The sequence below is a fragment of the Ictidomys tridecemlineatus genome, chromosome 6, assembly GCF_052094955.1.
Source record: "Ictidomys tridecemlineatus isolate mIctTri1 chromosome 6, mIctTri1.hap1, whole genome shotgun sequence".
NCBI classification, from domain to species: Eukaryota; Metazoa; Chordata; class Mammalia; order Rodentia; family Sciuridae; genus Ictidomys; species Ictidomys tridecemlineatus.
The window spans coordinates 126,089,731-126,161,819 of record NC_135482.1 but is presented as its reverse complement, the minus strand read 5'-3'; the positions used below and the strand labels follow the sequence as shown (position 1 = coordinate 126,161,819).

At 35.5% G+C, this 72,089-nt stretch overlaps 1 long non-coding RNA gene, 1 other non-coding gene and 1 pseudogene across 2 annotated transcripts; all 3 read left to right on the top strand.

Moving 5' to 3' along the window:
* The first annotated feature begins 5,010 nt into the window (after positions 1 to 5,010).
* On the top strand, positions 5,011 to 5,113 carry LOC120888839 (U6 spliceosomal RNA). Its single transcript, XR_005732510.1, has one exon. It is a non-coding gene; the product is annotated as a U6 spliceosomal RNA (small nuclear RNA).
* A 10,950-nt stretch (positions 5,114 to 16,063) lies between these two features.
* LOC144365110 (thyroid receptor-interacting protein 11 pseudogene) lies at positions 16,064 to 19,222 on the top strand (annotated as a pseudogene).
* Positions 19,223 to 37,702: 18,480 nt separating this feature from the next.
* Positions 37,703 to 62,170, top strand: LOC110597139 (uncharacterized). Its single transcript, XR_013423291.1, has 6 exons — positions 37,703 to 38,354; positions 44,010 to 44,073; positions 57,660 to 57,760; positions 59,016 to 59,131; positions 60,952 to 61,023; positions 61,887 to 62,170. It is a non-coding gene; the product is annotated as an uncharacterized LOC110597139 (long non-coding RNA).
* Positions 62,171 to 72,089: the final 9,919 nt, after the last annotated feature.

Sequence of the window (72,089 nt, the reverse complement as noted above, 5' to 3'; positions counted from 1 at the left end):
CAACAATAAAAGAAGGGAAAAAGCCTACATCACTTGGAGAATGAACAATATGTTACTGAACCATCAATGGGTTACAGATAACATCAAAGAGGAAATTAAAACATTCATTGAGATAAATGAAAACACAGACACAACATATCAGAATCTATGGGACACAATCAAAGCTGTTCTATGAGGAAAATTCATTGCTTGGAGCTCATTCCTCAAAAAAAGGAAAAACCAACAAATAAATGATCTCACACTTCATCTTAAAGACCTTGAAAAAGAAGAGCACAACAACAGCAAATGCAGTAGAAGGCAAGAAATAATTAAAATCAGAGCTGAAATCAATGAAACTGAAATAAAAGAAACAATTGAAAAAATTGACAAAACTAAAAGTTGGTTCTTCGAAAAAATAAATAAGATCAACAGACCCTTAGCTATACTAACGAAGAAGAGAGAGAATACAAGATGAAAAGAAAATATCACAACAGACACTACAGAAATACGGAAGATAATTAGAAATTATTTTGAAATCTTATATGCTAATCAAATAGAAGATAGTGAAGGCATTGATAAATTTCTTAAGTCATATGATCTGCCCAGACTGAGTCAAGGGGATATCCTCAACTTAAACAGACCAATATCAATTAAGGAAATAGAAGAAGCCATCAAAAGAATACCAACCAAGAAAAGCCCAGGACCAGATGGGTATACAGCAGAGTTTTACAAAACCTTTAAAGAAGAACTAATACCAATACTTCTCAAGCTATTTCACAAAATAGAAAAAGAGGGAGTACTTCCAAATTTATTCTATGAGGCCAACATCACCCTGATTCCTAAACCAGATAAGGACACTTCAAAGAAAGAAAACTACAGACCAATATCTCTAATGAATATAGATGCAAAAATCCTCAATAAAATTCTGGCAAATTGGATACAAAAATATATCAAAAAGATTGTGCACCATGATCAAGTAGGAATTATCCCTGGGATGCAAGGCTGGTTTAATATATGGAAATCAATAAATGTAATCCACCACATCAATGGACTTAAAGATAAAAACCATATGGTCATCTCGATAGATGCAGAAAAAGCTTTTGACAAAATACACCATCCCTTTATGTTCCAAACATTGGAAAAACTAGGGATAACAGGAACTTACCTCAGCATTGTAAAAGCTATTTATGCTGAGCCTCAGGCCTGCATCATTCTAAACGGAGAAAAATTGAAGGCATTCCTTCTAAAATCTGGAACAAGACAGGGATACCCTCTCTCACCAATCCTATTGAACATAGTTCTCAAAACCCTGGCCATAGCAATAAGACAGACAGTAGAAATTAAAGGCATAAAAATATGAAAAGAAGAACTGAAATTAGCACTATTTCCAGTAACATGAACCTATACCTAACGGACCCCAAATGTTCTACCAAAAAACTTCTAGAACTAGTAAACGAATTCAGCAGAGTGGCAGATATAAAATCAACACTCATAATTCTAAGCCATTCCTGTATATCAGTGACAAATCCTCTAAAAGGGAAGTCAGGACAACCACCCCATTCACAATATCCTCAAAAAAAATAAAATAATTGGGAATCAACCTAACAAAAGATGTGAAAGAACGTTACAACAAAAACTACAGAACACTAAAGAGGGAAATAGAAGAAGACTTTAGAAGTTGGAAAGATATAGCTTGTTCATGGATAGGCAGAATTAATCTCATTAAAATGGCCATACTACCAAAAGTACTCTATAGGTTTAGTGCAATGCCAATCAAAATCCCAATGGCATTCCTCATAGAAATAGAAAAAGCAATCATGAAATTCATCTGGATAAATAAAAGACCCTAAGCAGGAAGAGTGAAAGAGGTGGTATAGCCATACCAGATTTCAAACTATTCTATAGAGCAATAGTTACAAAAAAGCATGGTACTGGCACCAAAACAGGTGGGTAGACCAATGATACAGAAAACAGGACAGAGAGACCAATCCACAAAATTACAACTACTTTATATTAGACAAAGGTGCTAAAAGCATGCAATGGAGAAATGATAGCATCTTCAACAAATGGTGCTGGGAAAATTGGAAATCTATATGCAACATAATGAAATTTAATCCCGTTCACTCACCAGGCACAAAAGTTAACTCAAAATGGATCAAAGAACTAGGAATCAAACCAGAGACTCTGCATCTAGTAGAAGAAAAAGTTGGCCCTAATCTCCATCTTGTGGGATTGGGCTCCAAATTTCTTAATAGGACACCTACAGCACAAGAGTTAAAATCAAGAATCAACAAATGGGACATATTCAAACTAAAAAGTTTTTTCTCAGCAAGAGAAATAATAAGTGAGGTAAATAGGGAGCCTACATCCTGGGAACAAATTTTTACCCCTCACACTTGAGATAGAGCACTAATCTCCAGAGTATACAAAGAACACAAAAAGTTAAACAACAACAAAAAAGAATAATCCAATCAAAAAATGGGCCAAAGATCTAAACAGACACTTCACTGAGGAAGATATACAATCAATCAACAAGTACACACAAAAAAAATGCTCACCATCTCTAGCTATCAGAGAAATGCAAATTAAAACCACTCTAAGATACCATCTCACTCCAGTAATAAAGGCAGCCATTATGAAGTCAAACAATAACAAGTGCTGGCAAGGATGTGGAGAAAAAGGTACACTTGTACATTGCTGGTGGGACCGCAAACTGGTGTAGCCAATTTGGAGAGCAGTATGGATATTCCTTGGAAAGCTGGTAATGGAACCACCATTTGACTCAGCTATTCCCCTTCTTGGACTATACCCAAAAGACCTAAAAAGAGCATACTACAAGGATACAGCTATATCAATGTTCATAGCAGCACAGTTCACAATAGCTAGACTGTGGAACCAATCCAGATGCCCTTCAACAGATGAATGGATTAAAAAAATGTGGCATTTATACACAATGGAATATTACTCAGCATTAAAAAATAACAAAATCATGGCATTTGCAGGGAAATGGATGGCACTAGAGCAAATTATGCTAAGCAAAGTTAGCCAATCCCTAAAAAACAAATGCTGAATGTCTTCGCTGATATAAGGGAGGCGACTCAAAACAGAGTAAGAAGGAAGAGCATGAGAAGATTACCATGAAATAAGGAAAACAGGAGGGAGGGAAAGGGAAGGAGAAGGGGAATTGCACAGAAGACGGAAGGAGACCCTCATGGGTTTGATGGTGTGAGGGGGAAGGGAAGGGAAAAAGAGAGAGAGATAAATGTCACAGTAGAATGAGTAGAGAATAGGGATGGGAGGGGAGGGGAGGGGAGGGGGGATAGGGAGGGCAGCAGAATACAACTGACACTAGGATTGCTGTATGTATACACATGAATGTATAACCAATGTGATCCTGCAATATGTACAGATGGAAAAATGAGAATTCATACCCTATTTGAATCAAATGTATGATATGTCAAGATCATTATATTGTCTTGAACAACTAATAAAAAAAACAAAAGAAGAAAGAAAATTACCAACCAATTATTAGAAAAAAAAAATCATAGCAGAGAGGAAAAGTAAAGAGGAGGAAAAGGAAAAGAAGGAAATACAAGGACAATAAGAATAAGGAGAGCCATGAGGAGAAGGAAAAGTGGGCAAATAACTGAAATTTTATGTATTTCTTCACTATATTTTGGGGGAATACTACACTAGTTATATATGTCATATAATATTAAAAAAAATCTATACTGATATGGAACCTTTATATAGTTCTCTTTTCATTCATGCCTTAAAAAACAACAACAGTGCTGTGTTTTGTCTCATGGCCTCATGTTAGCTTTCATTTCTTTGAAGTGCACTGAAGGCAAGTAGCTGCTGATATGGGTTTCTCCTCTAATAAGTCTCTGAAGATAATTAACACTAAAAAATATCATAAACTGTGGCTTCTTTTAGCATCTCTTACCATAAATTTTTCTATGATGAGCACAGGCAATCAACAGTGATGAACCTCATTACAGGATTGAAAAAATCTTGTAGCTAGTTGATTTTTGAAGAAACAAATCATCAGACATTTTTTTTACTTTTATGTAGTATGGAGGACACACAGGACATTTAACCATCTTCAGCATTGTAATGAAATATGATATGATAAGCTTTGCTATCACTGAACCATATCAATTTTGACAGACATAAAGAAAATGGAAAAACCTGGGAGTATGCAGCTAAAATACCTTTTCTGGAATAAGAGAAAGAAGGGTGATTATATGCTTAGAATATTAAGTAGTTCAATAATAATTGAAGTTTTACCAACTGACTATGGGACTTTTCTCTCATGTCTGGACTTTTGATTTATGATTTTTAAAGTGTAGAGACTGAAATGGACTATCTTAAAGTTTCCTTTAGTTCTAAAATTTCATAGTAATTCTGAGATATATCAACTCTAAGACTAATTTAAGGTTAGAAACATCAACAGGCAAAGGGTTCTTATGTCAAGGAGTTGTACGTATTTGAATCAATAAGGCAGGAAGAGAATATCAGGGATTGTGGGATTTAAGTAGTCTTACTCTTAGACTATGTCTCAGAAGCACTGAGTTCTATTTAACTTAAATCATCTGAAACTGTCATTTGTGTATGTCAAAGATAGAGAATTTTGTATGTTTTTATTTATTATTCTAGTATCAACATAAGCAATCCATTGCATTTTGTTTTGATTCATTTTATTTTTTGGAAAATAAAAATTTGATAACCAATTCCTTAACACATAAAGGGGTGCAACATTATACAGTGAAATATTTTGAAATACTTAGAAATATACATACAATATAATTACTACACCATTAGAGTGTTGGGTAAAAAAAGACATAGTGTTCAATATATGATAGAGGCTTTTGATACAGTACTAGAATTCTTTATTCAGCAATTGTTCTGTTTCCATATCCATCTGGATAAAATCTTCCTTTGTATAGAATCGACTTTGCCTGCAATATGCTATATTAGAGCAACCCATCTTTGTCTTTCCAACAAGATCGATCAAAACTAGAACCTATCTCACTTTGACAGCACATATACTAAAATTGTAATGATACAGAGAAGATTAGCATGGCCCCTGCACAAGGATAATACACAAATTCATGAAGCATTCCATAATTTTTAAAGCTTCCTCATAGATGATGTATTGTTGATACTGGGAATTATTAACATTGTCTTTCTCCACAAAAGAGAGATTTTGGAGTTATACAAGAGCAATATAAATATATAAGGGAAAAACATTAACACAGCAGTCACAAAGAGCTGGAAAGAAATATGAACAGCATGGAAAGATAAAGAAAGGACCATAAACAATGCAGGACAATTCAACATTAGAAGACGTAACATTTACAGCAGAAAGAATGCCAGATAAAGATTTCAGGATATACATGGTTCAGATGATCTGGAGTCTCAAGGAAAACATTATACAGCAAATGCAGACAATGAAAGGTCACTTTGACAATGAATTATATAAACAAATCCAAGAAGCAAAAGATTGATGCCATTGGGAGATAGAGGCTATACAAAAAAAAAAAAAAAACAGAAATCCGGGAACTGAAGGAAAAAATAAACCAAATTAAAAACTCAAATATAAGTATGACCAGCAGATGAGAACACTTAGAAGACAGAACATCAGACAATGAAGACAAAATATATCATCTCAAAAAGAGTGTATACAGCACAGTGAGACTGATAAGAAACCATGAGCAGAACATCCACGAAATATGGGATAGCATAAAGAGACCAAATTTAAGAGTTATTGGGGTTGAGGAAAGTATAGAGGTCCAAACAAAGGAATGAGAAATCTCTTCAATGAAATAATATTAGAAAACTTTGCAGACATGAAGAATGAAATGGAAATTTGTTTTCTAGAAACCTACAGGACACCAAATGTGCAAAATCACAAGAGATCCACACCAAGACACATTTTAATGAAAATGCCCAACTTCCAGAACAAGGAAAGAATTTTAAAAGCCACAAGAGAAAGGAAGCAGATTACATTTAGTGATAAACCAATTAGGTTAATGGCTGATCTTTTTTTTAAAATTTTTTTTGAAGAGAGGAGAGAGAGAGAGAGAGAGAGAGAGAGAGAGAGAGAGAGAGAGAGAGAGAGAGACAGAGAGAGAGAGAGAGAGAGGGAGACAGAGAGAGAGAGAGAGAGAGAGAGAGAGAGAGAATTTTAATATTTATTTTTTAGTTCTCGGCGGACACAACATCTTTGTTTTGCATGTGGTGCTGAGGATCGAACCCGGGCCGCATGCATGCCAGGCGAGCACACTACCACTTGAGCCACATCCCCAGCCCATTAATGGCTGATCTTTCAACAAAGATTTCTGAAAGCTAGAAGATCCTGGAATATTATATTTCAAATGCTGAAAGATAATGGGTTCCAACCAAGAATCTTGTTTCCAGCAAAACTAAGCTGGAAGAAAATCTAAGGTTTTTTAAATAAAATAAAACCTTCCATGATAAACAAAAGTTAAAAGAATTTGCAGCTACAATACCATTGCTTCAAAATATCCTTGGCAAAATATTACAGGAAGAGGAAATGAAAAATAATAACAGAAACCAACAGTGGGAGGTAATACAGTAAAGGAAAAACTAATCAAAGAGTAAAAACAAATCAAGTTGAATAACAAAAGTAAACAAATATGGCTGGAAATACAAACCATATCTCAATATTAACCCTAAATGTTAAGTACTTAAAACTCACCAATCAAAAGACAATGGCTAGTAGACTGGATTTTTTTTTTTTAAAAAAAGATCCAACAGTATGCTGCCTACAGGAGACTCATCTGAAAGGAAAAGACATACACAGACTGAAGCTGAAAGGTTGGAAAAAATCGTACCACTCAATGGACCTTGGAAGCAAGCAGGGGTGTCCATACTCATATAATATAAAATAGACTTCAAGCCAAAGTTAATCAAAAGGAATACAGAAGAACACTACATGCTGTTCAAGGGAACCATACACCAACAAGACATAACAATCATTGATATATATGGCCCAAACAATGGTACAGCTATGTTCATCAAACAAACTCTTCTCAAGTTCAAGAGTAAAATAGACCACAACATAATAATCCTGAGTAATTTTAACATACCTCTCATGCCACTGGACAGATGTTCCAAACAAAAGTTGAATAAAGAAACTATAGAACTCAATAGCAAAATTAATAACCTAGACTTAATTGACATATATAGAATATATCAACCACCATCAAGCGAATGAACTTTTTTCTCAGCAACACATGTATCCTTCTCAAAAATAGACCATATATTATGTCACAGGACAATCTTAGCAAATACAAAGGAGTAGATATACTACCATGCATTTTATCTTATCATAATGGAATGAAATTGGAAATCAACAATAAAATAAGAATGAAAAATTTCTATATCACATGGAGAATAAACAGTATGCTACTAAATGAACAATAGGTTACAGAAGACATCAAGGAGGAAATTAAAAAATTCTTACATGTAAATGAAAACTCAGACTCAGCATATCAAAATCTCTGGGACACTATGAAAGCAGCAATAATAAGAAAATTCATCATGGAAAAGAAGAAAAAGCCAACAAATAAATTACCTCACACTACATCTCAAAGCCCTAGAAAAAGAAGAACAAATCTGCAACAAATGCCATAGAAGGCAGGAAATAATTAAAATCAGAGCTGAAATCAATGAAATTGAAACAAAAGAAACAATTGAAAAAATTGACAAAACTAAAAGTTGGTTCTTTGAAAAAATAAATAAGATTGACAGACCCTTAGCCATGCTAATGAAGAGAAGAAGAGAGAGAGAAGCCAAATTACGAGCATACAGGATGAAAAAGGCAATATCATAACAGACACAATGGAAATACAGAAAATAATTAGAAATTATTTTGAAACCTTATACTCTAATAAAATAGAAGATAGTGATGGCATTGATAAATTCCTTAAGTCATATGATCTGCCCATATTGAGTCAGGAAGATATACACAACTTAAACAAACAAATATCAAGTGAGGAAATGGAAGAAGCCATCAAAAGATTACCAACCAAGAAAAGCCCAGGATGGACAGATATACAGCTGGGTTTTACAAGACCTTTAAAGAAGAACTAATACCAATTCTCTACAATCTATTTCAGGAAATAGAAAAAGAGTATGTACTTCAAATTCATTCTATGAGGCCAATATCATCCTGATTCCAAAATGAGACAAAGACACCTCAAAGAAAGAAAACTTCAGACCAATATCTCTAATGAAATAGATACAAAAGTCCTCAATAAAATTCTGGCAAATCAGATATAAAAACAAATCAAAAAGATTGTGCACCATGATCAAGTGGGATTCATCCCCAGGATGCAAGTTTGGTTCAACATAAGGAAATCAATGAATGTAATTCATTATATCAATAGATTTAAAGATAGGAACCATATGATCATCTCAATAGACGCAGAAAAAGCATTTGACAAAATACAGCACCCCTTTATGTTAAAAACACTAGAAAATCTAGGGATAACAGGATTTTACCTCAACATTGTAAAAGCTATCTACGCTAAGCCGCAGGCCAGCATCATTCTAAATGGAGAAAAACTGAAGTCATTCCCTCTGAAGTCTGGAACAAGACAGGGATTCCCCCTCTCACCACTTCTATTCAACATAGTTTTGAAACACTGGCCAGAGCAATAATTATAGTAAAAGAAGAACTTAAACTAGCACTATTTGCTGATGATATGATTATATACCTAGAAGACCCAAAAAGCTCTACCAGAAAACTTCTAGAACTAGTAAATGAATTCACCAAAGTAGCAGGATATAAAATCAATACCCATAAATCAAAGGCATTTCTGTATATCAAAGACAAATTCTCTGAGAAGGAAATGAGGAAAACTACACCATTTACAGTAAACTCAAAAAAATAAGATACCTGGGAATCAATTTACCAAAAGAGACAAAAGATCTATACAATGAAAACTACAGAACCCTAAAGAAAGACTCAAAGAAGACCTTAGAAGATGGAAAGGTCTATCTTTCTCTTAGATAGGCAGAATTAATATTATCACAATGACCATACTACCAAAAACACTCTACAGATTTAATGTGATTCTGATCAAAATCCCAATGGCATTCCTCATAGAAATAGAAAAAGCAATCATGAAATTCATCTGGAAAAATAAGACACCCAGAATAGCTAAAGCAACTCTTAGCAGGAAGAGTGAAGCAGGTGGCATCACTATACCAGACCTGAAACTATACTACAGAGCAATAATAATAATAAAAAAACAGCACCAAAACAGACTGATAGACCAATGGTACAGAATAGAGGACACAGAGACTAACCCCAACAACTGCAATTATCTTATATTAGACAAAGTGTCTAAAAACAGGCATTGGAGAAAAGTTAGCATCTTCAACTAATAGTGGTGGGAAAAATGGAAATCCATATGCAACGAAATGAAACGAAACCCCTATCTCTCATCATACACAAAACTCAACTCAAAGTGGATCATGACCTAGGAATTAAACCAGAGATTCTATGTCTAATAGAAGAAAAAGTAGTCCCTAATCTTCATCATGTGGGATTAGGCCCCAACTTTCTTAATAAAACTCCTATAGCATAAGAATTAAAACCAAGAGTCAATAAATGGGATGTAATTAAACTAAAAAGTTTCCTCTCAGCAAAAGAAAAACAATCCACAAGGTGAATTGCGAGCCTACATCCTGAGAGCAAATTTTTACCACTCACATATCAGATAGAGCACTAATCTCTAGTGTATCTAAAGAACTCAAAAATTTGAGCACCAAAAAACAAGTCACCCAATCAACTAATTGGCCAAGGACCTGAAGAGACACTTCTCAGAAGAGGATATAACTATCAATCAACAAATTATGAAAAAATGTTCAGTATCTCTCACAATTAGAGAAATGAAAATCAAAAGCACTCTAAGATATCACCTCACTCCAGTCAGAATGGCAGCTATTATGAAAACAAACAACAAGTGTTGGCAAGGATGTGGGGGAAAAGGTACACTCATACATTGCTGGTGGGACTGCAAATTAGTGCAGTCAATTTGGAAAGTAGTATGGAGATTCCTTGGAAATCTGGAAATGGAACCACCATTTGACCCAGCTATCCCTCTCCTTGGTTTATACCCCAAAGATTTAAAATCAACATACTACAGGGACATAGCCACATCAATGTTTATAGCAACACAATTCACAATAGATAAATTGTGGAGGCGACCTAGATGCCCTTCAGTGGATTAATGGATTAAAAAAAGTGGCATATATACACAATGGAATTTTACTCAGTAATAAAAAAAGAATAAAATCATGGCAGTTGCAGGAAAATGGATGGAGTTAGAGAAGATAATGCTAAGTGAAGTTAGCCAAAAGTTTTATTTGAAATAAAGAAGTTGATTAATAGAGGGATAGAAAGAGGGAGCATGGGAGGAAAAGAGGCACTCTAGATATGGCAGAGGGGTTAGAGGGGAAGGGATGGGGCATAGGGTTAGAAATGATAATGGAATTCAATGGACATCATTATCCAAAGTACATTTATGAAGACATAAATTGGTGTGTATATACTTTGTATAAAACCAGAGATATGAAAAATTTGTGCTCTATAAGAATTGTAATGCATTCGCTGTCATATATAAATAAAAATAAATAAATAAAAGTAGGAATTATATAGCTAGCTCATAAATTTACTGGGAGGGGTTGGGGTAGAGCTTAACAATAGAGTATCCACTTAGCCTGAGCAAGGTCTCAGTTAGATGCATAGCAGTAAAACAAAAACCGAACGGAATAAAAACAAAACAAAAAGTTATTGGAAGAATTAAATAAATGATATCATGTCTCTAAATTGTAAAGCAAATTACCCAGCCCCTTTTCCAGGGCTCACTAATTCTCACTAATTTATTCTCTCCCCCACCCGAAAGGCTATATATTTGTAGATTATATTAGAATATTTTTAAAAATCATTATAACAACTTAGTCATTTAGAGAATTTACATATGCAAGTTTTGATTGCTTTCAAGGAACTTCAGTGGTCCACATAATGTAATAATTTGAACTTTGTCAATGCACACATGGTTTGCAGAGTTTTCACTTAACCTAGGCTGGGGCCTGTTCAGCAGTAGCCATCCTCATCTCATCCTGAATTTATAGTTCTTAGCTCATGTTTCCATCCATGTACCTGTTGTAAAACAGGAAAGTCTCTGTATCTTTGGGGAAATGCCCACTCTAAACAAAAGAACAAATAGGGAAAAAGCAAAACAAGGTAACAACAAAAACATTCTAAATCTAACCAGCAAATAGTATCAGCCCACAACTGAAGAAACAGTGCAGAAATCTGTACTTACTCAGAAAAATAGAATTATGGAGTTGGAATGCCACATGGACAAGTGACTTGGATGCATCCGATGAATTTTGTCGTGCATTCTGTGAGGAGGTAGAGAGGAAACTCACAAACTTTCAATAAATTTTCCAGACAGAATTTTATTATTTAGCTTTATTGATGAGTCTAGCTCTCAATTTACAGACTTATATAAGTCTTAAGGAGTTAATTAAAAGGTTTTAGTAATACTTGACTGCACTTTGTGAGAGAAATTCCATGCTATAATGGTATTTCTGGTTGGAGGAATTTGTAAATGTCTCAGGACCCATCTCTTAAGATTGCTTGCTACATAGCATGAGTCCCTAAGATTTCAACTCACTCCACTCAGAATGGCAGCTATTAAGAATAAAAACAACAATAAGTGTTGGTGAGGATGTGGGGAAAAATTCACACTCACACATTGCTGGTGGAACTGCAAATTGGTGAAGCCAATTTGGAAAGCAATATTGAGATTCCTTGGCAAGCTTGGCATGGAGCCACCATTTGACACACCTATCCCACTCCCCAGTCTATACCCAAAGGACTTAAAAACAGCATACTATAGGGACACAGCCACATCAATGCTTATAGCAACACAATTCACAATAGCTAAATTGTGGAAACAACCTAGATGTTCTTCAGTAGATGAATGAATAAAGAAAATCTGGTATATATACACAATGGAATATTATTCAACCTCCAACAAGAATGAAATTATGGCATTTTCTACTAAATAGATGGAGCTGGACAATATGATAGTAAGTGAAATAAGCCAATTCCAAGGAACTAAATGCTGAATGTTTTCTGATATGTGGATGCTAACCCACAGTAAGGGAGTAGGGTAGAGAAGCATAGAGGAACTTTGGATTAGACAGAGGGGAGTGAGGTGAGGTAGGAAGGATAGTAGAATGAATCAGATATTGTTACCATATGTGCATATATGACTGTATGACTGGTATAATTCTACATAATGTACAACCAGAAGATTGAGAAGTTATACTTATGTGTGATGCTCAAAATGCATTCTACTGTCATGTATAATTACTTGGAACAAATAAAAAAATTAAAAAATAAATTTAAAAAATTCTTTATGTAAGAATCACAGCAAATAATCTATTCCTAAAATAATCTATAATGTTATTTATTAATCTAAGTAATCTAAAATAATCTCTAAAATACATTTGTGATCTACTTCCCAGTGTTACTGTGGCTCACGGTAAATTCCAATAAATACAAACTCTTAGAATTACATTTTTTTATTGTTGTTGTTTTTTGTTGTTGTGCTGGTGGTAGTTTGTGGTACTAATGATTGAACCCAAGAATGCTCTACAAGTAAGCTACATTCCCATCTCCATTTTCCTTTTTATGTTTTTTCTGGAACATGGATTCCTAATGATTCAGCCTCTTGAGTATAATTCATCTTTTTGAAGAATATACTCTGTTTTTGAAGATGTTGTAGAAAGAACATATATGATAATGAGAATATCCTCAAAATTGATTTTCCCATGAGAACATATTTGATTTCAACTTAAAATATTCACTATTCTAAACCAAATTTTATTCTCAAATGTCATATTCTATTTACTATTCCATAAGGTCCAGGATGAGCAAGTAAGGAATATGTTATGAAATGACAGTAAGAGATCCATGTTCCAGCTCATGCTGGAGTGTAACCTGTGTATGTCACTGTAATCTGTCAGATTAGGAGAATGAGTTTAATATGAGTGAGCAATACAATATGATTATAGTATAAAGCACTTCTCAATTTAGGCTGCATTATTATAAAATGGCCTCCCCAATACAAAATAAAACGGGCCTCTTCTATAAGCAGCCAATCGGGCTATTCTTCAACTATCATCTGCTATTATTCATCTTCTATAGGAGTATGTTAAGGGAGAGTATATCCAAACAGATGTGAGTAGGATGGCGAAAGTGTTTGAAATTAAGCCACTAAGTTATGAGAAAAGAACTGGAAATAATTAGCCCAGAGAAAACAGTGCTTGATTTGTACATGGCTAAATATTTCTAGCTTCCTGAAACTCAACCATAGATACTTTGTCAAAACATAATCAGATATATTATTCATGATGTTTCATAATCTACTTTGTCTCTTAACCCATTCAATGAGTTCATACTATTGGTTATATGTATTTTTATGAATTCTCTTTTCCATATGTATTTATACTTGACTTTCATATTTGTGTCACTCTAGTGCCTACCTTATTAAAGAGTGCTATATTTTTAATTCAGACTCAAAGAATGCATGAATTTTCAGAGAGTTTGAGTTCTTGAACTTATGTGCCTAAATTATAATGTGTGTATTAGCAATTACACAGTTTATACCACATAATATACATTTTCCTTATTAGCTATGGGACAAATAAACCATATTCCTGTGGTTAACTAATTCTTGTATTTTATTTATTTTTAATTTCTTCTTCTTCTGCAAGTTTTGAGGTGTGTGTGTGTGTGTGTGTGTGTGTGTGTGTGTGTTCTCACTGTGTGGATAGGTTAGAAAAATATATATTTATGTAATTTTACTTTCATTTAATTACTTTCTTTTGCATCTTTTATGATTTAGCCTTGTTTTGACTTGTGTGGGATATAATTATATATAGGTTTGAACTGTTTTGATGTTACATTTGCTTGTTTGTTTGTATATTGTTTTTTGTCCTTAATCTCACTTATTTAGTTTCTCTCCACCCCAATACTAAATTTTCATGCTTCCTCTCTTCTTTGGTCTTTTGACAACTTTTAGTTATTTTTTTTTGGTAATTTCTTCATTATAGTCAACATCAGCTACCTATCTCCTGACTCTCTTTGGTTTACTTAACATATTTCAAACTTCTCTTGCCTTCCTACCCTATTTTCTCTTTATTTAGGAAACTTTAATTCCACTGTCTAATAGAATTAGATAGTTAATGTAATTCTTACCCCATTCATGTTGTTGTGATTATTGATAGAATACACAACATAGTAGACACCTACTGTTTAATTCTAGATTGAGTTCATGATTTTTTATTTTTGGTATTGATGGTACTGATACTCACCTCAACATTCCTATATAGGTGGCAATTATTGCTATAGATGTCAAAGTGGACAGCAGACACTGTACATCTGTTGCTAACAGTAGTGCTATTCCTGGCTCCCACTTCCTGTGAGAGGGGCTGGAAAGTGTTTGGGACTTTTCAAATTCATAGAATTGAGATCTTGCTGTGGAATAATACTCACAACTTAGCCAAGTAACATCAAATCTCACTCCACACATGATAATCTAGCCCCACCTGAGCCTTCACATTAATTCAAGGGCAGAGAATTGGGGAAACAAGACCCCCAAACCCCTCAAAAAAACAGGTTCCAAGGAGGAACAATCAGAGGGGCACCACAGGTTGTACTCTGGGATATCTACTCATAAAGCAAAAAAGACAACCATCCACAAGAGGACTTAAAAGAAGAAGGAGAATTCATCTCAAATGATGCACAAGTCCAACCAAGACCTCTGAAAACATGAGGAAATAGGCCAAGAAATATCCTCCAAAATTCAGAATCTCCCAACAATGGATCCCACAGATATGGAAGTAGATGAAATTTCAGACAAAGATTATTAAAAACGATTATTACAATGTTAAACTAAAAGAAGTTCTAAGCAATGAATAAAGAAAGCTAATATTGAAGATAAAAATCACTTCAATAAAGAAACAAAAATATTGAAAAGAAACCAGTCATAACTCCTGGAAATGAAAGATACAAATCATACTTCACAGTAGCTCAACTGTGGAACCAACCTAGATGCCTTTCAATAGATGAATGGATTAAAAATGTGGCATATATATACACAATGGAATATTACTCAGCAATAAAGGAGAATAAAATCATGGCATTTGCAGGTAATAGGATGGAGTTAGAGAAGATAATGCTTAGTGAAGTTAGCCAATCCCAAAAAACCAAATGCCAAATGTTTCCTTTGATATAAGGAGGCTGACTCACAGTGGGATAGGGAGAGGGAGCCTGGGAGGAATAGAGGAACTCTAGATTGGCCAGAGGGCTGGGAGGGGAAGGGAGGGGGCATGGGGTTAGAAATGGTGTTGCAATGTGATGATCATTATTATACAAAGTACATGTATGAAGACATGAATTGGTGTGCAAAAACTTTGTATAAAACCAGATATGTGGAAAATTGTGCTCTAAATGCGTAATAAGAATTGTAATGTATTCCAGTGTCATATATATACATATATAACATAAAGTTCCATTGGAAACCATCACCAACAGATTAGATTGCATAGAAAACAGAACTTGAGTCCTTGAGGACAGAACTTCAACTTCATGCCTCCAAGACAGGATAAAGGCTGTCACCTGGGGATGTTCTGGTGGCCAGCATAGAGGTGGCAAGAGCAGCCCACAGAGCCGGGGGAGTCACTAACTCTGAGGGAGAATTCACCCAACCAGAGGGCTGAAAGTCCAGGGAGGGAGCAGAGGCCTCGCGGGGTGACTGAGCCCCTGGCGGCAAGTTCCTGGTCAAAACCCAGGCCAGGCCTCTGTTTAAGGCAGAGCACCAAGGGTGGCAGGAACCCTGAGCTGCCCAGAATTCTGAATGCTTTTGTCATAATTGACCTCACCAAAGCTCCAGGACATTCAGCTGGAAGGTGGATGGCCATAGAGTGGTTTTTGGAGCAGAGCTGAGGGCTCTCTGAAGCTCTAGCAATGTCTTCGTGGTTTAGAGGCCTAGGCTTCGGCTTGGGTCAGTCCTTGGGTCAGGAGGGAGGCAGCTTGGCTTCCCCCACTGGCCAAGTCTCCAGCTGCACCATAGATATGCCTGTGGAGGTCTCCAAAGCTATGGAAGCCGGTTCACTTCGTTGTCGGAGAAAGGAAATTGAAGCCACAGAATCAAGGTTGAGATCTGAGAATACAAGACTTGAAAAGTGTTGTACTGATCTGGGAAAAAAGGATGAAGCATCACAGTTTCAAATAAACCTTCAGTCTACAAGCTACCAAAATCACCTGCAACAGAAACAGGTAGAAATCAGCCATTTCCAAGCAAGCCAGATGGCAGTACAGAAGCAGTTGTTGAGCGTGCAGTCAGCTGCTCATTCAGTACCTTCAGGAGTGGGTGGTGTACCAGCAACCAAAGCACCTTGTTCATTTGGTTATGGACTCAGTGAAATCTGCAAACTACAACATACAATTAAGGTCCTGGAACAAAACCGAAGTCAGGACATGGATCATCACCAACATGAAATGTCCATTTTGCAGAATGCACATCAAAAAAAATTGGCGGAGTTAAATCACCAGCATCAACAGGAGTCAAATGACTATGAAGGACGGATTGCAGAACTTGAAAAGCTGTTACACCAAGGTGACTCAAGAGTTACTGATGAGTCTCATGTCTGGGAGATGCAAAACATGATTCAGGTTCTACAAAGTGAAAAACTAGAGTCCATAAAAAGAATCAAAGAACTTGAGGATACAATAAAAGACATAAAGAAAAAATTATCTTCTGCAGAACACAACAGAGATGTCCTGAAGGGAGAGAAAGAGCAGCTCAGTGTGGAAAAGCAACAAATAACTGAAGAGTGTGAAAACTTGAAACTGGAATGCAGTAAATTGCAGCCTTCTGTGATGGAGGAGAGTGATCCTGTGGCAGAAAAGGGAACAATTCCTCCACAGAGTTCATCAGTGGGAGAAGTGTTCAGACTGCAAGAAGCCCTGTCTGATACTCATAATGAAAGAATGAAACTGAGTAGTTTAAGGCAGGATACCAGTCTTGCTGAAGACAATCTGAAACTTCAAATGCATGTGCAACTTTTAGAAAAAGAGAAGTCATTATTGAGTCAAGAAAAGGAAGAACTTCAGATATCACTTTGCAAACTTAGCTGGGAATGTGAAGTCCTTAAAAGTAAGGCTTCAAATGACATGAATTTAAATGTACAAATACATGAGTTAACACTGAACTTGGAGGCTAAGGAGCAAGAACTGAATGAGAGTATTAATGAAAAGGAAATGCTGATAGCTCAGTTAGAAGAACTGAAAAACGAGCACCAGGAAGATACAAAGCACATGAATTTGATAATAGATGAGCTATCAAAACAGCAAAATGAAGGAGATGGTCTAATCAAGAAGTTGAAACAAGATCTAGAGGATGAAAAAGAGAGAGTTCATCAACTTGAGGAGGATAATATGGACATAACTAAAGAGTTGCATGTACAGAAAGAGGAGTTAACTGAGAGTGCACTGAGCCTCCGTGATTTGCATTTAACCAAGCAGAAGCTTGAAGATAAAGTCAAAGATTTAGTAGGTCAGCTAAGTCAGTCACAGAAAAGTAGTTTAAACATCCAGCAGGAAAACCTGGAACTTAAGGAACATATTAGCCAAAAGGAGAAGGAATTATGTAGAGTTCAGAACAAGTTAAGACATGCTGTTAACGAAGACTCTAACAGAAATTTTAAGGATGACTTGCTTAAAGAAAGGGAAGTCGAAATTACAAACTTGAAGCAAAATCTTGCAGAAGTAGAACAGCTCAATGAAAATTTTAAAAAAGTTGCTTTTGATCTCAAAATGGAAAATGACAAGTTGATTTCAGCATGTGAAGATGTAAGGCATCAGTTGGAAGAATCTATTGCTGGTAACAACCAAATTTCTCTAGAAAAAGACACTATTATGGAGACGCTGAAAAGAGAGAAAGTAGAGATAGAAGTAGAACTGTGTCAGGCCAAAAAGAGACTGTTGGAAGAAGCAAACAGTTACAGGCAGACAATTCAGGAACTCTCAAATGTATGTAATTGGAATACCTCTGCCTTACAGCTGGAACAGGAGCATGTAGTGCAACTCAGTCAAGAGAAAGACTTTGAAATATCAGGACTCAAAAAGAATATTGAGCAAATGGCTACTGATCAAAAAGAAACTAAGGAAATGTTGGCATCTCGTTTAGAAGAACAGAAGCAATTGATGCAACTTATAAATGAGAAAGAAGTTTTTATTGACCAACTCAAACAAGAAAATTCAGCACTGCAAAAGGATTTAGATAAGTGTTCTCAGGCCTTAAAACAAAATGAAACTTTAAGGCAGACCATAGAGACAAAAGACAGAAGTTTCAGCTCCATGAAAGAAGAAAACACTCATCTGCAAGAAGAATTGGAAAGAATTAGGGAACAGCAGAATCGAGTTGTAGCTGTGGCTGAGCCTAAAACCCTTGATAGTATCACAGAACTAGAATCTGAGGTATCTCAACTGAATATCATCAAGAATCATCTGGAAGAGGAAGTTACACATCATCAAAAGGTCATTGAAGATCAAAACCAGAGTCACATGCAACTACTTCATTCACTACAGGAGCAGAAGGAGGAAATGGATAAATTTAAATACCAGTATGAGCAGATGAAGGCTGCACATACTCAACTGTTTTTTCAAAAAGACAAGGAAATTAAGAATTTGCAGAAAACCATTGAACAAATAAAAGCCCAGGGGCATGAAGAGAGACAGGATATTCAAACAGAGAATGCTGATAGTTTTCCAGAAACAAAAGTGAAAAGCCTTAATACAGAAAATGGGAGTGAAAACCATGCCATATGTAAAGCCAAAATGGAAAATTTTGTGAAAAGAGTCAAAGAACGAATACTTGAGATTAAACTTCAGAATTCAAAGAATATGTCTTTAACCAGACAGATAGATCAGCTGTCAAAAGATGAGGTTGAAAAACTCACTCAAATTATCCAGCAGAAAGACATGGAGAGACGAGCTCTTCCTGCTAGAATGTCTCTAATTTCATACACCTAGGATATCCTTGACGTCCAGCAGCAACTCCAGACCTGCATTATGGAAAAGAGAACAAGGATTAGTATTTTGAATGGGAAGTTCCAAAAGTGACCCCAACATACCTTTGAGACCATCTGAGCAAACTGGGCTTAAAAGTTCTTTTTCAGGACTTTTGATTCAATTTCTGGAAACAGAATCTCATCCAGCTATTCTACCATGAAAAATTTCTGATCATACCATGAAACTTTTAGATTCACCAGGAAGGAGAAAGCCAGGTGTAAAAGTACCAGGAAGTTTTAAATATGCAACATAATTCAGCCATTCTTGCCTCCCCATTTGGAAGCTGTGACTCTTATTAACCCAGCTGGACTTGGTTGAACCTGGTGGACCTGGGCATCTTAATTTGACCTGTACACTATTGCCAATGCCCCTTGACAAAAGCCCTAGAGTTTTACTAAAGGACCTTTGAAGGCAATAGATAATTATCAAGCCAGAGACAATTTAGCACTTTACAGAATCCGTAAAAACAAGGTACTTTTTCCTTTTGGAAAAAAGTCATATATTTTTAGAAAAAAGATACATAAAAACTTGATGTATAGAGCTACCAGATTTTTTGTTTTTATTTTTATTTTTATTTTTGTTTCTGTTTTTTCGATGTAGCACTTAAAATTGTTATTAGTTTCTGTAGCACTTTTGGTTTATTAAAATTTGTTCTGATGTTATGAGGTAATCATATGTAGTAATCAATTCTTAAATACTTTGATTGTGAATCAGAGCAGTATCAGTGAACTATACAGCTCAACTTCTTTTTTTATAATATTTGTTAAATTTAATTGTATTAAAATAAAAATGATACATTTAAATAACAAACAGAAAAGAAGAGAAATCAAACCCATATGATAGATATATCTCCAAAGTTAGAGTACATGAAAACAAAATAAGATGTTGTGAATTCTTTAACAAAGAAAACATTGTACAACTACTAAAAGAAAATTACAGTTGGAGGGCCCAACTGAAATTTAGTGGATTAATTTTAAGATTCTTTTAATCAAAAAACTATGAACCTATCCATTTAACTATTTTCAATTGTCTAAAAAGTCACTTCAGTTTAAATTCAATTTTCTAGGTGTTAAATATGTCCATAAGGAAAATAGTTTCTACACGTTGAGTCAAACCAAAAGACTTACTACATCAATAATTTCCAATGAAAAGCTAATTTGTAAAAATGTATTATTAAAATCTTGACTGTTTATCTAAACACTTCTATGGGTTAACAAAAAGTATTTAAAGTTAATCTTTTTTATTTTTCTAAATTAAGATAAAAGATGAATCAAGAGTTTCCAGCTAGAGTTGGGTGAAGTCGGAAAGGAGAGAAAGCAGATTATGTGCCAATTGCTTCTCTGAAACCTGTAGTTTTAGAATAATAAAGAGACTGACAGCATCATTTTTTTCAGAGTTTATTTGTAGGGGAGAAGAGAAAAGGGATATACTCAAGGGACAGAGTGGGTCATCTCTGACAGGTGAGGAACATTGTGCCTCTTTTTCACTCTAGTATTGGGGATCCCAAAGAAATTACCAGATGGTCCCACCCAGGTACACTTCTTGACTTTTAACTGACAGCAAGGTGACATCACATTGTCAAGTCCCCAAAAGCACCATTTTTTGAAAATAAAAAACAGATTTTAGAAAATAAGCTGTTCTTATAAAAGTAATTGAAGAGCAAGAATGTTTTAATAACATATGTATCAAAAATATAACCTGATAAAATATACAGAAGGTGCTTGTAAAACTTATGACTTTTTAACTTTATGATGGTATGAAGATAATTCACTGTCAGTAGAATCCATAGTTGCAGTTTTGAATTTTGATCTTTTCACTAGTTAACAGTTTGTGGTACCATACTGTGATGTGACGCCCAGGGCTGCAGCAGTGAACAGCCTGCCATCACAACTGATACCCAACAGAAACTGTACTGCTAAGTAGTTTGGTAGGAAGGGGTATTAAAGGTATTTTCAGGGTGTTTTCACTGTAGAATGGGTTTAAGAGGACATCCTACCCAACATGATATATCCAGGAACATATATGCAAATGCTGGACCTGAATGGGGATATCAATAATTATCAATCAATAATTGTAGTAGGATAATTTACTACAAACTTCTTAAAGCAGCTAAATGAGAAAACATAAAGCAAGCAATGATTCAGAAGATCTGAAAAATACAAGTAACATGAACAACCTAGTAGACATAAAAAACTCCATAAGCAACTTTTGTTTTAATTTTTATGTGAAAGTTTTTTGAAAGATTATTCCTATGCTGGGCCATAAGAGAACTAATATTATGTTGCATTAATAAATGTCATATAAACTATGTTCTGTGGCCAAATGTGATAAAATTACCAGAACAAAAGAAAGGTTATATAAATCCCACATATCTGGAAACAAAATAACCTATACTAAAGAGTTTTAGGGTTTAAAAAATTGCAAGAAAAATTAAAATGTTCATAGAATTGTACAAAATATAGCATTTCCAAATATTTGTAGAAACTGCTAAAACCATACTCCAAAGAAAATTTAAATCATTAATGAGGTTGAAGTGAGATACTTTGTAAAAGAAATAGCACTTCAAGAAGATAAAAGAAATCATGATTTTAATTAATGTTTAAAAGGATATTTGGCAATAAAAAAGTTATAAGACCAAGTTGACAAATTTATAATTATTACAGAAAATTTTAATGCATCTTATCAGGAACTGATATTTATTATTGATTAAATGGTGGTTCACTCATACAATTTTGTCATACTTTGTAATCTTAAATGTTCACTGTAGCTCTGTGTTTATATACGGCAATATTCATGGCACATTTAAAGGAAAAAATCATAAATTAATATCAGTGTAAATTTATGTGCATATGTATGTATGTATGTGCATATGAGTTGTACAAACAAAAATCTACCTAGCTTCTTCAGAGACTGAGGCAGCATTTCAATGCCAGCCTGGGCAATAGTGAGGACCTGTCTCAAATTATAAAATGGGGGAATGGTGGTTTAGGGTGTAGCACTTTGGTAACAGCCCCTGGGTTCAACCCCCAGTACTACAAAACAAAGCCACAACAACAACAAATACAAGAAGAAATTATAATTTCTTGGTGAGGGGTTATGTGTATTCTATACTTCCTTCTTTATGTCTTAGGTATATTACTTTTTCAGTGATCATGTATTAATTTTTATATTTAGAAAAGAGCAAACAGTAACAATATTTTGGAAGAAAAAAATCAAGACTATTTGCCCCTTTATGGTGCAGAATTTCTTTATAATTTTTTTTTAATTCTTAATCTCTTTATAGTTAGAACCACTTCCCTTGTCCATGAAACCTAATTCATGAAAGGCATGAAATTCTTCCCATCCCCAGAATTTGGTTATTTTGGGAATGCCAAATAAATGGAATCATAAACTCTATGACGTTTTGAGATTGGCTTCTGTCACTTTTTAACAGAATGTCCTTATTTCATCCCAGTTACTCTGAATACCAGTAGTCCACTCCTCTTTGTTACTAAGTTGTACTCCATGCTATGATGTACCACATTTTTTCTAGACATTTACAAATATACATTTTGTATATATACAAATATACATTTTTAGCAAATTAAAATAAAAATTTAATAACATTATTTTATTTATTTATTTTTATGTGGTGCAGAGGATCAAACCCTGTGTATCATATGTGCTAGGCAAGTGCTCTACCACTGAGCCACAATCGCAGCCTCCAAATATCCATTTGTATTAGTACTTCTCTCAGTAAATCTTTTTATACAAATTATAGAGTAATCACAAATCTGTATTAATGAAATGAACCATTTTTTCATGGCAAATTTGCTTTTGTTTCTACCATCATTATTTAAATAATTAAAAGATGATATTGCTAGCTAATATTTTAATCTTCCTTCTTTTTGTTTAGTTTTCTGATTATATTTTAGAAATCTATGCTTATTGTTGGCAAAGTAATGGTGACTTCTGCTTTATTAATGGCTAAAAATGGTAAAGATATGTTGTAATAAAATTCTTTTAACTGAGCCTGCTTCACCAAATCTCAACACAGATTCACTTTCTACAAGCCTTTTTAGACCTCATCTTTTGTTTAATGACCAAATTGTATACATAAAATAAAGGTATCTGATGATCCTTTATGTTTATTTCAAGATTATCTCCTCTTTCTGGTGAGTACCCAAGGACCTGGCATTGCTTATACGGCAACCACAGTATTCAGTAGATTTATGTTGCATATTACTTGCTTATAGGGCAAGCACAATACAGGGCAAACATCTGCTGCAAAGGAAACTTAAGCATCTACATCTCTGCATCCCAGAATGTTCTAAATAAGTCTTTTCAGAGGTTCTGCTGCAGAAGTACACAAGACCAACATGCCTGCTTGGAGAAGTGTACTCATTAAGTATATTCTTTTCCAGCTGTCAGCTATTTACAGTGGAGGGATCCATCTAAATCATCAAGTCCTTGATGACCTTATGGTAGAATTAAGGAATGTCTTCAGATAGGCAGAGTGAAGTAAAAATCCCCTCCTATATCCACAGACAATAATGAGAAGGTGATGCAAAAGCTCACTCATCTAAGAGAAGTGTGACTCTAGACCCTGTTCTGGAAGGATTGAGAGAGAGCTCCATGGTAAATATTTAGGAAGAAGTAACAGTAGGCAAAGGAGAGTCCAGGTTTTCTTGGGGAAGTGGAAGCAGGAAAGGCAGTCTCTCAAGAAGTAAGGCTATCCAGTTAGGCTAATGCATTTCTAGAGGTAAACTGCTCAGCAGGCGCTCAAGAAAAACTCTGAGGACATTGACTTTGAAATGCAAAAATTGTGGAGCATGGGTAACCAGCCATAACTGGACTCTGGTTCTTGACAACTGTTAATGAGAATACTCAAGATATATCACTTCATAATAAAAATCCATACTGTGAATCATTCTTTGGGAAGAATCTTGAATTACTTGACTGCTAAGACCCCATCCAACCCAAAGATTATGATTTTAAGGTATTAAATATTGACAAATAACATGAACTCAATAAATATTTGCCCAAATGAACTTAATTGAATTGAATTCAGGAAGTAAAAGGGTCTCTATTTTACGATCTCAGTTTGTCTAATTCTCACAAAGAGCTGTATGAGCTTCATTTTCTTTGAAATTCTTACATTTGCTCACTACATTTCCCTGAGAAAATCAGCAAGGTAGAGCTCATCCTACTATCTATATTTCAAAGGGCAAATTGCCTTCATTGGTTTATTTTTGAGTGTCCTTTCTCTAATGTTATTATTCCAAATACAGAGTTTTCTTATTTTTTATCTAAAAATAAATTACCTGAACTTGATTGCACATAGGTTCATAGAATAATGAACATGGATTTTTGCTTAACATATATCCATTCGTTTCTTGCAAAGATACTTTATGATTTATGTTCCTTAATGTCCCACTTATTTGAAAAAAAATACAAGTCCCAATGAGTTTTCTGCAATGAGTTAAAATATCATGCATTTCTTTCTCTAGTTCAGACATCTTTTTCTTTCATCCCAATTCACAGAATTTAGTGAGGATGTAGAAAAGAGAATCGTTACAGAAATGAATGAACCACATGATGGACAAAGGATCATAGAAATAGTAAAAGGATTTTTTAACTTCAAAAATAAGTCTGAAATGTGAGAATCTTTAGGTAAGGAAACAAAATCTCACTTTAGCAGAAATTTGTGAATCTAATACATATTATATATTCTGACCAGAGGAACCACATTTACTTGTAATCATGAACCCTCTGATAATATTCTTTCTAATAGTCTTCTGAAATTCAGCAAGATACTTTTGTTGTTCATAGTTACCATAAGAATATTACCAAATATCAAATATTTAGTAGATTTATGTTGCATATTACTGTTATAAAATTATTTTATATACACATTTGATTTTATCCTCTTGTTTATATCTACAAGATGATCTAGATATTATCAAAATGGATTATACAATCAATATTATTAACATCCAGAAATTACTTTCTATGACATTTCATGATTTAAACATTTCAATAAATGAACAGGGCATAAAATTATTATATTTTTTAATAATATGAAAATATAAAGCATAATTACTAATAGATTAGACAACTTATTTTTCTTACTATGATTGTTTTAGTTTGATAAAAACATTTTTATTGATTTGACAATTTTTGCTAAACTCATTTAGAGCTTGCTTTCACCTTCTCTATTCAAATAATGTAGCTATGCCATAACCTAATTAGGAAAACCTCAAGAGATAGTGGTTATTTCTTATGATTAATATGAAGTGAGAATCTTGTCTTATTTTCTCAATTCACAAATTTTTAAAAAATTTATTTACCTTTAATAAGACTGAAAATACTTTAACAGTGATCCTGTTCAAAGTAATCAAAGCTTAAAAGATATTTCTCCTATATAATTTCTTAAATAGGCATATATAAAAAGTTGCCAAGTCAAAAAGGATTATATATCAAGTTGGTTGTCTAAGACTTGGAACACATTTTCTTAGAAACAATGTTGTAAATAATGTTCAAATGCACTACTGATTCATTAATGTGTTTATCACATGTAGAAATGCTACAAATATTATAGAATGTATACTACCACTTTTTTCAATAAATAAAATAAAAAGTAGAGGTTGAAATACAATTTTATTTAATTTATGTACTATGCTTGAAGTAAATCTAGCTTTATTAGGGATATTTATCAGGGTAATTTTAAAAGACACATAAGTCACTCTCTTTTCAAACACTTTTAAAAAATTCTATATCACATTATTGTTTTCATATATTAAATAATAAACTTCACTGGAGAAAATTGTGGAAATATGAAAAGTAGGAAAAAAAATATAAAAGTCCTTCTTCTTGAATATAACCATTCTTATGATGGTAGCAGTAGTTATATGTTGCTTTATAACAAAACACTTCTAAATTGTCAACTTGAAATAAAAAAATATTGATTAGTTCATTGTTTATGAGGTTTAGGTATGTAGGAATGGCTTACCTGAATGATTCTTTTTAAAATTTTTTTCTATTATTTTATTTCCACCTAGCCCTATTACTAAATTTTACAAAATTGGAAAAACAAATATAAACTCCATCTAATTATTGTTCTGTAATTAAACAACAAAACACTATGATGACATACTCAAACACACCTTTCTCACTCTCTCTTTTTTTTTGATACCAGTAGGTTTAGTAGATTGAAGCTAGCAACAATTAACCACTGAGCCACATCCCCAACCTTTTTTATTTTTTATTTTGAGAGAGGGTCTTTCTACATTTCTGAGGCTGCCTTTGAACTTGTGATCCTCCTGCTTCAGCCTCCCAAGTTGCTAGTATGAGAGGCATGCATCAACATGCCCAACTAAACATATCTCTTAATCAGCAAAAATAAAATAAAAACTTCTTAGTTTTTTTCTATGTACTTCACTTCACACCTGTCAATCAGTGTATCTTACTTCATTTGAGCTTACAGTATATGAAAATAATTTTAAAGGTGTAACAGGACAAGTCATTTTATTTTTATAAAAAAATTAAATTCCTTTTGAAAAATCTTTGAGGAGGGGCTAAGGTTGTGGCTCAGGGGCAGAGCACTTGCCTTGCATGTGTGAGGCTGTGGGTTCGATCCTCAACACCACATAAAAATAAATAAACAAAATAAAGATATTGTGTCCATGTATAACATTAAAAAAAACTGAAAAAAAAAATCCTTGAGGAAGAGATTTTCATCTTGAGGTGGAAGGGGTCTTCTAAAGTCCAGATACAGAAGCACTTGTTTGCTCTTCCATTTTCAGGCTTGATCAGTGATGTACTGCTCTGAGTCAGAACTATCCTGTACTGTGCTGTACTTCTCTGAGTCAGAACTATCCAGGCAGCTCTGACTTCAGGCAGAACAGCCAGCTCAGCAACCTGCCCTTGTAAGGGTCCCGCGAACGTCAGAGGAAGAAACCACCAAGAGACTGGCTCATGCAATCAGCAAAAGGGGATTTATTGAGGATCCAATCCAGCGCGCTGGGGCTCCATGCTCACTCAAGAAGGGAGAGCATCCCAGAGCCCAGAGCAGAGGTTAAGCAGTGCTTAAGTACACTTTTTGGGGAGGGCGGGGGCTTTGCATACATCAGAATAAATCATCATGAGGTGCGGGAAAATTGAACAACAACTTTCATACGTGATTAGCACATTCATTGGCAGGAATAGGTCGGGTGGGGGTGATTGGTCACTCCTAAGTGGGGTACACATTCAAACTGATTGGTTTGGGCCCTGAATGCCTACGTGCCAAGCTACAAAGGGTCCTAGGTTATTAAACAACTAAATAGTCAGTACCGGGTATTGTCTTAACTGCCTCAGGAATTTCAGGTTCTATGTGCAGTTCAGAAACTTTACAATACCTAGTCCTTTACTTTTTAACTCCGACTTTGCAGTTTAGAAGCAGCTTTACAATGCCTGGTCCTTTACATTTTAACTCAGGTTTTGCAGCTTAGAAACTTTACCCTTTCACCCTGTGCTTCCAGGACCTACAGACAGCCTGAATTCATGAGCTCAGAACCCAGCTTCTCATTAGTGCTACTAGGTGCTAGATGAGTCCCCAGGGTATTTTTCAGAGCATTTAAAGAATAAAAGTACACATATGAACAAGAGTTGGGGGCATTATCTAAAATATTAATACCAGTTCCATCATCTTTAACAATAACTTTAATAACAAATATATATTATATACAGATTAAAGTTATTTTTCTTACCAAGGAACGTTTCTTTTAACCTAGATTGTTCTTCTATGCCTTCAGTCATAACCCACCACCTCCTCATTCCTCTCCCTGAAATGCTGAGTACTGAACCCAGCATCTCACACATGCCAGTCAAGTGACTGCTCTACCACTGAGTCACACCCCAATGGTTTCAGTTTTAAAATGTAGAACTACTCATGTTAAGACTATGGGTAAATCTCAATATGGGAAGTCAGCATGCAATGGGAAAATAGCAGTTAAGTGTCTTAAATTTTAAAACAAAGTATTCTTCCTGTGCATCTTTCCAAAGCTGCTTCTCAGAGAAAAAACTACAGCACATTCAGGGGACTGTAGAGATAGAGAAGAACCAGAGCACACAGGGTGGGCCCATTCTTCTCTGTCTTCCTTGATGGTTTTTACTAGAAGGGTTACTAATAAGGCAAAGTCACTTACTCTTTGACAAACAATAGTGAAGGCACTTAAAGTTATTTGAACAACAGCCTGTATGTGGCAAGTGAAGGTTCCCAGAAAAGTAGTCAGGGAAGGCAGCTTTTTGAGGGCTTCTCATAGATGCTTCCAGACACAGCATCACAAAATTGGGTGAAACCCATTTAGGTGGTCTTCCTGGATGTTCAGGAGACACACCAAAAAATATGCTAATTGTAAAAAAAATCCTGCCACAGAAATTTTGCATTTAATTGAAAAACTAATCTAATAAAAAATGAAAACCCTAAATGTGTTATAAAATTTTTAACGTAGTTTATCTGTGTATTTAGTACTGGGGATGGAACACAGAGGTGTTTTACCATCATGCCACATACCCCAGTTCTTTTTATTTTGAGACAGAATCTCACTAAGATGTTGAGGCTGGCCTCAAACATGGGATCCTTCTGCCTCAGCCTCCTCAGTTGCTGGGATCACTGGTGTGTAGTACCACACTTGGCATTTTATATATCTCTAACCATTTATTTATGGTATAAATGGAACCAATACCATTATTTTATTTATTATTTTTTATGCATTGTTGCAGAGGATAGAACCCAGTGCCTCTCAAGTGCTAGGCAAGCACTCTACCACTGAGCTACACCCCCACCCCCTGTAGCCCTAGACTTTTGAAAACTGCTGATGAAAGCACTGTTGCCTTCTGGCATTTAAGGACTGAAACCAAGTTCTTTGAAATCTTATCTTAGGAAACAAAGGCAATGTGAAAACTCTCTGTAGTGGAATTTCACTACAGCATTATTAGAGAACATAACTGAATGGTCACAGAGGCATTTGCTCTTTCAACCTGTTTTGACTGTTTGGGAAACAGAGCAGGAAGAGGTTAAAAAGATGTGACCCTAAAAACAAACAAGGGACTAAGCCTCCAACTAGCAACCAGCAAAAGAAATATTCAATATTTCAAAAGCATCTTAAGAGTAAAGTAGTAAAATAATTTTGGTATCTCAGGACATCCAGGAGGCAAAGTTTGCATTGAAAACATCCAAACGCTTGCTTCTGAACTTTTAGATTTTTAACTATAAATCTTCAATGATAAAATTTTATCCTTACAATTTGCACGTTTGTTTTATGTAGGAGATACAGCAGTTTGAGAAATTTTTGAATAGACTGGTATAAAGTCCGAATTCAGGATCCTCCTGCAGATTGGACAAGGGCACACCAGTCCCACAGCCTTCAGGAAGTCGGATATGTACATCATCTGCCGCCTCCAGCCACATTCATTCCGCATAAACTGCTGCCAGGCTGAATGTCTAAGGTGCCAGAGGATGGACCTCGGAGATCTGGTCAGGACAACTGGAGGATCTCCTTGACCCGTAAGTATTGTAGTCATTTTATTCCATCATTCAAAAAGAAACACTCCTGTGCAACACATTTACAGTCAGCGGCCTCCCATCCTCCTTCATGGCGAGGCAGCGGTTCACACACACCCCCTTGATGGACCCCACCCCTCTGTCTTCTGCTCCTAGACCCGTCCACTCACCATTGGGATGGAAGCGCAGGAATAAGCCTCTGTTTTTTGCAGTACAACCGCTTGAGGTCCTTGAAGTGGCAGGGCAAGAAAGCGCCCTCAGGCAGCATAGGCAGGGTGGTGATGCTCCTGGCTGCCTTGTTTCTACCTGGGGCCTGGGGACCCCTGGGCCGCCTGGGCCGCTGGAGCCTCTGCGCCTGGGCTCTGACCCCGCCCTGGCCTGGCTACTCTCCTGGGCTGCAGCCTAGGCCCCAGGTTCCCAACCTAGGGCCGTGGCAGTGTCCTGCTCAGGTTGCCGCTGTGTATGCGCCCTGAAGGATTCTTGTTCAGATTCTTTCTTGAGGTTGTGATCAAATTGTTTGCCAAAATTTCAACTACCTCTAATAGAGACAACTGGCAAAGAAGAACCTGCTGCCAAGGTCACTCACATACTCACAGGGAGGCCTCTGTTCTTCCTGCCTGTTGGCCCAATATACTTGCCCACCATTTAGGCATCTCCTTAAGAGTGATCATACATGGCAGCTTGCCTGAGCCAGTGATATAAGCCATAGATCCAGACCCCTAGATGAAAGTCACCATCTTTTATACCTAAGTTCACATAGCATACGATCACGTGTGTCATATGCTATTAGTCACTCAAAGTAAGCCTGAACATTAAGGCAAGGGACAACACAAGGACATTATTCTACGAGGTAAGGATTATTGTGGTCCCACTTGAAGGGTGGTATCATTGTGGTATGTCACAGTGGTATGTTTCTTATGGATCGTCTTTTGAGAAATTCCTGTATGCTATGGTCCCATTAAATAATATAAGAACAGTTTATTTCATTAATCCTCCCCATAAATATTATTTTATTGGCTAGACTATATTGTATTTTGTTGACATTTTATATTGTTTCCAAATAATGTGCTATTAAAAAATTCTAATGATAAAATCTTTTACATAAAACTTCTTTATTTGCATATCATGTCATTTCTTTGGGATTCAAATGTAGCTAATTTAACCCAAATCGCCCAATTGTTTTCTAATTAGGTTTATCAGTTCACTCACAGGGTATAAGAGTATGTGATTCACTTTTCCCTTATTGGGGGGACTTTCAGGGATCTAAAAGTTAATAGCTGGGTAGGGTGGTATATATCTCTAATCCCAGAGACTGGGGACGCTAAGTCAGGAAGATCATAAATTCAAGGCCAACCTCAGCAACATAGATACTCTGCCTCAAAACAAAAAGTAAAAATAGAAAAAGGATGGGGGTTGTAGATCAGTGGAAAAGTGCCTCTAGGCTTCATCCCCAGAACCAAAACAAACAAACACAAAGGAAACAAAAATAAGAATACTAGTATTTTATTTTCACGTTAGTTTTCCTGTTCCTTGATTCCTTATATCACCATCTTCGCTCTTTAATGGAGCAATGATAATTGTGTGTTTGTGTATCTGGAAGAGAAGAAAGATGAGAAACAGGAAGAGGTGCTCTCCTGAATTAAATGAGAAGTGGGAAGGAATTTTGAGGGGTGAGAATATACAACTGAGAGTGGGGGATAATATTAATTTATTGAGGGACCGGAGTGAAAGATGAGAGGAAGGAAACCAGCATGTGCCTAGATAGGATAGAACAAGGTGGTTGGTGGGAGAAGACAAAGGGGAATGTAATTCCCTATGACTTTCTCCAGGATACCCTCTTGTCTTTCCTCTATTGAGAGTTAGAGAAGATAATGGGAGAAGAAAACATGCAAGTCCCTTCTTCAATTCAGAACAGTTATAAATTCTTTTCCTTTTTCCTTGTCAGTTCTTTGGCTTTTACTTTCTTTCCATTTTCTGTTTCAAAACTGATTTCTTGTGCTGAAATTATGACACATTAGGAATAATATTTGGATAAAAGTGTATTCCATGAGCAAGAGTAACATGAAATAATTAAAGGAACTGATTTAGAGCTTCTTCACAGTTGATAACCTCATCATTTTCTTTTATATAACTATCTATATTTTACCACAAATTTGTGATTTTGTCCAAAGATGATAAGTTTTCTAAGGCTGCTATTTGATGAACTACATATTTTTATCAAAAGTTGTAGTTTTGACTTTATTTTTTAAGTGATGAGCTAAAACAAACTAAAAAGTAGGGCTGTGTTACTTTGTAACTGAAGCCTCCAGTAATATTTTCTCTGGCTCCACAGTGTACTAGAACTACCTCTATACTATATTTTACTGAAATGCATGCCTGACTGAAATTATCTACTTATATATTGTATTTCTCTTACTAGAATATAATCTGGCCAGGGTTCTAAGCTTATACATCTTTAATTCTCAGATTAATACTCAGAATACCTACCACATTGCTTAGTATATAAATATACGTTGAGCCATTAAATGATGTAGTTGAGAATTTGAATGCCAGATTTAATATACCTTTATATCTAGCTATTAACCTTTTTAATATGAAAAATAATGAAAATATTCCATTACAGCTGTTTTAGTAAGATATTTGGGTAGCAAAGCAGACTCACAAATTTTCTAAAAATGATATATAGCTAGAAATAAATCTGAAAATGTTGTGACAGAATATATTTAACATATAAAATATATTTTGTGGCATATGATTTTCATTCATTCATTTTAAAAAAGATTTTTTTTACTTTTATATTTTAATTTTTATTGGTGCATTATAAGTATACATAACCGTTTGAGTTTTTATAGTATATTCTTGTATACACACAATGAAACAGTATAACTTGATCAATTTCATTCCCCAGTACCTCCTCTTTTCCTTCCTTTCCTCCCTCTGATTCCCTTCTTCTATTCTTTTCTACTGGTCTTCCTTCTATTCTGACAGCAGTTTGTATTTTGACACATTGTACTCAAATGGAGCACAACTTCTAATTCCTCTGGCTGTGCATGATTGCACCAATAATGTAATTATATATATATTAATAATATTAATAAATATATATATTAATAATATCAATATCTTTCTACTATCTTTCCCATCCCCTCAGCTCCACCTTCTACCCTCATTCCTCTGTGTACAATTCAAAGTTTTTTTATTCTTCCTTACTCCCCCTCACAATATGATCAGCATCCACTTATCAGAGAAAATATTTGGCCTTTGGGTTTTTTTTTTCAGATTGGCTTATTTCACTTAGCATGATGTTCTCCTCTAGTTCCATGCAATTACCTGAAAATGCCATAATTTCATTTTTTTCTTTAAGGATGAGTAATTCCATTCTGTATAAGTACCACATTTTCTTTATCCATTCATGTATTGAAGGGCATCTAGGTTCATTCCATAGTTTAGCTATTGTGAATTGGGCTGCTATGAACATTGATGTGGATGAGTCACCAGGAGTATGCTGGTTTTATGTCCTTTGGGTATAAACCTAGGAGTGGGATAGCTAGGTCAAATGGTGACTCCATTCCAAGTTTTCTGAGGAATTTCCAGACTGCTTTCCAAAGAGGTTGCACCAATTTGGAGTCCCACCAGCAATGTATGAGTGTACCTTTTCCTCCACATCCTGGCCAACACTTATTGTTTGTATTTTTTATGATTGCCATTCTGACTGGATGTGGGGAAAGTGAATGGAGTACTGCATACGTAGCATTAAGTTCAAGGTGTCTGAGTGGCAAACCACTCCCCTGTGCTAGGCATGTGAGTGGCAACCACTTAACCCATAGGCACAGCCCTTGGCTTGTTACAGTCCCTGAGCTTTCTCCATGGCCCACTCCTTGATTGGTTGCTGCAAGAACAGTTAGCCAGCAATTGTACTGGTGGCTACCTGTAATCTGCCTAGCTACTGCCTAAGTGTGTGTGTGTGTGTGTGTATATATATATAATCATGCACACCCAGAGGAATTAGAAGTTGTGCTTCATTTGAGTATGTGTGTGTGTATTAACTGAACAAAAAAAATCAGTCCTGCTTCCTGCTTGGTCTCCAGAGGTCTTGATTAGCAACTCTGCAGCCACACTCACCTGTATCCTGTCCTGTGGACCTCCTCACTAGACAAGAGACAGCTCACTCAACTGGAGTGAGATGAAATAGTAGTTTTGATTTGCATTTCTCTAATTGCTAGAGATAATGAATATTTTCCCATATGTTTGTTGATTGGTGGTATTTCTCCTGTGAACTGTCTGCTTACTTTCTCAGCCCATTTATTGATTGGCTTATTTGTATTTTTGGTGTTAAGTTTTTTGAGCTCTTTATATATTCCGGAGATTAGTGCTCTATCTGAGTTGTGTGTGGTAAATATTTTTCCCATTCTGTAGGTCTCTCTTAATGTTATTATTTGTTTCCTTCAAAAAAGATTTTTTTAAACATCTACTTGCTATGCATATTTGTTGTGACAGGCAAAAATGTAATGTTTTATTTTATTGGCTGTAGGGGACCTTTGACAGATTCTAGATGCCATGTGTTTTAGAAAGTAATAAGGGGAAAGCACTGGAACAAAGAGATATGAACATCTTTGTTTGTAAGGTGATGGAAAGTTATAAAGAATGATTGAGTAAGAATTTATGAAAGATAAAAGTTAGGTAGCAACTCTGGGGGTATATGGAAGAGGGAAATGGAAGACAATAGGTAAGAATACACAAAGCTTAATGCTATTTGGATATGAGAAGATGGAGGGATTGACTTAGATCTTCTTTGCTATATTCCTATATTGCCATTCTGACTGGATATGGGTTAAATTGTGATTGACAATAAGTTGAAGTTAAAATATAGGTGGCTAAGAAGATAGTGGGCAAGCTGGTACTTCTACACCATTCTGATGGTGCTATAATAAACAAATAGACAGATTTGGTATTTGGGTAAAATATAGCTGTGGGAAATTTTAGAAGTTGACATTGTGAAAATAGTGACAAAAAATCATGGCACAGAGAAGAAAAAGGAGGAGGAAAAAGAGGAAAAGGAAATACAAAGGACAATAAGAATAAGGAGGACCATCAGGAGAATGAAAAGTGGGCAAATAACTGAAATTTTATGTAGCTTTAATTAATCACTTCACTATATTTTTGGGCATAGTACACTGGTTGTGGGTGTCATATAATATTCAAAATAAAAATCTATATTGATATAGAACATTGATATAGTTCTCTTTTTACTCATGGCTTAAAAAACAAAACAGTGCTGTGTTTTGTCTCATGGCTTCATATTAGCCTTCATTTCTTTGAAGTGCACAGAATGCAATTTGTTGCTGATATGGGTTTATCCTCCAGTGAGTCCCTGAAGATAATTAACCCTAAAAATATCATAAACTATGGCTTGTTTTAGCATCTCTTACCATAAGTTTTTCTATGATGAGCATAGGCAATCAACAGTGATGCACCTCTTTACAGGATTGAAAAAAAAAATCTTGTAGTTAATTGACTTTTGAAGAAACAATTCATAAGACATTCTTTTTTCCTATGTAGTATGGAGGACACACAGGACAGTTAACTATTGTAAATATGATATGATAGGCTTTGCTATCACTGAACCAAAGCAATTTTATGGACATGAAGAAACTGGAAAGACCTGGGAGTATGTGACTAAAATTCTTTTCTGGAATAAGAGAAAGAAGGGTGATTATGTTTAGAATATGAAGTATCTCAATAATAATTGAAATTTTACCATCTGGCTATGGTACTTTGCTCTTACATCCGGGCTTTTGCTTTATGATTTTTAAAATTTAGGGATTGAAATAGATTATCATGAAGTTTCCTTTAGTTTTAAAATTTCACAGTAATTCTGAGAAATACCAACTCTAAGACTAACTTAATGTCAGAAACATCAACAGGCGAAGGGCTCTAATGTCAGGCAGTTCTACAGATTTGAATCAATATGGCAGGAAATAAATATCAGGGATTTAACTTAAATCATATGAAATTGTCATTTATGTAGGTCAAAGATAGACAATATTGTATGTTTTGACGTATTATTCTAGTATCAATATAAGCAAGCCATTGCATTTTATTTTGATTCATTTTATTTTTTGGAAAATAAAAATTTGATAACCAATTCCATAACACATAAAGGGATGCAACATCATACAATGAAGTACTTTGAAGTTCTTCGAAATATAGATACAATATAAATACTACACCATCAGAGTGTTGTGTAAAAAAAGACAGTGCTCAAAGTATGATATAGGCTTCTGATTCAGTACTGGAATTCTTTACTTGGTAATTGTTCCTTTTCCATATTCACTTGGATAAAATCTTCCTTTGTATAGAATCTATTTTGTCTGCAATACCCTATCCCAGAGCAAACCATCTTTGTCTTCCCAACAAGATTTATCAAATCAAGTATCTAATATTAACTATCTTCTATTTTTTGACACTGGCATTCAACTTCTTAGCAGAGATATATTGCATTTATATGTTTGAGATTAGATATACTAACAAAAATTAGGTTGTATTTATTCAAGAAAGAACTGGGCATCATTTTTCATTGCAAGAAACTGCTGGCCCCTGAAGTTGAGTCTTCATGGTTCATATCATCAGCTTACTATATCCCAGAGTAGGGGCTGGGGGTGATAGAAATCTGATGACACACAGCTGAGTTGAAAGGGCTTTATCCTCAGATTGACAGATGTGGGGTATTTATTTTCTGAAGAATAGAGAATCCTGGTAGAAGTACAGGGCTTATGAACAAACATTTGTTTCCCCAGAATCCTCATAAATGCAGACCACAGGTTATGGAAACACAATGGAAAGTGTAGAAAAAGAAAAGAAAAGAAAATGTTGGGGAAGCTTATTAAAATTTATTATAGGTCCCAAATTTTGTAATTCTGAAGCTTAAGGACAGATGGTGGTGTAACTCCACCAATTTCACAAACATCTACATACAATTTTCATTATAATACATATTATCCTTATTTTGACTTTGGTGCAACTAGAATTTTCTTTTTTTTCTTAAATGTATCTGGGAGAAGAGTGGGATAGACTGCCGAAAAGGAGTCTGTTTATTTGCTCATCTTTGGAAAACTACAGTGGAAGTGAAAAATAGTAAGCTGGCAAGAGAACAGTCTATTTGGAGTAATACAATTTTGAAGGAGGCATCTTTAGGAGGAAAAATTATTTTTAAAAATTGTGATCTTCCAGACATCTAACAAGTGAGTTAAAATTTAGGTGTAAGTCATAAATATTCCAATAAGATAGCGCTTATTAGACTCAAAAGTTCGACTCAAAGTTCTGGAGAAAACAGATTATGTATGTGAATATTTATAATTATTCGTTACATTTTTATAACAAATAACTAAAAATCCATGCGGCTCACTCAGACTATCCTTAAAATTGAACCAACATTTCTAGTGTGTCATTCATGTTCCTCACTTTTCTTCAAAATATCTTTAGTTAGTCTTATTTCGTGTGGTTTATTTTGCACAAGATTCTCTAGCAGACATCAGTCCAAATGAATTTACCTTTCCTTGGGACAGCAAAAGAGCAGTGTTTCAGATTTTGTTGATTGGTGGTTTTATCATAAAATAAACTAGAAATCAAATAAACTTTTTGTGAGGGAGCATCGAGGTCCGCTTGCTGAAACTGCTGTGATCCCATTTAACTTTTCCTTGGAACCTCTTTAAATGCCTTTTGCAGATCCACGTGGGATCCCGGTTCATTTGCCAGCAGCTACATCTGCTGAGAGGACCTATTTGGGGACTGCCAAGAAGCAGCAGAGGCAACTTGGTTTTGCCAATACAGTATGTGGTTTTGTTCTCCTCTCCTTCCTCACCCCATTTCCTTGACTCGCCAACTGGGGAAAGCAAGAGGAGGCAGAACAGAAGGTGGGCAGAAGGGTGGGGAGGGGGGGAAGATAGGATGCAGAACAAACAAGTTCTCCAGCAAGTTATTTACATTGCAGGTGAACTGACATCAATCTGGAGGCTCCACTGACAGTTGCAACAATATTCTGCCTGGCATTTTCCCCTCCCTTGAAGTTGGGAAACAGTGGGGGATAGGTGGAATGGGGAGACAGGCATCTTATCTGGCTACTTCCTAACCACTTTGGGATCAAGAACAAGGACTACAGTAACAGCTTCAAGACAAAACAAGCAAGTTTCGTCTCCCCTCCAATGGGCCCCTTGGGAAAGAGGCAGCTCAGCACAGGGTGAGTGAACAGTTTGCACTGCCAACAGCACGAGGACCCAGGTGTGTCCGCACGCCCCCTAGCGCCTCCGTACACACACGCAGCAGATCCGGGTCGGGGGAGTAGTAGCAAGAGAAGGCGCCGGCCTCTGCGCTTCCGAAAAAGCGGTAGACACGCCGGCTGGCTCAGGGAACTCCAGGGCTGCAGCTTCGCCAGGCCTCAAGCACAGAGCCTTCGAAGTCCGCCAGCGAGAGCCAGCTGTGGCTATTTCTGCGGCGGCGGGTCAGCCAGCTGTGGTTTCCTCCGTCCCCATCCAGGCGCGCCTCCATCTGCCGGCAGCAGCTGCCAGCGACTCGCGCGTGGCTGTGTGTGGTTTGGGGTCGTCTGTCTGGGAACCGCGGGTGCCATCTTCTGGGTCGCTGCCGACTGTGTCCTCGGTCGCGGTAAGTTTCTTTGCCCCCATTCTGGGGCATTGGACCTCCGCCCTGCACGCTGTCCCAGCTACCTTCAGCCCCCCCCCCCCCTCAGGCTGCGACTTGATTCCGTGCTCCTCCCGTCGCCGCAGCAAAGGTTAGCCCCGCCGCCTGCTCTCCGCGCCAGGGGGCGAGTGTAAGGAGTCAAATTTGCTTCAGCCTTGGGGTCATCACCATTTGTGGTTCTTTTGCATTTTGCTATGAATGGGGGAAGGAGGAGTCGAGAAAGGAGAGTTTCGCTGTTGGTTCAGGGATTTTTAGTTTTGCATAAGCGAAATACATCTTCCAGAGAGACCGCAGCTGGGGGAAAATGTGTGAAAACACCAGATGTGTGTTTATTTACTGTTCTTTTTAAAATTATTTCTTGTCTTTTCCTCCTCTTCCCTCCCCCCACCACCCTAGAGAAATACAGTAAAAACGTGTTGGTTTAGAAGCACACACTTTATTGATCCAAGTGCTGATCTTTATTCAGTTGGGCTAGTGCATGCTTCTTGTTCCTAAATTAGGTTCTGAGGCGTTCATTTCCAAAGTACTTTTCTTTGCACAAGAAAGGACAGTAAAGAAACTCCTGACTCTTAGTGACTCTTCAGGACAATCTTATATCTTAATTGCTGCCCCTGAGGGAGCTCTTTCCCAAGTTCATGCCCTAGCATTGCCTGCTTCCCCCCAGATCTGTCCTGGTGTGGAAATCCTTACTTTTGGTGGATTTGGAGTGAAATCATGCTTTAGGATATTCAGAGAGGAAATGTGGGAGGGGCACAGACACCTCTGGCAAAAGGAGAGCTTCTTCCTTGGCTTTGATCTGTAGGTCCACAAAGGTTCTCCTGGCAAAGCAAAGGTCCCTAGGACCCTTCCTGCTTGCTGAGGCGCAAGTGTGGCAGCAGTTGTTGGGGTGGCAGGAGTGGCACCTGCCTCTCTCCCCTTCCCTGAGGCCAGACTTCTCCCTAGCCCTGACCTGGAAGTGGGCCCACCCTTGGTGTGGGTGTTTGGGTCTGTAGCCCAAGGATGAAAAATTGCCTTCCTGTCCTAACTCTGAGTGCTCTTAGGTAGGTGCTTTCAAGGCACCTGGCATATAGAGTGACACTTTGATTAGACTGAATAGGAAGAGAAAGGCTGTGTACAGGGCTGGGGCTTTGAAAAGGGGAACCAAAGGGCATTTTGCATGAGAATGAGTCAAGAGAGGCCAAATTGGCCACCTTGGGAGGCACCTCAGAATCCTGAATAGCCAAGAACTAGACCCATCTGTGTATTTGTTTACTCAGCTTTTTAACCAACAGATTTAAACCCCTTAAAGGACAGCTGCTATCTGTATTGCTCCTATGCTTCCCCCCACACAGGTTTCCTCTCACCACACGTTGAAATTCAGTCAATTACTTGATCTTGAGGATTATTCCTCTAATACTGAATACTGGTTGCTTCCAGGTGGGCAGGCATTGGCAACATGAGGAGCACCAAGGGGCCTGGGTGAGTTTCAGAAGGGGTGGGAAAGAGGAGAGGGTCACATACCTGTGAGAGTGTGTAAAGTGTAATATTTGCAGTGATTATGGATTTAGAAATGCTAAAAAGATCTGCCTCCCAATATGACTACAGTCTACTTGGAAGGATAGTTACATAGTAGCAGGTATGCTCAAAGGAGAAATGTGACATCCTGAAGTGGACACTTTCCAAAGAAGTGGACATTTCCAACTTTAAGTATTTGGGGGAGATTTACTTTAGAAAACAAAAGTTTGCCTGGAAGGCACATCTTTGCACTGTCTCCTATCTCAAATAGCTTTGTTAGGCAGCAGTGGAGACAGGGAGGGATGTGTTTAATAGGAAATCTGCATCAGAGGTCAAAGCTGAATTGAATATGAACTTTGAGATAATTTCATCTTCAAGTTTGCATCGTGCCATACCTTGGCAAATGTTTTATGTTGTCAAGGGGCCCGTTTATTTTTTCTTTCTATCACTATGAGTTATGGATATATATACTCTCAGTGTACTGGAATTTTTAAAATTATTTATTTATTTTTTGTAGTTGTAGATGGGCAGCATGCCTTTATTTTATTTGCGTATTTTTGTATGTGGTGCTAAGAATTGAACCCAGTGCCTCACCCATGCTAGGCAAGCACTCTGCCACTGAGCTAGAGCCCTAGTCTTGTACTGGAGTTTTTAAATGTAGTGTTTGATTAATGTAGTTAAACACAATTTACAGTTTTGATTCATTTGCATCTACATTCATACAGTGAATATAAAGTTATGTAATAAAGTTATGTAAAGTGATCATTAGGGCCATAAAATTTCATATGCTAGCTGGGGTTGTGGCTTAGCAGTAGAGGGCTCCCCTATCATGTGTGAGGCACTGGGTTTGATACTCAGCACCACATAAAAATAAAATAAAGGTCTACCTACAACTAAAAAAGAAATGTTTTAAAACAAATTTTATATGAGCTTTAGAGCTTTTTAAAGTCCTTTTTCCTGCCTTCCTTCATTCCTTCCATTACTTAACTTGACACATGTTCAGTGGTTTGGTCAACTTAATACTTCCTTAAAAAACCTACTGTTTCTCTCTTCTCTAAAAATTAAATAAAAGAAAAGAGAGCACTTAATGTAAGTTCAACTTAAAGCTCACTTTAAGCACACAGAATAAAAAGGCTTTTCAGGAAATCATTTTTAACATTCAATTTGAATGGGAATGTGATAAATTTTAGTTTCTATACATAGCTGATAAAATGTTACCATTCCACTTTAGTGAGTATTGTAATAAACAGAGCAATTAAAGGAGAAGATATACAAATAACAGTTATGAACTTCTTGCAATTGTTTTTTTCCAAATGGCCTAAATTATGCTTTGGGATATCATTTTCATAGAATCCATATTCTGAAGTGGAAAGAAAGGCCTTAATTACATTATGAAATGAATAGATTTATAAACTAGCTCTGTCTGAGTAAACTGTCATTGGAGTTTTCTTTGCACTCATAATAGTGTAGTAGTTTTGCTTAAAAATTTGTAACTTTCTAGGAACCTTAAATAGGGAGAATATAGACATTTTTGTCTATACAGATAACCTGTGATGAGAAGTGATATTTCCTTTGTGGGAACAAGATATGAAAAGTACAAAACAAAATACCTATTAGCTTATAGGTATGCTTATGCTTTATGAAAAGTGTAAATAGTCAAAGTAACACCTGGTTTGATAGAGATTTGTAGAGAATGTAACACTGTAATGAATGTAGTTAAACGAATTTACCAACTATTTTTTTATTTCAAGAGAAGATGTGACAGATACAGAATGGATTTACATAAAAAGGATATTCTTTGTGATTTTAAGAGGATTTATAGTCTGCTCTGCTTCATCACCCTTATTCTATTTCTGTGTTGAGAGTCTCATGTTAAATCTGCTATTAGTTATAGTACTGATATAGAACTGATATAGAACCTAGAATGATGGACATGATATATTTTCTGCCTCTCTGAACTAAATCAGAAAGTGGTCATTGATTTTAAGAAAAGAATATGATTTAGGACACACTTCACTAAGAAGTTTTCTTGACATGATTGTTAGTAGACAAAATTGGAAATCCTAGTTGAATTCAGCAATGCTCTCTGTTCCAACTCAACTACTGAATATTAATTTTTGGCATACTCCAACTATTTTCAAAGCTTTTCGATAAGTAATAGTACTCATATCAATAAATGAAGGGACCCAAAATGTTCTAAGGAGTGCCCAAATACATACTGCTGCTTGATAAACAAAAGCCTATTTATTTTATTCGTCCAATGAGATCTTAATATTTGTATACGTTTCTGATAGAAGCCTTTTAGATGTGGCCTTTAATTCAGAGTTCCAACAAATTGGAGGAAATCCAACCCAGAAAGAGCTGCTTGTATTCTTAAGACTTCTGTAATGGTAATTCAGGTGCTTGAAACTAAAAAAAAAACCAAACAAACAAAAAAAAACAAAACAAACAAAAAAAACATATCACAATGTTTGTGGTTTGCAGGTTAGCTTAATGCCTAATTTGAATTTCGCATGCTATTGGCTACATCTGTTTTTACTTTGAATGCAATAACATTTTCTTAGATCTGACTATTTATTTCTTCATATACTTGGACTAGTGTTGTATCTTTTGTATAGTCTTTATCAAGCAGAATAATATAAATTCTTTGGGCATTTTTCCCCCTCATGAGGCCTATCAGGTCATTTTTATTGTTTTCTTAAGATTTCCTTCCAAACTTTTAACTACTTCATGTTTTTCTCAGAACTTTGAAGTAGACCCCACAACTACTTTTTGTTCAGTTTTCTCTTACATTTTAAACATAGCTAGAAGGAGTGTCTAAAAGTGCCATTACTTTTTTTTTTTAAACCAAGCACTGGTTTTGTGAAAATTCATCATTTTTAAATTATATAAATACTCATAGTGTATTCTTTCCTATAGAAATTCTTTGCTTGTAGATATTCTCTCTTGATAAAATACTTCCACTTGTGTATTTGCTTATCATTTATATATACTATTTTTGCTCTGCCCATCTATCTATTCTCTGCCCTAAATTTTTTAGACAAAACAAACAAAGAAGTGATGAGCTTTGGTAAAATGGAAAAAAAATTATGACTAAGAAGCTAATATTAAAATATTGAGATGCCATAGAGAGGGTTTTAGAGAATATTTCTCTGTATTAGGTGCAATAAGAGTAATATTCAAACAAAACAAAGTCAACCTATATGTATGTGGTGAGTTGTTTGCAGTAGAATTAATCATTAAAAATATTTTTTTCTTTATATAGTTGCTTTGCTAATTTGCTGTTTCTTCAAAGGAAGTATTATGAAGTATGTGCCTAATTAATTTTAGAAGTATAATTTCCATTTTATAATTGACTAGGTATTATGTTTATTCATACAGATATTTTCCTAGCAGCCTACTTAACTGAATATATCTGTGCTCTAAAATGGGGTATACTGACATCATGCTTATTTCAATTTTAAAAAAAAAGATTGTAATTAGGTTATTTGTAGCTTATGATTCACTTTTACTTTTTCATTTTTTAATGGTGAACTTTGTTTACTCCCTGTAAGTCGTGTTATGTTAAATTTCCCAACTTTTCACATACACTTTAAATTCAAAAATTAGTTCACTTAAATTTTATCTAAATTTTTATTTAAACGCATTTTCTCCATAAGTCTCCAAGGGGATTCCTTTGCATCTGAAACAGTTGTTCTTGGACCAGTACTCAACTCCAGCTAGCTTTCAGCTTTCTAATCAGTTGCACTCTTTCCTCTTCCTACTATCCACTAAGGATATACCCTCTCTTTATATTGATTAAGATGTCATAGGACAATGTTGTCTTCATTCTTCTCTGCTATGACAAATTATTTTCATTAGCAAGAGTGGATAAAATTTAATGTTGAGAAAGCACATTGCTATAAAGCAAATGAATTCCCAGGGGTTTAAAAGCTCTCAGCATGTTTAGTTTATTAATGTTCCTCAATTTCTTTCAATTAAAATATACTTTGTGGAAGATAATGTTGATTTAAAATTTACTTAAGTCTTTTGCAGTTCCTTTTGAAGATTTTTGTAAGGTAAGTCTAAAAGATTGTACCATTAGAATGTCACAAGTGTTTTTGTGTGTTTTTTTTTCCCCAACAGGTTAAAGAAATTAACTTTGACTTCCCCAAAGGATGCTACTACAAAATAACTTAAAGTTTTTCTGGTATGCATTGATTTTTTCTTTTTTCTCAATTTTTAAGTTATTTGAAAGCATATTCTATGAAAGCATTCTGCATAATTTTGTTTTGTAATATTTTAGAACACATATTACAACCATAGCCATGATTTTGTAACTTTATTTAAAGCTTAAGAAAAACAAACTTTGTTAAAGTATATTTCAAGGAGAAGAAAAAGAAATCGATGACAGACATATTTTGGAGAAGCTTAACATTTCTCACTGGTGGATCATGAGGAGGAAGTTAACAGTACACTAATCCAAATATCTTATTATTTTAGCATATGTATACTGTCATAAAATCATCTCATTTAAAAATGACCCCAAGCATCTTTCAGAACTATTCTCACTATTACTTCACCCAAACTTATGTTCCAGGTTTTGGTTGATTTTCATCTGTGAACCTGTTTCTAACTCTCACTTTCTTTTGTCTTTTGTTTCTTCCTTTTGGAGTCTGCCTTTAGTTAAAGAGCAATACAGAAATGATCTCATTTTATGTGTGTGTGTGTGTGTGTATACATGTACATGTATCTATTAATTTGCTTTATATATATATTACATGTATTGAATCACATGCATATATATTTGGTTTATAATACCAACATGGTCAAATATAACATTGTCTCCTACCTGAACTGTTACAGATACCACAATTGATGCTTCATACAGTATGTTAGTCTTATGTAAACCTTCCAACAGCTGCTTATATCTCTCAGAATAAAATACTAACTTCTGTGTCTTTTCATTTTTCCTTTTATTCAGTCTACTCTAGATACACTGGCATTCTTGATATGCCTCAAAGTAAGATAACTGATTTCTACTCCAGACATTTTCTCTCTGTTCTCTGTCTGGAATGCTCTGTACTCAGATATCTCTGATCTGGTGTATTCCTCTTGGGGAAACCTCCTCTCAATGCACTGTATAAAACAGCAGATCCTTGCTGTTCATATTTTATATCCTTTACCATATTTTACTTTTCTCCATACCACCATAACCAACTAACATTTTAGAAAGTTACTTATTTTTCATCTGTTCCCTAAGTGAGAATGTATATTACAAGGTGCCAGAGATTTTGTTTTGTTCTGTACTCTAGCTCAATGCTTACAAAAGTGCCTCGGCACATGGTAGGAACTCCATAAATAAATGTTGAATGAAAGAATGAATAGCTCACTGGAGGCCCCAGATATGACTTCCATCTATATCATTGTATAATTTGTTTTTCATATAATCAAAATTAGTTTTCAACCTGCATCCATTTGATACCATTTCATATTTGGAAAGATTCTTCACTATTACATTGGAAGAAACATCCCAGATAGACTTATGTCTAGCTCTAGCTCAATTTTATAGATCCTTTTTTAAAATTTAAACTTTTTTTGGGGGGGAGGGCACCAGGAATTGAACTCAGGGATACTCAACCACTGAGCCACATCCCCAGCTCTATTTTATATTTTATTTAGAGACAGGGTCTCACTGAGTTGCTTAGTGCCTCAGCTGTTGCTGAGGCTGGTTTTGAACTAGTGATCCTCTTTCTTTTTTGTTGTTGTTGTAGATGGAGAGGATGCCTTTATTTTATTTGTTTATTTTATGTGGTACTAAGGATTGAACACATGCTAGGCAAAGTGGTCTGCCACTGAGCTACAGCCTCAGCCCTTTTATTTAATTCTTGATTGGGAAATAATAATATGTTTAATTTTGAACATTGGGAGTGGATATATATGGTTTGGAAAACAAACTCTCAATAGTTGAATGCTTTAATGTAATAATGCTCAACACAAGTTAAAATTGACATTTAATTAATTAATATATCTTAGTATAAATGTTTCTAATGGATATACCATGAATACAACATGGACAAACCACATATTTCTGGGTCTTTTTGCAATAAAAAACGGAGGGAAGTGGATTGAATCAAAGTCTTTTTTGAGATTCTGGGTTTTATAACCAACCTAGATGGTTTTACTTCTTTGCATTGGAAAACATAACAAAAGTTTACAAGTTCCTTTTGTCCGTTTCCTCCCCAATATATACCCTTAAACAGCACGGATTGAAGGTTTATGATTTAATGAAAACTCCAACTCTTCAAATTTAAAATCCCACCCTTTAGCTTGCTGTGAATACTAACTCATGAATGAACCATAGAACTTTTCATATAATGAAACACAGCCCCAACTACAGGAGTACTGCATATATTTATTGTAGTTTGTTTTAAAGAAAATGGAAGAGAGATTTTGTACAGTGCACCACATAAGACATTTTGTGTCAAATCTCATGTGACATGTTTCTTCTTCCCTTGGGGAGTGCCAAAGTGTGTAGATCCTCATGGAGGTGGTCCCTCATAGCTTCCCTTCCCCAGGCCCCAATGTGTGATGCGTGTGTTCATGCCGAGCCTGCAAACTCCATGAAGTGTGCTGTCTCTGGTGTTTTCTTGTCTCCTTCAACCCTTTGCAAATTTAGCACAATCAAAAGGAACAGAGGGCAGGGAATAATGTCTTGTTAGTTTTTTACAGTCATACAACTTTGTAAATATTCATATTTCATTACATTTTACCTTGTGTATGGTTTGGAGTATGTCTGTTTGACTAAAAATAATATTTCTTTTACACACTTTATGTTATTCCCAATAAAATAGTGTTAAAGTTCAATTTTCTTTCTGGGCACAGTGGTGTATGCCTGTAATCCCAGCAGCTTGGGAGGCTGAGGGAGGAGGATCATGAGTTCAAAGCCAGCCTCAGCAATTTAGCAAGGTCCTAAGCACCTCATCAAGAATAAGTCCCTAAATAAAATATAAAAGGAGCTATGGATGTGGCTCAGGCTGTGGATAAGCAACCTTAGGTTCAATCCCTGTACCACGAAAAAAACAAAATTTTTTTTTCATCAATTTCTTATACTTCCACAAAAGTATGACTTTAAAATTTCTCTTTTGTGACACTTTGCTTATTTGTAACTTTAAGAGTGTCATGATATTCCCAATCGCACATGTCTGTTGCTGAGATTATTCTACAAACAGGAAAAAGGCAATGCAATTTGTTATTTCTAATTGGTATTAGAGTTTACATATCTGTTCTCTTAGACATTCCTCTAATTGTATCTTGACAACATCTTGTTAGCTGAAAAAAAGCCAAATTCTAAAATAAGGTGAAGTACATGTTTATTCATCCTACATTAAAAGAAGTTCTGTTTTTCTTTTGGAGATGACTTGTTTTTCTGTCTTTGAACCAATTCTAAGTGCAAACATACTCTCACAATTGGTAGCAAAATATAGGACATGTGACTAATGAAAAAACAATATTTTTATTGGAATTATATGTCTTAAAGGAAGATAATTTTAAAAGTAGCATGTGACTGGATAATTTTATTTTTTACATGATAACTATTCATGTAAAAGTGAAAATCTATTATTTATAAAAATCAAGCTGCTTGATTTGACATTTGAATTTAAGGTAAGATTAATTACTATATTCTAGAAATAATTCTGATAAATCTTAATATGTTTATTTTTATTATGTTTATTAGTTACACAACCATATTTTCGTAACTGATTATTACAGAGTTTTTTCAAAGAGTTTTATTTTTCTATTTTGCAGTCCAAGGTTATTTACATGGAATAAAATTCACCCCTCTTTAGTGTTTAGATCTTCATATTTTGACAAACATACAGTTGTGTAATCACCACTACAATTAAGATGTAGAACATTTTCCTCACCAAATTTCTTCATGTGGCTTTTCCTCAGTCCTTCCGCCTATCTTCCAGTCCCTGTGTATCCATTAATCTGTTTTCTATTACTTTTCAAGTCTGTTTTATAAATAGAATCATGTGGTATGTAGCCTTTGAATCAGAGTTTTTCAGTTAACATAATGTTTTAGTTAGCTATGCATTGGTGTGACCAAAAGGCCCAACAATAACAACTTAAAGGAGGAAGAGTTTATTTTGGCTCACAGTTTCAGAGGTTTCAGTCCAGAGACAGCTGACTCCAAAGCTCTGGGCCCAAGGTGAGGCAGAACATCATGCAAAAGGCATGTTGCAGAAATAGTAGCTCAGGACTTGTTTACTAGTGAAGCCAGAATTAGACAGGCAGTCAGTATAGATAGGCAAATTGAATCAGGTTGAATCAAGGAGGCCAATTTTGAGTGAATCCAGGCAGTATGAGACAGTCCCCTGAGGTATTGAAATGTCAATTCCTTCAGAGCCTTTTCCACCCTTATCAAGAACTTGCCCCTGCTTCTACTTCTTGCTGATGTAACCTCTCCCAGGAACTGCCCCTTCCTACAGGGAGCCCTAAGTTTGTTAGTTAGCATGTTCTAGGCTGCTCCATCTGCCCTTCCCCCTTCAGCCCATCTGTCTCCCACCTTTTGGCCATCCCACCTAGCTTTCCTGGGTGTAGTCACCTATGCTGTAAAGAGAGAGATGAGGGGAAGAGAGCAGGAAAAAAAAAGAAAGCCTAAGACATATGAAAAGAGCAGAACACCTCACTTCTTGAGATACCAGGATACCAACTATGTTCCCCTTCTCCCTCCAGGGAGAAGTCTATGTTACCTCTTTTTAATAAACCCTGCTTTACATGCTTGCCTTAACGTGCTTCTCTAAGGTTCAAACTGCAACATGTGAGGAAGCAGAACTCATCACTGATAACCTGAAGTATCATTAGAAAGCAGTGGGCATGGTCACTATGAAGCAGTGGGGGTGGAGGGAAGCACAGGAGAGCAAGCCAGCACTAGACTAGTGCACCCACACCACAATCAGAAAATATAAATGCCAAAGTAACACCTTCAGTGACCTGCTTCCTCTAGCTACACCCTACCTGCCTACAGTTACCACACAGTTAATTCATTTCAGTGGATTAATGTGTTGATAAGTTTATACCTCTCATAATCTAATCACCTCACCTCTAAAACTTCTTGCATTGTTTTACACAAGAGCTTTTGAGGGACATCTCATATCTAAACCATAGCATTCCCTTTAACCCCTCTAAAGCTAATATCCATCTCACCACTCAAAGTACATTTAGTACATTTCCAAGCAGTCCCTATAGTCTTTACTGGTCTTGCCTTGCCCCAAAGTCCAAGTCCAAAACCTCATCTGAGACTTAAAGCGTACTCTTAGCTATGAAAGTAAAGATCAAAATCAAGTGACATATATCCAACATATAATGGCATAGAATAATGGCTGCAGTCTGCAAGGCTTCCAAAGCCTTCCTATAAAATCTCAGAGGAAGCCTCTATGACCCTCTAACTCCCGATTCCTATAAACTAGCACCATGTGGTTGAAGCCCAGGTCTGCTACCATCTTGAGAAGTAGCCAGGTAGCCAAGTCTCCTCTTAGTGTCATGGTTGTAGCAGCTTCTGAGCACCTGTGCAGTTCAGCATGGTCAAACAATTTCCTAAGCCCCACTGTGCAATAATGCATCCCCATCATCTTTTCTCAAATAATTTTTTATTTTTACATGTGCGTGAGCCTGAAATGGGAATTGTCTTGCCAATTTCTGAAAAGCCCTCAAGTCATCTTTTCTATTGTATTTGTGAAAAGTACTTAGCATCTCATTAGTGGCTATGTTGTCTTTACTAAACAAAACTCCCTGAGCCGTAGTTTTACACAGATTTTTCTGGGCAAGTTCCAAATTTTTCAAAACTTTCTGCCTTGGTTTTGGCTCCTGATTATCACAGTAAACCTGACTGAAAGCCATCAGCAATATCATTACCACTGCCTGAAAGCTGTGCTGCCTGGAAATTCCTTCTGCCAGATTAATTAGACCATTTCCTTTAAGGTCATCCTCAGAAATTCTCTGACAAGGGGAAAATGTAAAGAACTTCTTTGCCATAAAATAACATAAATGCCCTGTAGTTCAATTTCCAGTAGAGTCCTCCTCTGAAACCCCATGCTCTCAGTCTTACTCTCCACAATTATATTGGCATTTTGGTCTTATGCACTCCTGCAGGAATCATCCACTAAGCTCCATATATGATGTTTTAAAGCTTTTCCAGATTCATCTCCAATTTTTTCACAATTCCTTTCCCTCAAACCAGCACCAAAGGCTTCTGAACCACACACAGTCAAGTTAGTCAGAGCAATGGCCCCATTCCCAGTACCAACTTTTGTTTTAGTTAGCTTTGCATCACTGAGACCAAAAGACCTGCAATAACTACTTAGAGGAGGGAAAAAAATATTTGAGGTTCATGGTTTCAAAGTCTCAGTCCTTAGATGGTCAACTCCATAGCTCTGGACTCATAGAGAGGTAGAATATCCTGGTGGAAGGACATGGTGCAGGGAGGTAGCTCAGAACAAAACAACTATGAAATAGAAAGCAAAGAGAGAGAGAGAAAAAGAGACGTGGGGGTGGGCCGTGCTCTTTGCTCAACAGGGACAAAATATAAACTCAATATGCACACCCCCAGTGACCTACTTCATCCAGACACACCCTAGTAACTTACTGCCCAGTTAATCCATACCAGTGGATTAATTCACTGATTTGATTACCCTCTCATAATCTAATCATTGCATCTCTGAAAATTTTTGTGTTGTCTCAAACAGGAGCTTTTGGGGGGATACCTCATATATAAGCCATGCATTTGAGATTAATCTATGTTGTTATGTGTATCATTTTTGCTTTTGCAAGAATGTATTAGAGTTTTCCTGTCATAATTAGGAGTTTGGAATGAAGACAGGTTAATAATTTCTAACATTAAGAATTTATCTGGGGTGTTCATCATAAGTAGTTTTCTCCCTAGTCTCACTTCAACCTCCAATCTCTGTTTTGCTTTTTTCCTCTCTCACACTTGCTTTTTTTGTTTTGATGAGTGTTTTTTGTCTGTGCCGGTATAGTCCTTGTCATCTTCTTGGCTAATTGAAAGATTTAAGACCGATTGAGGTAACAAATTCTTAAGAAAGAAGCTCATTATCAATTGTTTAATGATGTTAATTCATGTGCTCATTCTTCAGCCATGGACATCCTTTGGTTTTGCTAAATGGCAAAATAAGTAAGAAGAGTCCAGAAATCCAAGAATTAAAGGGAAATTTGAAATTTTAAAATTTCCTCCAAATCAACTGTGGGTGCAGTTATTTTTTTTTTAAGGGAGAGAGAGAGAGAATTTTTAATATTTATTTTTTTAGTTTTCAATGGACACAACATCTTTGTTTGTATGTGGTGCTGAGGATCGAACCCGGGCCACACGCATGCCAGGCAAAAGCGCTACCGCTTGAGCCACATCTCCAATCCCCAAGGGGTTGCAATTATTACCCGAGAGTGTCTGTTGAACTGTTTTGAACAAAGAAGGTTGTACAAAGAAGGAATAACCAGAGAGTTAAATCAGAAAGCCAGATTGAATCTTAAGAAAAAATTGCCAGTTTGAAGTGGCTTAGTAGAAATGGAACAGAAATATAAGGAGAGAAGATAGGAATGAAATATTCAAGAAACATGAAGAAATTACCTGTGTCTTTGCTTTTGTATGGACAAGAAATTTGAAAGACATCTTAATGTGCAGGAGGGAGTTTCAATCGGTAGTCCTGGCTAGTGACTTTCAAAAACTTCCATGAATGAAAAACTTTCAATCTCCAACTTTTTTTTTTTTAGTTTTAATTTCATTCACTCATTTGTTCAATAAATATTTTTATTTTTATGTTTTTATTAGAGCATTATAGCTATACACAGCTATATGTTATGTTCATTTTGGCATAATCATACATGCATGGAATATAACTTGCTCCACTTGAGTCCCCACTACTTATCCTTTCGCTTTTCTCTCCCTCCCCTGTTTTTCTTCCTCTACTGGTGTTCTGTTTGTTTATAGTTTTTATTTATTTTTTCATTCTTTTTTCATATATATGACAGTAGAGTATGTTTTGATGTATTATATATATACAAGGAGTATAACATTTGATTTAGGATCCTAGTCTTGTGCTTATACATGATGTGGAGTTTCACTGGTCATGTGTTCATATATGCATGTAGTAAAGTCATGTCCAATTCATTCCACTGTCTCTCCTGTTCCTGTCCTCTCTCCCTTCCCTTCCTTGTCTTTGTCCAATCCACTGAACTCTTATTCTCCCCAACCTCATTGTGTGCTAGCATCCACTATTGGAGAAGACATTTGACATTTGCAATTTGGGGGACTGGCTTATTCATTTAGCAGATATTCTCCAGTTTCATCCATTTATTGGCATATTCCATAGTCTCATTCTTCTTTATGTCTGAGTAGTAGCTTCTCAGCTAGAAAAACAACAATGTGAAGAGAGAGCTTACAGATTAGGAGGAAATCTTTACCACATGCACATCAGATAGAGTACTAATCTCCAGAGTATATAAAGAACTCAAAAAACTTAACACCAAAAATACAAATAAGCCAATCAATCAATGAACTGAGAAACTGAATAGACACTTCACAGAAGAAATACCATCAATCAACAAACATATGGAAAAATGTTCATAATCTCTAGCAATTAGAGAAATGCAAATCAAAACTACTCTAAGATTTCATCTCATTGCAGTCACAATGGCAATCATCAAGAATACAAACAATAATTAGTGTTTTTGAGGATGTAGAGGAAAAAGCAGTATGGGAATTCCTTACAAAACTTGGAATGGAACCACCATTTGACCCAGCTATCCCACTTCTAGGTTTATACCCAAATGATTTAAAACCAGTATACTACAGTGATGTAGCCATATAAATGTTCATAGTAGCCCAATTCACAATAGCTAAACTATGGAACCAACCTAGATGTCCTTCAATAAATAAATGGATGAAGACAATGTGGTACATATACACAATGAAATATTACTCAGCTTTAAAGAAGAATGAAATTATGGCATTTGCTAGTAAATTAATGGTGTTGGAGAATATCATGGTAAGCAAAATAAGCCAATCCCCCAAAGCCAAAAACTAATGTTTTCTCTGATATGCAGTTGCTAATTCACTATAACGGAAGAATAGATTTATCTTAGATTAGGTAGAGCAGAATGATGGAAGGGACGGGAATGTCGAGATAGGACATAGAATGAAACAGATATTATTAACTTCTGTACATATATAACTGCATTACTGATGTGATTCTACAACATGTACAATCAGAAAAATAAAGAAATTATACCCCATCTATGTATGGTATATCAAAGTTCATAAATACATTTACTTTATATATTAATAATTAAATAAAAATGAAATACAAAAGAATACAAGTAACAATAAATGTTAGTAAAGGTGTGGAGAAAAGTGTACACTCATATCATACATTGCTGGTGGGACTGCAAATTGGTGCAACCACTTTTTTTGAGGAATCGCACAAAACTATGAATGGAACCAGTATTTGACCCAGTTATCCCAATCCTCAGTATATATCCAAAGGAAATAAAATTATCAGAGTATAGTGATGCAGCCCTATCAACATTTGCAGCAGCTCAACTCATAATAGCTAAGCTATGGAACTAATCTAAGTGCTCTTCAACATATGATTGGATAAAGAAAATGTGTGTGTGTGTGTGTGTGTGTGAGTGTGTATATATTCACATACACACACACACATATATACACACATACATACATACATACAGTATGGAATAATATCCAACATTTGAAAAAAATCAATAGAACATTTTTTCTTACATGGAATTGGAATTAATTGAAATCAGTCAACCAAAATTTATGCCATATATTTGCATAACATATTTTACCTACAAAAGATGTTTGAAAAGTTATCATTCCCAATACATTTTTCTTTCTCCATTGACAGAATTCAAGTTTCTCTATTTTTTATATACTAAAATAATCTGGTTGCCTAAATATTAATATTTGCTGAAGTTTCTCTTTAAAATGTTGTATTTGGAGTTAGATGCCATACTGTAGATGAGACCTGGTTGGAAATTAAGTTTTAGACATGTTACATTGTTAACAGAACTGTAATTCATTTCATATAAGTTGTAATCAATGTCCATTTAAATACTTGATTTTTGGAATAAGATTTGTACCTTGGTTAAATTTGTGTATTTTTAGGTCAGTTATTGAGTATGTCAACTTTTAAGAAATGCTGCTTGTTTTATCTGTTAGTATTTGTGTCATTCATAATTTTTGTTAATACATTTTAGAGTCTACTCAACTTTTAAAAAAATATTGAGCAGAATGTTTTTAAGAATAGAGCCTGTTCTATTCTTAGAGGAGGTAGAATCCTTAGCTTGTCATTCATCCTTTGGATGTGATTGTTTAGCTAGTGATATATATTTGAAACTTATCATAATTATCATTATAATAACATTTGCCAGATATTTTAATGTAGGTACTTTTCTAAGTAACTTTGTATGTATTGATTCATTTAGTCCTCATAATATTTTTTTAAAATATATTTATTTTTTAGTTGTAGGTGGATAAAATATCTTTATTTCATTTTTATGTGATGCTGAGGATCAAACCCAGTGCTCACATGTGTGACTGTTGAGCCACAACCATTTTACAAATGACTAAGCTGAGTTACACAGTTTCAAGAACTGTAAAAGTCTTGGAATTTTATAGTACTTGCAAGCTAATAAACTAGACAATCACTGTTTTATTGCTGTTTGTAGAAGACACAAGACTCCCAGGTCAGAAGCAAAGGACCTTATTACTCACTGTACAGCAGGTAGCATGAGTACATGTTTGATTTTTTTCCCTTGACTCCCAAGTTACAGGGGCTCTGCAGAGTAGCTTGGGTTGATGTTACATCCAAAATGAGAAACCTCCAATTTAGGAAATCTAATCTTTATAATGGACTGAGCAAACTTGGCCTTTGTTCAAGAAGGAGATAGTGTCTCTATATTTCAAGGCTTTGTATTCAAAAGATACACGGAAAGATAGTACAGGGACTGGATTTGTAGCTGACTTAGTGGTAAGGCCCTTACCTAGTATGCATGAGTTCCTGGGTTAGATCCCCAAAACCATACCCACACATGCATACAAAGAGCAGAACAAAAACTGAAAATGCCTCTTCTTCCAGAACATGCAAAGATAGAAGAGGCCTGTGGGAATTTGCCTCTCATCTGAGATGTTAAGAAAGTTTCCAAAGTTAAACAAGTATGAGTGGACTAACTCCAAGTTGGCCACAAGAGATTTTCTCCATGTTTTCTTGATTCAAATATTGTGCAGTTAAGACATTTCTGTGATCTACTTATCTAGTAACAATGTAGGAAAAGGAAACAACATTTTGTATGATTTATTTTTAACATGGCAGATTCTTTTTTTTTTTAATGTAAGTGTGTCTGTCAAAATATAGTCTATGGGGTGAACCTGGCCCACTGCCTGATTTTAAATAGCTTATGGGGTTATTCCCATTTTGCTGTAATTAACTCTAAAGTAGTAGTTCTTATTAAATCTTAAAAGAGAAAAAATTATTAATTTGTTATATACTTGACTTTTGGCATGATTCGTATTACAATATACATATGGAGTATAAAGTACAACATCTTGCTGAATCTTAGAGGTTAGATAAGGAACAAAGAACATTTGTATCATTTTGCAGAGGTTGGGGAAAAAATAAAAAATAAAAAAGCCAGGAATATCCCTAGATCAGTAGAAGAGTAATGAAGCATCACTACTTGCAGAGTGCAGAAGCAATTTTATTATGAGACAAAGCTTTAGCACACCTAGAAGATTTTATTGCTTGCTGTAAGTCAGGATATGGTGGGCTGTGGCCTAGGTGAAGGAGATGAGTGAGCCCCTGGCTGGAATGGAACATCTGAAAGCTGAGCACATCAGAGCTCTTCTCTCAACCAGTCAGCAAGACTGTTTTACTTGGTTTGATTGTGTGCCTTTGGGTAAGAAGGATTTCCAACTGTATTTACTTAAAGTGGCTCTTTAGGTAGTTTTTTGTTGTTGTTGTTGTTTTTCCATTTATGGATTCTGGTATTTATTTTTATTTTTTGAAAGAGTAGCGTTAGCTGGAGGAGATGGGGGAGATGGATGAAAAGACTAAGAATGAGAGTCCAGTTATTTTCCCTGATGTTCTTTCTTCCTATGGCTATGGGCAAAGCCACAACCCCCAGCCAGGCAGTCAACTATGGGATACCTACACACGCTCTCCTCACTTTTTCTTCTTCAAAACACATCTGTCTCTTTTTTTGACAGGAAATCTAATGTAGGAATGACATATGTTAGATTTTGTTATGAGAGCTATAAATTGAACATCATCATTTCTTTTTTCCCTTGTATTTTTAATCATTTCTATTGCCATATTCAATATCTTGAATAAGCAATTTGTGATTTTTGATTTTTAACTAACCCATAATACCCTGCCCATATTCCCCCCTTTGAATTCATTTTGAGTTACCTTTGACTAAATAAAATGTCCTTAAAGGTGTAAATGCCATTATCATTTTAAGGTTCACAGGACACACTTCTATTTTATAATTGTGCTATTACTTGTGAAATTTTTATTTGAGTATTTAAAGTATTTCAGGTGGTTGTCAGTCTGTTGAATGAAAGTTCTTTTTATGATGTTATACATGGTACTTTACCAATGTCATAGTCAGAATGCTTTCAGAAGAAAATGATTTTTAAATAAAGCATTCATGAAAAATACAGTCTACTCTCTTTCAGAGTTAAGACAACAAGAAATGAAGTACTTATGAGTCAGGACTTGGATGTCTGAGGAAATCCAGACAAGGCTATGATTTCATTACATTAATTGCAGTATTTGTGTGACCTAAATAACAAAAAATTCAAGAAATTTACTCATGTATGAGGGCTGCTAAACTATGTATGGCTATTTAACTATTATGGTTTTCTTCAGAGTGAAGTTCTCTTTTATTTTTATGAAAAATATTAATGGAGGGTAAGGAAATACAACTAAAGGTGAAAATACCGTTTGATGGCAAAGGTGATTCAAGAAAGATTTAATTGAAAAACTATTAATATGTACATTTTGTAGACTTCTTTTCCATAAAGAACTACATCATATGGTTACGTCTTGTTTTAATCACTTTTTCCAACAAGAAAACTTAGTTATTTTGATAGTTCTTAAATTTCAATGTGCAAAATAGTAAAAGTAATTTAGATTCTTATTTTTATTTTTTTGGTACCAGGGATTGGAACCAAGGGGTGCTTAACCACTGAGCCACATTAACAGCCCTGTTTGTTTGTTTAGTTACTTAGTTTCAAGGACGGGTCTTGCTAAGTTGCTTAGGGCCTTTCTAATTTGCTGAAGCTGGCTTTGATCATGAGATCCTCCTGCCTAAGCCTCCCCAGCTGCTGGTAGTACAGGTATGCCCCACCATGTCCTGCGATTTAGTTTGTACTTTGATGCAGCAATTCCACTCTCCCATGAATAATATCTAATTATGGCAAAACAAGCTAAACATAGTATTGGTTGAAGGAATTATCTGTTATTGCTAGAAAATAAAGGCATTTTTTCAAATAAAGAGAACTAATATGTTTTAATTTGGTAATTTTATAAAATGTTATAGATGATGATATTGAGAAAATATCTTGAATAAAAGTTAAATAAGTGAAAAATTTACTCTGATGATTTTGCTATTTATAAGACTAATATGAGAAAGACAAAATCCTTATTTCATGTCTTGCCCTGTGTTTCTGGTTTTTAATTTCTGTCTCCACAGGTAATAGAAATCTTTGATTTCATGCATAGGAACCAAATTACTTAACAGAGAGACTACAATTAGATTCTTTAGAATAAGACAATGAAAGAGAGATTGAAAAGGTAAGAGAGAGATTATATTGTAGGTATGTTTAAAACATGGGACATTTTATTTTAGTTTGTACTAATTTGTGTGGAATTTTTTCCTGTAACATTTCAGTTTTGTCCATTGAGCTTAGTTTAGACATTATTGTAGTGGTTGGTTTAAAATTACAGGTAAGATTTGGAAATCATCTGAAAACTTTCAGTATGTTTTTTTTTTTTATCAAATGTATTTGAAATCTAAAAAGCTTTTCTTTTTCTTGGGCTCATTTGGTTGTTTAGAATTGGGAATACATTTTTCCTATAGAAAAAGAATATTCTGAATTTGTATTAATTTGTGATAATTACTTTAAAACTATATTATAATATTAAATATTAAGTGTTAATATTTAAGATGGAAGATTATTTTAGCTTTCTAAAATGCTTGTGATACTAGCTAACCTAGTTCATGAGACTCAGTCAGCCAGATGCTGTTTTTCCTTTAAATTTTTAATTTCTTTAAAGAAGTTCTTCATCACCTACTTCTAGAATGTTATTCCTTTTGTGTTTCTTGGGATGATTTTAGAATTTGAGGTAGAGATTTAGGTTTGGGAGTGGGCTCTGCAACATTGAGTCATAATTTCATGTGATAGTTGGTGAGAAAAACATGAGAAAAAGAATAAATGGGAAGAAGGAAAGTGAACTAGGACTAATTTGACTTTTGGCTAGCAGTTAACAGGCTTCCATGACTGGCCTGACAGGACACAGCTAGCTAGAGTCCATGTGCAATGCAGGGAGAAAAACCCATAACCAGTGAGTTAATCCCACACTCTTAGTGCATTCACTATCTAAACAAATCCAAATACAGTAAAGAAAAAAAGGAAGAGAAAAAAATGAGTCAGCAAATGCTTTTATTGCTGAATTTAGATATCTACCTACAATTCTGTAATGACCTAGGCTCTTAAATACTAATATTAACATTTCATATTTGCAAAATATTTTACAACTAAGAAGGCTCTTGTATTCATAATTGGATCTTAGAACTAATTTTGTAAGACAATTCAGGTAGATATACTGCATGCTTTGCAAATAAGAAAATAATGAAATTATTATTTACCCAAGGTCATATGACTAATAAATAGCAAAACCTAGAGTAAGTGATTTATTCTTCTTTCTAGCCAGTATTCTTCTGATACACCAAACTACTCCTGGTGAACTAGGCATCTGACTCTTCTGAATTCCTCCTAGATATTAACTCCCTGGAGTGCAAAGACAATGTCCTCTTTTTCTTTTGAAGTTCTTTGCAGTATTGGTCCACAGATAGAAGCCAAGCAGGAATATTAGTTAATGAAGTTGTGGATTTGACAGTGTGGAAAGAGGCTTGGCATCAGATGGATGGAGAGTGAAACCTGAGTAAGTCCCATCTTGGCTGCATGACCTAGGGTTCCTTATTTGATTTCCTAACCTACTTGTCTCATCGGTAAAATACAGATGAAAATATATGTATCATAGTATTTTTTTTGTATGACTTGAAAAGAATATGGCTGGGGTTGCAGTTCCTTGGTAGAGTACTTGCTAGCAAGTGTGAGGCACTGGGTTTGATCCTCAGCACGGCATATATATAAATTAATAAAATATAGGTCCATCAAAAATAATAACAAACGTTCCACATAGTACCTGCTAGCCAGTAGATGCCCACTATTCAATTTAACGATGTAGCTTATGGCTTTCCTTCCTTTTTCCAGCTTAACCCTTTTTTTCCTGTGGAGATGTTTTTATTTGTGTGTTGGATTTGTTTTGTATGTTTTTAATCTTAATAATTAGTCTGCCTTAGTTGGTACTCTAGAATGGAGCAACCCATTTTGCTTAGAGCATCTTCATATCTGACCCTGTAAATTCTGAGAAGCTGGAAGAAAGGGAAATATGCATTTTACCTGAAGCAGATATATCATGTTCCTCATTTCTTGCTCCCTTTAGTTAGGCAGTTAAGTTACAAAAAAACTGATCCAGGACTATTCTTAGGAGGAAAATCTGACTTTGTGGATATGCTCAGAAGTCAAATGTTGTCTCTGCCTGAACCAGTATATCCTTGGAAACTTGAAACATGAAACTTAATAATTAATTTTTAATTTTGTTTGTGGTATTTATAAGTGAAGGTACAAATGTTTTTTTCATGAAGTTCTCTAAAGCTATTAGATGTGGCAAAACTAGATATTGCCCATTTTATTTTAAGATTTTGACTTAGTTTTGCAGCATTTTCTTTTATTTTTTATCAAAAGTTGTAGACCTCAATTTGCTTTTCGATATGATATTTCTAGGTTAATAAGCCAGTTATTACAATAAAATCATATTTCCTGAAGTGATATGTTTTGTAAATAGTTTTATATAATAGATGTAAGATTCCTCCTTCCTGGATATCATTTTGACTCCTGTTAGTATTTTTGCTGCCTTTCATTAATGGAATGATTTTACATCATTTAAGTACATATTTTGGGTAATTTCTATCAAGGCAAACACTGCTGTCTTCTGAGGACTTCTACCAAGGCCTGTAAGAAACTAAGGTGGGAATTTTACTCTTAACTTGGCTATGTTTTAAGTTTAGGAAGCCCATTTTTCTGGCTCTGAAATGAAGTCATTTTCTTCTTTTTTTTTATATAAATAAGACTAATTTATTTTCAGTTTCTACTGAAACTGCAATCTTCTCCCTTCTGTCTAAATGGCCCAGACCATTTTATTCTATGGTTTGAGCTCCTCACAGAGCTCCCTTGTTGTCATTAATACACTATCCTATGTGTGCTGTCCACCACTTTACACATTCACACTAGGAAAGTTAGGTTGAAAAATTAGAATCTTTCTTATAGCTTTCGGACAGTAAGGAAGCACTAAGGAAGAACATTTTAAAGACACTTTTATACTCATATCTTCCTTCTTCTTCAGTGCTAGGAAAATATATGGGATAATTTGGTCCACTTTGTCTGGGAATAATTATTTATGAGGAGATATGTGCTCTGTAGAAGAAAGGTTTGACAAGTAATATATATTTTTTAGCTCATTGGCCTTGGGAGCATGTTAGTTATCCTACCATAAAAAGCATATGCTTAAAAAGTGGTTACTGTGTGAGGATAGTAACTATTCTTATATAGTATTGTGTCATAGGGAGGGTTTCATTTTACCTGGGAGGAATGAATGAATTTAAACCAATACACAAATTCTGTAATGATTTTTTTCTTCAGGATATGATCTAGCCCGACAAATATCTCTTCATTAACTATAGAAGCTTGGGATTCCATCATACTTACTTGGAGGTAATCTTCCATAAAATTCTGAAGTAGATGGTAAAGGTGATTTAAATGTGAATTTAGAAACTAGAGAAAGATAAAAATAAAACCAAAGCACTTAGACACAGTCACATCGCCTGGTAATAATATCAGTGTATTTTGCTGCTGCTTTTAAGTTTTTTTCATAGACTTGCTACACTTTTTGCATGACTAAAAAGGAAAAATTAAGTATGAACCTGGTTGAATGTTTAATAAAAATTTATCAGTGTCATATTGATTTTGATGACATAGCCACTTTTTTTATTTGTTATCTTCAGACTTGGTCCATTTAAAATAGGTTGACTTGAAAGTATTAATTACCATTTAGACAGAAGCAAGCCCCATGTCTAGCACAAAGTGTGTTGAATTTCTGAATGTGCACAAATATGTTCATTCCTTTTTTTCCAGTTCTAGGACATTTTCCCCTAAAAGCAGCCAGTGTTTTAGCTTTTTCTTTTTCTTAATTTTTTTTCTTACAAGATGCTGTGATTCCTTTAAAGTTCAAGAAACTATTTTTTACATCTAGCCTAATATTCAACTTAAATTGTTGTCCTTACTCACTGTTAAACCAAATTAATTTGTATAGGATGGATTTTAGAATAAATATGTTTAGCACTCTATAACAATACAGATTACTGAAGTGTATTTTCAAATATTAGAACATAATTTTAATTTAACCTTTTGCACAGAATTTCTTTAGAAGTTGAGGTTTTATGTTAAAGTTTTCTTTTCTTGGAAAATTAGAGGTTCTCAGTAGACCAAGGTTATTTGAAAATTAATTTCTATGCATAAATGTGTATGTTATTGAAAAAATAGTTTACATATTGCTTCTTTTCATCTGTTACATCTAGGTTACATGAAATGATGAACTGTACCTAGCAATATTGGTCTATCTTGTCCTCAGGGGAAAAATAGGCTTCTACATGTAACATGTGATACTCGCAAGATTAGAATTTAATAAAGTGCAAGAGAATACCAAAAGTTTTGATATTTTACTTGCTTGTTTTTTGTTTATTTGTTTTTGTTTTTTTAATTTGAGGAAATAAGCACTCTGTATTCCTTACCCTAATTGCCAACTGTGCCCTAGTGGGTTGAACATCAAGGATTTGTCACATTTTTTTTTTTCTTCAGAAAAGCAGGGCATCACAAATCATCAGTGAATCTTTTGCTGAGTAATGGTGGTTTTTCAATATTAATTTATTTAAGCACATTTTGTTTTTAGAAATCAGTATTTTTTTTATTCCAAGATCATATATATTGTATACACATCATTAATATCATGTTTTCTCATCTTTATAATTTGTTCTGACAGTATAAATAAAAATAATAATTTAGTTTTCTGAAATATAATTACAATCATTAACTTAGAATGTAGCATGTTGAAATAAAAGAAAGTTGTTTTTTAAATTTATTTCTTGTTGTAATTTGTTATATATTGACAGCAGAATGTATTACAATTCATATTACACATACAGAGCACATTTTTTCATATTTCTGGTTGTATACAAAGTATTTTCACACCATTCATGTCTTCGTACATGTACTTAGGGTAATGATGTCATTCTCATTCCACCATCTTTTCTACCCCCATGTCGCCTCCTTTCCCTCCCACCCAAAAAGGAAATTTTGTAAATTTATCTTTTTATAATATTGAGACTGTTTGGGCGAGTTTATATTGATTTTATGAAAAAGCAAGTAGAAGAGTCATCTAAAACTTGTAACTTTATGAAATTCAGAACTATTCTTCACTGTGGAATTGGAAATGCTGTATGCTTTATATATTGACTTCTAATTGTAAGTGTAAGTCAATGCATTCATTCTCATTTTAGCTCTTTTGTTACCATTTTTAGTAAAATAATAAAATATTGTATTTTAATAATAATCTGTAGATATTTTTATTTTTTGTTAACTGATAAGTATATTAGAATATTTTTGGTTTTAGTTTCATTTGAATGGAAAACTTGTATTTTTAGATAAAGATCTTTTTATTTCCATAAGAGCTGTAAGGATTGAGCATTTGCTGTAGCATATGGTACATTTTCTGTCCTATTTTTTTATATCAGTCCATTAAGAAGAAAAACTGAATTAAGTAACCTAAAAATAATTCTGCTATTGGCCTATTTGTTTGTTTCTTTGTTTTATGGTCAGTTGATTTTGTTGTCCTAATTTAACAACAAAATGTCTTCTGTGCATAAGCGAAGTTCCACATTTGATTGCCCTGATGGAAAAGCTCTGAAGCATTTTGCTACCTATACACAGAGCAGCATCTTGTTAGGCATCAGCATAGCTGGTCAGAGGGCCTTTATAGTAAAGGGTGCTAGCCCTGGTCTTAGGTCTAACCTCCTTATTCCAAAGAGACCCACCTTACCTGATGATCACAACTTGGCCTCACCTCTAGATGCAAAGGCACACACATTTTTCCAAATCACATTCATTTTCACAATAGCTTACAAACTTGAACTTGAACTGAAGTTTTTTAAAAAGTGATGGAAGAAAAGGTATATACTAAAACTAATCATAAGAGGTATAGCCTTTAAAAGTTCAATTATTACTATTTTACCTATTCAACTGTTCTTTAAATTATCAGAGTATTTTAAAAATAGTAGCAACTTGTACAGTGGAATAAAGTTGGGCATTTCTTTCTTCTTTACCTTTTCTTTGGTGATGTCTGCCATTTTGGTCATACTGTTGACTGTTATCCAGATTGTTAATATATGTATACTTTTGGGTATCCTCTTGTCTTGTATATATGGAAATAGTTGGTATAAAAAACAGAACATAGTGGTTCTTTTTCTAACTCTTAAGACTTTGGGCATTTGGACATTTTGTTTGATAACATATTCAACATTGAATAGAAGTGCAAAGTGCCTTAGGAGCGTGATTGTGATTCTGCAACATCAATGGCAGAATGATGCATTTCTTCCTGGTGGGGGAACTACTTGTCCCTGGTGTATTTAAAGGCTTTTGCATTTACATTCAAAGGATTTTTTATTCCTTCCAGAAGAGCTTTAAGAATTTAGTAGTGAGCATTTGCTGTGTCATATGGTGCATTTTAAATTTCAAAATAATTTTGAGTCCTACATAAGCATTCATTCACTGATATGTTGGACTAATTTGAGCTTAGAACCCCATAAGAATACTTCAGCTCTTTTTTTAAAAAAAATTATTTATTCTAATTTGTTATACATGATGGCAGAATGCAACTCATTTCATATTACACATAGAAGAGCACAATTTTTCAAAACACTGATTGTATACTACTTTAGCTCTTAAAAATATAATTTATGGAGTAAGTAGGAAAGAAACTTTGTTAAAGAATACCAGGACTCATGTATTAGAAGGATTTTAAGAGGATTTTAAGTAACAGCTCTGCTAGGGAGCTGCCTTGGTAGATTGCTATGTTAATGGCCTGCAATGAATCACACCTTCCCAGATACACTTTTTTGTAGATCCCATTCCATAGCAACTTTGGTTTGGTTATGTGACTGGCTTTGACCAGTGGGACATAAGCATTGTGGTGCATTGCAGTTTGCAGCTGTGGTCCTTGGACTGCTTCTGTCACTATATGAAGAAGCCAGGTCTAGCCTCCTGGAAGATAAAAGCCTACATGGAATGATTTAACCCTGCAGGCATATGGTGCTTTGTTCCCAGCTGATCTACCAGGTAAATGCTGCTACATGAGTGAGCCCATGCAAGATCAGCAGAAGCATCATACAGTTGACTCAGTGGTTAGTGAAAATAATAAATTGCCTTAAAGCCACTAGATTTTTTTTAAGCAATGAAGAACACGGCAACTTATGTGACTACAGGAACTTAACTTTTCTGTCATTTCTCTGTGTCTCTTTTATAGCAGTCACTTGGTAATATTCCTCCAATACCTACTCTTAACAAAACACTGTATCTGCAGAAGATAAAGTAACAATTGTTCATAATTTTCATTGTATAAAATGGGATTCATGTCTTTTGACTTCTAAGTAGAAGGAAGGAGTCTCAAAATGAATGAAGGTTTTGTAATGTTTCAAATTTATAACTACACAGTGTGTTTTGGTGAGATGCTTATGAGGACTCTCCATAAATCTATGAGGGTGATTATATGTTCATTGGAGCAGCTCACCTTTAGAGAGAAGAGATTTGGGACTTTCAGACTATTCCCAGGGTCATACAGTGTTGTGAGACAAATAGGTGTTTATTCTAGAAGAAGACATTGTGAAGTTCTCAGGTAGACTAGTGTTAACTTTTCCAAAGCGGAATTCATTACAGAGTCCTCAAAAGAAGGACAGGGACTATAAGGAGCACTGATAGATATATTGATCTATGTAAGATTTTTATGGACTTATGTCCATTTATACTTTGTGACTTATGTACAAGAGTATGACACTGATCTAAACCATAACAGGGAGGAAAACTTTCATCCCTTCAGGCTTATCATTACTTCCCTTACTTTTACCCCTTTTCTGGACTTGATTTTTGCTGCCATTAGCAGAGATAAGTCATACAAAACAATAAATGGAATAAAGAAGTGATGAAAAAGGTTAAGATTTGAGCACTATTAAAATTAGAAATTGAATTTAAAATTTGAAAACATGTAAGACATTCAGAGAGACTGTTATGAAGACATTTAAAATGATAGGTATAAATGAAAACAATAGGGAAAAAGATCAAGACAGATTACAGTTCCACAAAATGAAGTTGAGTCAAAGTTAATAACAGCGTGAAACTTAAAAAACAAAAACTGAAGTTTAGATGGGGAAGCATAGTGTTAACATAAGCTTGAAATATCAAAAGTATATGAGATTTAAAATGTAATAGTATAGGTAATTACAATAAAAAATTAATGTAGAAGAATGGTTAGTGATTAGAAAAGAAGTAAGGAAGTTCAGAGAAGGATTGTCTTTCCCAGAGAATCATCTTCTCCAGAACCAGGGGACTATGGTCTCCCGTTCCTCAGGGGCACACATTTCCTTTCCTTGTTCTGAATCTTATGTTCCTCTCTAATGGATTCCCTTTGGAGACTGCCTGTAAAATAGGCAGTCTGTTTTTTGTTTTTTTTTTAAGTTTTACAACTTTATTTTCCCCACATAAATAGAGTAGATCTCCACAGCAGTAGCCAAAGAACCTGAGTTCAAAGACCTTTTCTTTTAAGCCTACCAGGTGAAAATAATAATATGGGCTCAAGGCATATTTTTTACTTTAACAAAAGTATACTTTACTTTAGGTGAGTTACCCAATGTTCCCATGTCTATTAGTATAGAATAATATTATGAATGCTTTAAAAAGGCTTATGAAAACTGTATATTAATTTATTTAATGTATATAGGTGCTGAGGGCCATTACCAAGTAGGAATGACGCATCGAAATTTCCTTGCCAAGCGTACCCCATGCTGCTTAGAGGACATTCGATGGGACATTGCATGCATGCTTTAATAAGGTGACCTTGCTCAAGGACCAAGGCGGATCCCAGTTTAGAGCTGATCAGGTTTGAGGAAGTAACTGGCTCCTTGAGTTTAAGGCGTTGCCAGTTTAAGATAATGGGTTTTAGGGAAGTTAGAGATTGAAGATTATTGCTGGGATTAGGGTGTTCCTGCTGCTTGTTCCCGTTGAGTTCTCATGAGATTAAAATGAGATTTGGAGATAGCCTCGTGGAGTAGGTGAATTGTGCGGGAGACTGCAGAACGCGATTGCCCCTGGACCTGTGTGGAGGCGGTCTGAGATCGGGAATAAAGAATTGCTGTTTGAACCTACAAAGCTGTGTGGTGGCTCGTGATTCTGGTGCCAAGCCGAGACATTGGCCTTGGCATATAGGCACCTTGTGGGACAAGTACTTTCATTGTTAACTTTGGAAGCAATCTTTTTAAGTTTTTAAATATTTATTAAGTCACTTGGAAGTTAGAAACCTATTACATGTTCCCAACAGTAATTTGTGTGTGTGTGTGGGGGGGGTGCTGGGGATTGAACCCAGGGCCTTGTGCATGTGAGGCAAGCACTCTACCAAATAAGCTATATTCCCAGCCCTCAACAGGAACATTTTTATAGAGAAAAAAATATATATTTTCGCCCCATGCAGTGGCACACGTGTAATTCCAGCTACCTGGGAGGTTGAGAGCAGGAGGATCACCAGCTCAAGGTCAGCCTGGGCAACTTAATAAGACCTGTCTCAAATTTTTTAATTTTAAAAATGGCTAGGCATGGGGCTGGGGTTGTGGCTCAGTGGTAGAGCGGTCCCCTAGCACATGTGAGGCCCTGGGTTTGATCCTCAGCACCAAATAAAAATAAATAAAATAAAGGTTTTGTGTCCAACTACAACTAAAAAAATGATTTAAAAGAAGAGGAAGAGGAGGAGCAAGAGAGACTGGAGCTCTTCAAAAAAAAAGGGGGGCTAAGGATGCAGCTTAATGGTAGAGTGCTTATCCAGTATAGTATACATAAGGGACTGGGTTCAATAACCTCCAGTACTGTACAGAAAAAGTATGTGGTAAGAACCTGTATTTTGGACTGGAGATGTAGCTCAGAGGTAGAGCACTTGTCTAGCATGTGTGAGGCCTGGGGTTGAATCCCCCATGTCACAAAAATAAATAAAGAACAAAACTATATTAACCATATTTTACTCTTTAGCACATCTTATACTGTCTCCCTCAACAGAGGAGAGCCAGATGCCTCTACCTCTTGTATACAGTTACAATGCATCCTTTTGGCTGACATCTAGGAGAAAACTCAACCTCAGTTGAGTTGGAAGAGAGAAGTCTTCAAATAAATGAGATAATCTTCTTTGGTACTAGACTGAAACAACAAATGGTCGGGTTTTTTAGTTATGGTTTTTGGGGGTTTTTCAGTATTTGGGATTGAATTAGTGACCTCCAAAAACTCTCTGCCACTGAACTGTGCAAACACACCTGAGAAGTCGTCCAGGCAAGAGGACTACTGTACCCATGGCACAGAACATGAGGACACAAGTACCTCAAACCTAACATGCACAAACTAAACTCATTATGTGCCCCACAAAACTACTGCCACCCAGACATCCAGGACAGAAACCTTGATTTAAAACTATTTTCAAAGAAATCTTCACCAAACTCTAGATCAGGTCAGGTGTCCCCAAGACCCATTACCCTTCCTTGTCCCTGCTGATCACACACCCAACTAAACTATAAACTCAAAAAGGTACTGGAGCTTGCCTGCTTTACAATTTTTATCCTCAGTAACCAACAGAGAAAGTGGTGAGTAAATATTTGAAAGCCAAAATTCATTCAGCATTTGTGGGGTAAGGTCCCCTAAAAATAAACTTTGCCAGTTTTCAAAATGAAGTACCAGTTCAATATTATCCTATCAAGGCAAAGAAAGTCTTTCAGAAGAGTAAAGAATGTGAGTGAAGATTTGGGAGAAATGGTAAACAAGTGATAGCATTTGAAAAGACAGCTGATGTGTGCTTGACACCCTAATATTCCTCTAGCCAGGCACAGTGGTGCACACCTGGATCCCAGCAACTCCAGCCTGACAAAGGAAGATCACAAGTTTGAGGCCAATTTAGCAAGATTTATCCAATTCAGCAAGACCCCAAGCAACTTATCCAGACCTTGTCTCAAAATAAAAAAAAAAAAAAAAAAAGAGATGTGGATGTGGCTCAACTGTAAAGTACCCTGAATTCCATCTCCCATGTGAAAAACATGAATTTTGTGTATGTGGGGTGGGGGTTATATTGCTGTTGATAATAGATTATTATAAATTAATAATTAGTTGTCCAAACTATTAATTTATAATAATCTATTATCAACAGCAAAATGAGTTCAATTGAATAACCCTAAGGATTACCTTAGATAATCTTGTCTTTTATATTAGTAAGCTTTTAGAAATGATTCTCTCAGAATTCTAATTTAGAAGATTTAATAAATCCTTGAAAAAAAAAAGGAAGCAACTGTGCTTTATAAAATGGAAACCTTCTCCATCACTGGAAGCCAGTAGTCGTTCTAGTAATCACCACGGCTCCTGTTGGGCAGCACTGTCAAGAGCAGGAGGTAAAATGGTTAGTGTCCCCGATTACCCACCAGCCAGCTCCAATGTCTGCAGATTTTACCTCTGAAATGAGAGATGTGCAACCAATCGCAAAGCTTTGAAAAGGTGTGGTCCTCCCCTCCTGGTGCAGAACAGGGAACTCAACGCTGCATCTCCCCACATATACATCTTCACACTCCACACAGTCCACAGGAACTGCTCTTTGTTCACTGTTGAATGTTTCAGATTTGTAAATTATTTCTCTGCTTTATTACAATTTAATTTGTTCTTGCCAGGGGTTATGGCACTTACCTAATATCCCAGCAACTTGGAAGGCAGGAGGATCACAAGTTCCAGGCCAACTTGGGCAACTTAGCAAGACACTGTCTCAATAAAAGGACTGGAGATATAGCTCAGAGGCAGAACACTTACCTAGCATAAACAATGCTCTGGGTTTGAAAAATAAGTAAAAAATAAGTAATATATGTCCTTTTATCTTCATTCTATGTTCACTAAAACTGTCCACGTCATAATTTTTCCAACCACTCTCATCAACAAATGCAAACCTCAGCAACATAGCAAGGCCCTGAGCAACTTAACGAGATCCTGTCCCAAAGTTTTCAGAAGGGGTTGGAGAGGTAGCTCAGTGGTACAACACCCCTAGGTTAAATTCCCAGTACCAAAAAATAAAGATAAAAGCAAGCCTAAAGTTAGACTTTTTTTTTTAAAGATGGACACAATATATTTATTTATTTACTTATTTATTTTATGTGGTACGAGGATGGATGGAACCCAGTACCTCACATATGCAAAGGCAAGTGCTCCACTACTGAGCTATAATCCCAGCTCCATGAAGTTAGACTTCTTTAATATATATATATATATATATATATATATATATATATATGTTGTAGATGGACATAATACCTGTATTTCATTATTTACTTTTATATGGTGGTGAGGATCAAATCCAATGCCTTACATGTGCTAGGCAAGTGCTCTACCAATGAGCTACAACTCCAACTGCCCTGAAGTTAGAATTTAAAACAGGGTTAAGATTCTAAAAATTTTTGTTCCATGTCTATGAGACACTAAAGAGGAGTTTCAGAAAAATATGGTATGCCATATGGTCAAGCCCAGATAATAAAATTGAGAATATCTATTACTACTCCACTAATGCTAAAGCTAAAGTCCACAGACAGTAAGAATTTAATCCAATTTTGAGACTGACATGAGCCAAATCTCGGGCAGAGAAAAGCAATCCAATGAAGAAACTATAATAAATTCCAATACTGCACTGCTAAAACAAAATCAATATTATTCATCAAAGTAACTATTAGCAACAAAACCAAATGATTGTAGTAAGTCTAGAGATACCAGGAAGACCTTCTACATCCTTTACTCAAAAAAAAAAAAAAAAAAAAAAAAATATATATATATATATATATATATATATATATATAGTTTTCCCAATATAATGAATGGATAACAAAATTTTTTTAGCAAAGCAAAAGGTAACAAATCTTTCATACTTGAGAGCATACCACCTTTTTCAATAAATTAACTATACCCTCATGAAATCAATTTTGCAAGTGTTCAATAATTCTACCTGGACAACCCAAGCTTTGAAACTATTCTTCTAGGCATAAAAAAGATTTAAAATACATTTACTCTTTAAAAATAAAAAAGGTGGGCTGAGGGTGTAGCTCAGTGGTAGAGTGCTTGCCTAGCATGTGTGAAGCCCTGGGTTTGATTCTCAGCACCACATATAACTAAGTAAAATAAAGGTCCTTTGACAACTAAAAAAAATATTTAACAAATAAAAATAAAAAAGGCAACACACTATTCTGTAGCTTTTTAAATCTGAGGAAATTTATTTCAGATCCCCTCCCCCAAAATCAGAAATAACTAAGGCTGTCAAATAGAGAAAACCTTTTTTTAAAGTACAACTAACAGGCACTTGGCTTAAGACTGGTCTGAAGAGATAAAGATAGCTTTCTGTAAACTCAGGTATTACACAAAAGGAGCTGTTTTTGTCCAGCAGATATTCATGTAAGACAACCTCACAGAAGATGAAAGGCCAGGCTGTCCTGACACAGCCTGAGGCCAGGCAGCCCAAGCAAGCCAACAGGGGCCCAGTAGTGGAGGACAGTGCAGGCTAATTGGGAGAGGTCCTGGCTTAACCAGAGAACTTGACTTTGACTTTCCAGACGTTTGCCTTCTGAGAAAGACTTGTAGCACTTGTAGCACCTGTGAACACACAAGGCAGGACAGCCTCTCCCTCACAGAACCCTGAACCTCCCAGCTGCATTCCATTTCTGGACAGCACCAATTGTCAGAAAGGTCAGTCTTGTGTTAAATCAAGCCAGAAGCTGCCACTCAGTTCTGCTCTCTGGAGGCTCACAGACCTGTCTGACCATCTAGGGCACTAATTCCATCCCTGGTCACACACCCAATGTCAGTAAGGAAGCAAAAAGAGAAATGCTTATTCACTTTCTTTTTGCAATATGTACCTTCGGGAAGAATTCAGAAAAGGCTATCTTAGCATGAAAACTAAAAATCTACTTCCAATCTAAAAGTCCCTCTCCCCAAAATATAGTTTCAAATCAGAAAATAACTTGTGGTAGAAACCTCATCAAAAACAATTCTTGCTCAAGAGACTTTACACAGTCTCTAAAGTGGATCTGAATTTTTCACAAAACTAATATTTCCATTTATTTGCTAGTCATGCAAGATAATCTACATATTTTCTTTATCTCCCAGGTGGTCCTGCAGGCCTGTAATGGGAGGCTGAGGCAGGAGAATCCCAAATTCCAGGCCAGACTGGGCAACTTAGTCTCTATCTCAGAGTAAAATGGCTGGGGTACAGTGGTGGAGTGCTGGCCTAGCAAGGACCTGGGTCCAATTCCCTAAATGTGGGGGTGGGAAGCCACTCTCATAAGCAATTGTTGACCATCTAGTATTATCTGAGATTCCTGCTGTCAGCAGCGTAAACCGCAGAGAACCCCGAATATCCCCCACTACTTGCCCCCAGACCAGTACCAAACTCTTGGGCTTGTAAATGCCCG